Source organism: Merops nubicus, unplaced genomic scaffold (assembly GCF_000691845.1).
Source record: "Merops nubicus isolate BGI_N331 unplaced genomic scaffold, ASM69184v1 scaffold2559, whole genome shotgun sequence".
Lineage (NCBI taxonomy): Eukaryota > Metazoa > Chordata > Aves > Coraciiformes > Meropidae > Merops > Merops nubicus.
In genome coordinates this window covers 53,086-125,174 of record NW_008633038.1, presented here as the reverse complement: position 1 = coordinate 125,174, position 72,089 = coordinate 53,086, and the positions used below count along the sequence as shown (strand labels likewise).

General features: G+C 40.1%; 1 protein-coding gene across 2 annotated transcripts; it reads left to right on the top strand.

The window, feature by feature from the left end:
* Positions 1-14,522: 14,522 nt before the first annotated feature.
* On the top strand, positions 14,523-54,671 carry KCNJ6 (potassium inwardly-rectifying channel, subfamily J, member 6). 2 transcript variants are annotated; one of them, XM_008948096.1, is made up of 3 exons: positions 14,523-14,526; positions 15,081-16,001; positions 54,346-54,671. In XM_008948096.1, the coding sequence occupies exons 1-3, from the start codon at positions 14,523-14,525 to the stop codon at positions 54,669-54,671; spliced, it is 1,251 nt and encodes a 416-aa protein (XP_008946344.1). The 2 variants fall into 2 exon arrangements, with proteins under 2 accessions (XP_008946344.1, XP_008946343.1); XM_008948095.1 differs by lacking the exon at positions 14,523-14,526 and having other exon boundaries at positions 15,074-16,001.
* Positions 54,672-72,089: the final 17,418 nt, after the last annotated feature.

Here is a 72,089-nt window from a genome sequence, read left to right as displayed (position 1 = left end):
GACGTGTCATTGACTTCAAAAGCAAAACATGCATATTATGCAGCTGGGAGACTATAAGAAGAGAAGTGCTCTACCATGTCACCATAGAGGAAGCACGTAAGCCTGGTAGTCCAATTCCCACCTACTCCACTGCAACCTGACCTCCTGTGTTAGCTCTCTTGGAGGAGCATCCCTGCCCCATCCTTTCACTGTCTGTTCAAAGGCCTCTTGTCTATGGACTCACAAAACAACTTTTGAACTTCCTGATACTGTCCTACTCCACAGCCTCCCGGGGTCAGCAAGCTTCTGAAGCCACTACCTGCTTTTAAAGGAATACTTTCTGGTAACTGTTTCAAAACCAATCTCCTACTAGTTGCATGAGATCCACAGTACCATGAGAGTCTCCATTCTCCATGCCACCCTTCTCAGTCTTCATCCTCTTTACACTGAAGAACCCAGGCTTTTCTTACCATCTCCCTGAATGGCAGATGCTGGGATTCCTCCATCCCTTTGGCTGCCCATCTCCTTTACCCTCTTCAGTTCTTCCATGATCTCCTGAGGTCCAGGGATAATGTATCCACACAGTGCAATATGCTGTTACTGGGTTTTATAAGGTGGCTCCTGGCCCTAAGAACTAATCACAGAATCATTAAGGCCGGAAAAGACATCCAAGATCATCAAGTCTAGTCATCAACCCAACACTGCCATGACAACTAAACCATAGGATTTCCCAGGGCAGCTTATTCCAATGCTTCACCCTTCTTTCAGTAAAGTAATTCTTCCTAACTTCCAATTGAAACCTCCCCTGGCGTAACTTAACCTCATTTCCTCTTGTCCTTTTGCTAGTTACTTGGGAGAAGACACCAACACCCACCTCACTACAATCTCCTCTCAGGTAGTTTTAGAGTACAACAGGATCTCCCCTCAGCCCTCTGTTCTCCAGACTAAACAATCCCAGTGCCCTCAGATGCTGCTCATAAGACATGTTCCCCAAACCTTTCACTTGCTTTGTGGCCCCTCTCTGGACCTGCTCCACCACCTCATTTCTTTCTTATACTGTTGTGCCCAGAACTGAACACAGTACTCAAGCTGTGGCCTCCCCAAAGCCAAGTTAATGGGTACAATCACAAATGAAGCTGTGACTACCATCTTATTTTATCCTTTTTGGAAGCCAAGCAGCCCTTGGGTCTTAGTTCTTAGATGGAAAATAAGGAATATTAAGATTCATCTTGGCCATCTATGGCATGCCAGGGGAGCTCTCCAGGTCTTTGTCCTTGTAGCTGGTACATATGGGTCCTGAGGCATCCAGCACTGGCTGAGAACCCAGATGAGAGTCAAGGAGTTGAGTAAGACCTCAGGCAAGTAACTGAAAGGCATTGTCACCTGTTTTTTATTGTCCCATCATAATTCATCTCATCACCATTTGTCCTGGACAAAGAGAAGAAAGCTACAGGTCAAGCATAAAGGGGTTGTTTTGCTACCAGATTCAAAAGGAGTGAGACAAAGGTACTCTCTGTAACCCCACAAATGAATTTTATCCTAAGCACAAACCGAGCCAAGTTAGAATACTGTAAACCTTTTCTTTCCCATCACCCTCCCAAATACAAATCAAGTCCCTTATCTCCCTTACTGTAGTGCCTCCTTCCTCCTTTCTCACCAGCTGCTTGCCTCCCTTTTTATTTCTGCCTGCTTAAACCTACCCATGACAGTGCCCAGATATTTCACTCTGTCTGACTACCATCCCCCCACATCTCTGGCATCCCAGGATTATCATTTCTTTCCCACACACCTGTGTCCTGTGACACTCCCACATCAACACACACACCAGAATAGCACAATCAGACCTCTAGGGAAGGCCCTTTAAAGCTTTCATCATTTCATTAAAGATGAATCCATGCACATTTCTGCCACTTCACATGCTCTCATACAGAAGCCCTCTCTTGCAACTACTGTTCCTATTGAGAAAGTCTGGACATCTACAAAGCTACTAGTCACATTGTTTAGACCAACCAGCTGGGGTCCCATGGTGCTTGAGCTGCTGGGGTACTCGGCCAGCAGGCCGGGCAGCTGAAATCCTGCATGCTTCCTGGCAAAACATGAGCCTTCAGCCACTGGCCTCCACCTCGCAGATGGGCTTTGAGTTAGTTTTACACAGAAGAAAACCAGAAACCTACACAATACACCAGCTAATTTGTTTGCAAATGTTCCACTCACTCCATGCCTGGAAAGCTGCTCTGAAGCAGCCAAGCTCTATTTTTACCATCTCAGCTTTCCATTTAATTTTGCTTTTGGATGCACAAGAAGTGTGTTCTTGTTACCAGTTTATTCATTTATCAAAAGCTCTCCTCTGTGGACTCAATACTTTTGTTTACTGCACAGGAGCTGTTTTCTATTTAAAAGGTCAGCTCCTTTATTAACTCTTTCCTTAAGTGAGACAGACTACATATATCTGACTAAAAAAGACATAGATTTCACATTTTATTCCAGCATATTTATTGTTTCATGCAGTAGCTCTAACAAGAGGAAACTGTAGTTCTCATGTTTATGAGCAAATCATTGAAAGATAGGTCATACATTTCAGAAGTAGATCTTTTCCCTCTGCAAACCAGGAGACGTGAAAAGATGAACTACTCTTTTCTCTCAAGACATCTGAAGACTATGAAAGCTTTGAATTATTTGTGCTCTTGCTGAGCTTTGCTAGCTCCAATAAAGATAGATGGGCTTTGGTAGCTGAATGCTAATGTACCATCTAAAATGTCAATTATTTAAAAAACATAATACCAGTTCAGCCTTTTCCAGTAAGAGCCATACATATTGTGGAAAGAAAATTAAAATCCACACTAGTATTTCATTTTTGTATTAAACTCTGCTTTCATCCACCCAGATTCAAATGCCATCAAGACTCCTTCACAGATTTGCAGAAACTGGATGTTGCAATCTAGCCATATGGGATAACATGAGATCTTGGCACCATCAAGACTTTCTACTCTTTCAGAAAGGTTCCAGTTGCCTCTCAGAGTACTTTAGCTTCAGAGAGGAAACTGGTGATATAGTGACTCATGCAGGGGACAATACTGATGAATGATGGGTTATTTGCAGTCTGACTAGAAAAACCTGTAGGAAAAATTAAGAGCAAATGAAAAGACTTTAACATGCTTTTTAACAAATTAAGAAAAACAAAACAAAAACTTCCTACCTCACATAAAATAGGCATTCCAAAGTCCCACCATATAATCACACCATTTTGGGGTTATTTAATCCTTTTGAACTACTTTATTTCCTAATGCTAAGCAAAATTTTATTGTGACAAAGATTGACAATTTTAATTCTGAGACTGTTGCTAAAAGCTCCTAGAGTTCAGTATTTCATAAGGAAAAGTCTTTTACTTCATAAAATATTTTGAAATATCTTTGGTCAAATTGAATCCAAATTACAAAACATTTCAGTGCTTACAATTTTTTTCTGCTACCTATTTCCCCAAGATAAAAAGGTGCTATTTGTTGACATGGAAACTCTTTTTCATTTTTTGTGGTTTTGACTTAGATTTTCTGTTGTTTGGGGTCTCACATGGTACTTGCCTGAATAAATCTTTTAACAAATTTATATGTAGGTAGGTACAAAATCCCACATAGCTAATGCTCATTGTAGAAAGGGTATATGTTTTATTCATTCAAATTAAACAAAGGTAAGAAACAATCTGGATTGAAACCAAACATATGTTCTGATTCAACTAAACTATTTGGAGGGGGAAAAAAAAGCATGAGTTGAGTAAGTTTTATTTTCTTGCACTGAATTTGCTTTCTAGACAAAGCCACTAACTCTGACTTAAATAAACCTGTTGTTGAACACAGAAGTCCTTTTATCAAATACAAGCATCAGGCAGATCCAGCATGTGGCCGCACATTTACTGCCTAAAAATAAAGGCACACAACTGCTCAGGCTCCACACAAAGCAGGAGCAATTTTGTGAAGATATGTCACAGGGATATTAAGTGGGATAGCTATTTGAAAACATATTTTACCATAGCTTTGGGAGCAGCAGCACTCATGAAAAAAGAAACATTTCCTGTAGCTCTTTCTTATATGGATTCCTTGCCATCTGATAGTGTGGTTAACTCAGTCTGTTTTCATGACACTAGTAGGAATTTAGTATTCCTGAGACCTCCACACACTGTTGAATGCTGCTATGCTTACCTTTCAGAATCTAACTGAAGATCTGAAAGAAATCTAAAAGCCTAAATACCAGCCAAAATCTCAAAAGTGATTGGGAGAAGGCAAAAGAGAGTGATGGATAGGGCTTAGGATAAATTTTTTTCAGAAACTTGTCTGAAGTACTGTTTTGCACTTACCATTTCCAGATTATCAAAATACCACAACCTGAAACAAAACATTGACCCATCTGAAATTATGGGGTTTTAAAAAATTTTCTTTTTCTATATTTTCTTTTTAAATGTCACCTTCAGCCTTATTCCTCAGTTATTTTTTATCTGCAGTTTATAAACTGCACAAAGTAGAAATGAAAAGTCAGTAGCAAGAAACTAGGTCTTTGTCTTTCAGTGCAACTTCTGGCAGGGAAAGGGGATGAAGCTAGTGATGGCCTAATTATTTAGCTTAAAGAAAGCATCCAGAACCACGGTATCAAGCGAAGTAAGAAATGGAAGAGGAGGGGGATGGGAAGAACATGGCACCTATTCAGATAAACTAAGTAGTTGTAAGAAGAGTGACTGCCTGGTCTCTGAGACAATGTTATTTGTGAGGCAATGTCTGGATGCAACAGTTTGGTTTTGTATGTTAGACCAAATGAACAATGTCACTTACTTCAATCAACAGAAAACTTGGTGTACATCCACCAAGTCACCACCACAAGAGACAGCATCAATCACAGATTTTTTTTTTTTTTCCCCAGCATCTATGAGAAAATTTTGAGTAATTTTTCTTCTCAAGTGTGCAAAAGAGTGAAATTATAATCCTGCCTGATCTTTGTTAGGGAGGAGTACCTTGTTCATCTGAAATACATTGTCTAGAAACAAAAGCCACCAAAATCCTCCTTTGACTGCAAAGAAGTTACCAAGAAATAAATATCCGTTACCAGATAAAAAAAGAAAGAGATAAATAAAAATTATTGGCTGTTTCAATTTTCCAGGTTTTCCCAGCCTCTTCTGTAACTTCTTGCAACAGTAATAGCAGAAGGAAAAACCATATGCTTAGGCGACATCTGTGACCTGGGGGCAGGCTGTTTGGAGTACATCTGGCTGTAAAATGAGACAGGAAAAAAAGTATCATTTGAGAAAGGAAGTTCGTGACATGTTTTCATTCTTTTGAGAATTGGTAGATAGAGAAATCAGGTATCTGTACTTCATACTCAATCTATCCTATGTAGTCCATATTTCTCGATAAAGCAGTCTTAGCAAGTGACAGTGGTTTCCCGAGAATGACCATCTTGACCTAGGGAAAGCTTACTCAGTGTAGGTGATGTTTTGCAGAGAAAAAATAGACACTCTCAAAATCACCTCAGATCCCCTAACCCTAAGTTAATCAGGTCCAAGATCTACATCAATATTGAGTCTTCTCTCCAATTCTGTAGGAAAGTACCAGAAGTTCTTGTGCTTGGTCTGCAGGCTTACTTCATTGCGTAAGTTATTGGCTTCAGTCAATTGCTACAGCATATTGATTTAATCAAGTCCTTCCTTCCTGACAAAAATATTCTTCTCCATTCCTCCTATGCCTTATATTTATGATAGATCATTGATCAAAGCAAAGCAAGCTGTCAGAGTATGCCTGTGCAGCAGTCAAGATGATTCCAACACCTGCCCAAGAAGCTGTATGAATATTCAGACACAAAGCTGTTTCAAGGCTATTCAGCAATGCAGGCAAAAAATGGATGTGGCTATCCCAAGGATGAAGATTCAAGTAAAGCCACTCTTACTTCAGGAAGGGGAGGAAAAAGGACAGGAATAGAGTTGAGATATAAAACAGCAAGGAGATGGAACGGCTGGATTCTCCTGCCAACATGGAAGTGAGAAAAGTGGTGGTATCAGCTCCTTCTGTGAGGGCCCACTTATCTGCTCTCTACTGACCTACCTGGACAGATAAACTTTGGCAAGGGCAACAGCTGCCTGCTTTGTTGTCTAAACTTTTCACATACTGGAATAGATGCCAGGCCCATCACCACACTAGACTACATCTACAATGCTAAATAAAACCAGGCTAGGAATTGTTCTGCAACCCTGAGAGTAAGTGGTACAGGCCCTGAGTCTTGTGTGAGCTTTATGTCTCTTGGTTTTAAGGCATAATTAGTATAGCGACCATAGGGTTTTTTTCGACTTCAAATTACCTGAAATAACATGAGGTCTGTGTTGCAGACCAAGGTTCTATGTTGCTTGATGCAGAGGTGGCATGAGGGCCTGTGGATGTGTCTGAGGGAGCAAAGCCTGCTGGGACAGTGTTGGCAGATAAGGGTGAAAGAAGACAAGCCTGGTGCAATCTCATCCATTCTGTCTAATGGGAGCAGACCCTGGCAGGTACTGTCTCCCACATCATTCCCACATATTTTCTCAGAGCAATAGCTGGCAAGCGCCAAAATCAAGACTAACTTGCTAATATTTAGCAGTAATGATAATCAGCACTGGACATGCCAATCAAGGTCCTAGTTACACTTTCACATCCAGAAACTACCAGAAGTACTCCCCAGATATCAGTGACATTACAGGTGCAGACTTAAATCAGCCAGAATTCTCTCTACAAAACATTCAGATGATAAGCTAAATTTTGTTTCTTGAGTTTTCTGTTGAGAAAATTTTAATGAGAAAAAAATCATGAAAAGAAGGAACTGATTCTCCCCACCACTTCTCACAAAACTTGAGAATACTTTTTCCATGTAATCAGTAAGGAAAATATATGAAGAAACCAGGATTTAACCAGACCTCACAGAAGTTCCCTGGAAGGCTGAGCTGTAAATTAATAGCTCAGATGCAACAGAGAAGATGAATTCATACTCTGCTCAGAGGTGCAGAGGGAAAAACAAGGAGCAATGGGCACAAGCTGCAGTGAGGAAAATTACCAGAAGATATAAACAAAAAAAAAAAGTCTGTAATGGAAGAGATGCAGCATGGGGACAGAGCTCAGAGAGGCTGTGGAAACTCCCATCCTTCACCCTGACCAATGTAATATAACTATGAAGTTGGTCCTGTGTTGAGCTGAGTTGGTCAACAGACCTTTAGACGTCACTTCTGACCCAAAATAGTCCATGAACTTAATCAGGTTTTAAATTTCTTACTTATTTATTTCTAGCAGTTAGAACATGTAAACACAAACAGTATAAATTGATAACACTCAGGTCAACATACTTTATTCATGCTTTCTCCTTTTCCTGGTATACCTCACAGACATTAAAAGTTGAGCTCTTAGCAAATTTCTGAAGCAAGAGTGTGACTGGCAAGTAAAAATTTTGGCATTAATACACATGATAGTAACTGGCAGAAATAGCTGGAGTTGAGCAACCGCAAAAGGAAACATCTCAGGGGGCATGTTAGACAATGACACATTACAGCAACTCAGGGAAACATACATCTGATGCAGAGGCATCAGAAAAAAAGCATGTGGCCAGTACTTGTAGCTATTAAGGCCTGTCAGCACTCTGAATCATTAATGATCCCTATTATCCCTACTACAGCAGTTGTCATAGTTTTGCCACTTGGAAATACTAGTCATGAGCCAAGGTCTGATGTTGCCAGGAGGTGTGACTCAGAGTGGGACACCTGGGCTGCCTGCCACTGACCTTGCTCCACTGTTTCCAGTAGCAGTGACAACAGTATGCATTTTACAACTGCAAAAAATGCATCCTTTCACCTTTCTCACCTTCTCAGAAGAAACACTGCTTCTGAGGAGGCAGATTTCTGCACTGGTTGTGGATAAGACAAAATTACTATAGCAAAAGAGACTAAGGTCTGTTTTTTTCAAAAGAGACAGAGTACCTCTCCGATTTCTTTGTGTGTTGCTATGAGCAATTGCATGCCAGAGTCTCTGATTTTAATGTCAGCCTTGCACACTTATCATGGCCAGGAGTCCTCATTCTGCCATTCTGGTAGTCCTCCACTGCCTAGTCTTCCATTGGTGGGCCATGATTTTCAGAGTAACCACTGTTCCCTCTGCCATGTTGAGCTTAGTTTCCATTGATCAATATTCTCTGAAATTGCATGGAATGCCCATTTGTCTCCCTTTTGTAGCTCTATGGTTTTGTCATTCCGAGACTTTCTTATTCATCACCTGCTAAAAGTGAAAACAGCTTTGCTTTTGCCTTTCTGATAAGACCAAGGAAACAAAAGTGGGAAGGCTGAGCACAAAGAAGTAGTGAGCGCTAGACAAGTGTGATTGATCATCTGCCATAAAGGATAAGAAGAATCTGTTAATTTAACATATAGCTTGTGACAGAGGTTACTTATACTGTCCAGGGAATATGAGAAATAAAAACATGGCATAAGCCAGAGCACACGTGCGATGTTAGCAATAGTCCATACACGTGCTGTGTCCTCTCAAAAGAGCAATATCAAGACTGCACTGAACTTGGCCCCCAAAACCACTCTGAACATTGGTCCCAGTCACAACATACATAAAGAGGCTGATGGCCAGCATATATTTTGACATAAAAACCGATAGGTTAATATGTGTAGTTTCACAGGCTTTCAGAATAACCCTTACCTGCTCTGAACCCTTAGCTCAAGCCTTTATGCAAGTAAAAAGTCTGGTAAAAATAATTTATACCTAGACTAATAGGGCAAGAGTAGAAATTAACAGTAAATTCTCCTTATGCCAGAAATCTCTTTTCAATGCCAGGAATATGCACTAGAGATGGCTCTGAGTTAATACTGACTCCAAGCACTGAGACTTCAGGTAGTAAATAAGTTTCATAATCCAGTTTGGGATCCCCAGCCTAATGAAAGGCAGAAGACGCTGATAATCAGCTGTTTCCACACATCTTTGCAGGTTCAGAATGGGTAGCTTTTTTACACTGCCCCATATACATAACAAAGCCAAGGATGTTTTGCTTCCCTGTGCTTCAAATCCAGCTACATTTAGACGATCAGAAGTAAAAACAGCATTCTTGAGCCGTTAGTGGTAAATTCTGTAACAAACTTGGTTAGAATCCAAGATAAAAACTACCAAGGCATATAACTACCAAATACAGAGTCTTTTATTTATTTTTTTTTTTAATTCATGTACCGGCTTCATTTTCCATCCTCCATAAAAAAAGGGCCAAGAATCAGAAATAAAAGGAAATGTATGTACTGCATAGAAACAAAGCGTTACTTGGGCTGATTTTTTTGCAGCTATACAGGCTTAAAAGAAATGGACATAGTAGAATGTTATTTTTATCAAGTAGAATGTTATTTTTATCAAGTTGGATTAGAAGGCAATGATGAAGCAGGTACTGTGAAAAAAAAAGGTATCATCCTTACAGTCTCTTTTCTAATCATAAACATACTTCAGATTATCTTTCTTTTCTAGTGAAAATTGCTGATGAAATAATTTTGAATCACATGCATGCTCTCTCCAAAATTATATTTATGATTCTATGGGTGCAAGTAAGTAATTTGATTCTTGAAGAAATTTGCCAAGTCAGTGTTTATTGAACATTTCAACATTTCAAAACGAGGACTAGACAATGTTCAGGCTGATAGAGTAGACAATCTTGCATTGATTTCAACAGCTCAGGACCAGATCCTAATTCCATTCTTTTTCAGGAGAAAAGCTGCATTTTGTGATAATGACTGCTTACAATTGTTAGATGATAGTAAAAGGCTGCTTTCTTTTTTTTTTTCTGTAAACAACACTCTTCCTCCTCATATCTAGTAGTAATAGTGTCTCACAGTACAGATTACCTGATTTCACTGACAGCAGTACAGGCTGAGTTCACCAAACAGGCAAATCTCCCTCTATTCTGAGAATATCTGTTCCTGTACCCCTCAGTGCTCATCAGACACAAGGTTTTACAAAGCTCTGAAATTAGGACTAAAATCAGACAGAGATCACGCAAAGTAGTTCAAAAGCTCCCTGTGTACTTCCTCCTTTTGGATCACAAGCAAGAGACAAAACACCCAGACTTAGAGCCAAGGACTGAACATTGCAGAAAATGTCTTGTGTTGTGCAGTACTGTGTCTCCTTCTCCTGATGTCAAAGCCTAACAACCTCGTGGAGGCAGCAGGGAACAGAAATAACCACCTGGTACTGCCAAATGTTCCACAGATGAGTTCAGTGTTAGGGATGCTTCTGATCACAGCAAATGAGGGGTGAATACAAAAGACAGTTCACAGAAGGCAAGCTTGGACCTTACAAATGCAAGCACCTGCATAACATAAAAGTTAACCTCATCCTTTTAGGAAAGTGGGGAATGACCTGTATGCAAACAGAAATCATAGTCAAAGCAATGTCTGCCTGACATTTCTATACATGCAGTAAAGCCCATGAGAACAATTTGTAGATTATAAATTATTTTTTGTAATTGGTGAATTTTCAATTAATTTGCATACAAACCACTCACAGCTATGTCAACAACAGGTAAAATTAGCCTACTAAATACTCGTGAAATGTGCACTGAGCTCCTGGTATCAGTTTCTGTTACAAAAAAGTCAGTTATAATTTGTAGTATTCTCCATTAAAACTCCTATTTATTTTTCAGGTCAGCCTACAATCAAAACAAGCTGTAAGAATTTGAATTAAACAAGTATGCCTTTTACATACCTCCTTTTGTTTTGTATTTGTACAGTACCATGACAAGATCTCTGAAGCACTACCAAAACACAAAAAAAAAAAAAAAATAAATCAACAACACATTGTAGATTCATGCTATTCTACAGACTCTAAACAAAAAGGTGTACTTGGAAACATGTGACGTACTTTTCCAGCGCTGTTTTGGAATCTACAAGACCAGGGCAACAACACTGGTTGCATCTTTACTAGAAAATAAAATGTTCCTGAGCACCTGCACCCAGTTCCGTGTATGGTAAAATTCCTAGAAAAGCCCCTGGCATGGTTTTGACCAGTGTGGAACTGGTACACACAATTCCAGGCTACATTTCAGGTGTTAGCATGGGACCAGACTATGCCTAATAAGTAGATTGTGTGAAACTACCCTGCTCTGAAAACAATAAGAGTTAAGTAATACATGCGTGGGCTGTATCATTCCATTTAGCATCCATGCTGAAGAATAGGCCTGGGCACGTGTAATTTGCTAATACAGCCATAGCCAATACATACTGCTGTGATGAACTTATGACAAAAATAGTGAACTATTCAGGGACCTGCTTAGGAGAACTCCTTGCTATTTGCTGGAAAATGAAACAAGTCATGGAAATCCATATATATTGTTTGCATTTGCCCAAGAGACTCACTGAAACAAATACTTTGAACAAAATACTCTAAATTGGCCTGAATTGGCATGGTATTGCTATCTGGGTGTTGTGTTTAAACAAAAATAATGCTTACAAGGAAAGAGGGAAGCATTCAGAAGTTCTTCTTGTTTGATTTTTATGGTTTTGTTTTGTTTTGTTTTTTAGTGCAGATTAATAATATGTATATATTTTTGTCATGAAGAAAAGCAGAGACAGTAAAAATAGCTCTCAAGTGAGATAGCTGCTATTCACTACCCTGTTTCTGGAACCATGACAGCTGTTATACAACCAAAAGGAAAATTAAATTAAATAAACAAACAGCATAAGCTAATTGGGTTGATATCAAGTAAAAATATAATTAGTTGAAGTGGTTTGTGGTAAAGATGCTGACAATATGTGGCTGTTCCTCAGCCTTAGTGGTGAACAGGGATCCTGCCATGTGTTTAGAACTTATTCATCAAGTATTTCCATGGAAACACAGAGATGCACAATTCTTGGATCACTTATTTCAGGAATTGTTGCTCCCCAAGTTCAGTCTGGACTGAGAACTCAGACAAGGAGAGAGTGAAGGGATGTGATTCTGATCTAGAAACCTCCCCAGTCAGGTATTCTTTGGGTCTTACCATAGAATTTGGATGTGGGAAAGTGTAAAAGGACAGCTTGCATAAAGAGAAAGGAAAAAAACAAACAAATAAACAAAAAAATTAAAAACTCAAACTTAATTTTTCCTCTCAGAAACTGTCCAAGAGTTGAGAAATGATGGCACTGGAAAGAGCCTGAAGAGTTTACAAAATGGCCAAATGCCCCCAGGGAGATTAAAATGACCACAGGAGTGTTAGCAAGACGTTATGCTGTGAAAAAGATTTAGGCTAAATGCAGTCACTGGGTTTGGTTGTGCAAAGCTGCCTTTTCACATATCCAGATGGGAGCTGGCTCTGATGTGACCTCTCAAGGTTAAGAAAAATCCTCCCACATTGGATTGGATGGATTGGAGGATTGGATATCTCTGAATCCCACTTACAGTGTCAGGGACAGCCTACTAGCATGCGCTGCGGAGCACAGCAGTGCAACTTATGACTCGTAGGCATCCTTGGATAGGGTTATCCGTTCAGATTTCTCCTGACACCAGTAATAAAATCAGCACCTGTGTCTCCTTCGAGTTCTGCTAGGGTTTTTATCACTCTTTGCTGTTTCTGATAGAGATGCTCAGGCAGGGAGGTCTAGAACATGGTTGCCTTTAATACCAAGGTCAGAAGTAAGGTATATTCTCAAAGGCAACAGGGGACATCTGCATCCTGTCTCTCTGTTCACACCAGGGTCTAAGTGGGAGGGGAAAGCAAAATATTCATAATACCTTAAAGATGATGCAACACATCAAACCAGCTTTATTAGTCTAACATACTGTTCATTAAAGCCTCAAAAGCCTGAGCCTTCATAGGCTGTTCATAAGTACTTGAGGGGTCTGTTCCTGCAGTGATGTGATAGCTCCTGTGAACTGAAATTTCCTTAGGCACAATAGTGAGTTAAGCGTAAAGTGTGAAGCCTTAACTTCAAATTTTCTAGCTTTGGCTTAAGTCTGCCTCACAAGGTTCCAGAAATGCCTTTTTATTGTGTTTATTTCGTCATACATTATATAGCATTAGCGATAATGCAAACAGGCACACTGTCACCAGCTGGGGTGGCCTGATTCGGAACTGACTGCCTTGTGACACGACTTCCAGTGTTGCCGCTGCCATCAGCCCAAGTAATGCTCTCCTTAGACACAGCAGCAAACTGGAAAGGTCACACAGGGTGGAGCAGACAGTCTTAAAGTACAGAATTGTTATCAGGTTTCCGTGCTACTGTTGGCCTTTGAGCCTTTCTTTTCACATAGAAAAGGCTATGGACTGAATAGAGTCTTGGCTGGCAGTGGAGCAGGAGAGACAACCATCTACAATCCCTTTTTTTTTTTCCTGAGTATTTCAGTCACTCCTAAAACTTTACAAGGATCTGTGATCTCTCTCCACAGGGATGAGTCTGCATATCTTGAAAAAGCTACAGGTATTGTGAGACTCCACAGATGATCTGCTATGTAGCACATGTGTCTAAGAGTGATTGACTAAAATAGCCTTTGAGCCCTAGTGATCCATCAAGAGCAACCTCTTGTGCAGCCCTCTCTCTGGACATGAGCTCAGGCTTCCCTGCTAGCTCCTCCACATGAAAGGGTTTGGGTCTACTGCAGTACCAGAGCAGTACCAAGTGGAGACACCCAAGCTTGTGGGGAGCCAGAGACAAGACTAGTATGTCAAGCAGCAGCTTTGACAGGTCTATGCTCCCATTTCCCCACCAGGCAAGAAGAACTCAAGAGGCAACTGGAGTTCAGGGAAATTAAGAGATTCCCAACCCAAGGTGCCTGCTGCCAGCTTTCTGCTTGAAGGTCACCACCCACAGCAAGACTGATCAGGCCACACCCAGACCTGCACAGTAGTTACTGCAGCATGTTAGTGTAAACTGTGGCCGTTGCATGGTCCACCAACAGTACACAGGTCAACATCCTGACTGTTCAGGATCATCTCTGCAAAAAAATGGTACAACGTCACATCAGTGCTACTATATTCAGAGGCAAGTGCCAAGGTAGAGCCAGCCTTTTCCCTTCAGCCTGGCAGCAGAATGGTAGTAGTTAGCCAGAAGGGAGAAAATTAGGAGTTCAAGAGATTAAATTCCTGCAGGAACAAGCCCCAAAGTGCAGAAGGGTTTCCAGTAAAACAACAGTTATCCTACATCTCACTGTGTCCACAGCTTCATACAAAACACATTTGATTAAAACACTCTCCTCTCAGCAAACTCTTTTTCCTTGCACATAAAGATAATGAAGCTATTTATCTCAAAAGGCTGGGAGACTAACATGCTGACATTACTGAGCTTTAAATTCTTCTAAGACATTTATGAAGGAATGCTGTTTAGGCCCATACTGTGAGAGAAAAAGGTACACCTGAATTAAAGGCCCAGGCATACTGAATTAAAATGAAGTCATGTTCTGAAGTATTGTATGTTTTACATTACTGGGTGAAGGACACTCAGTTCCCTGTCTTGGTGTCAGAGAGACACTGATTTTCTGTGGAAATATGCCTGAATTGCTCTTGGTGTATATTACACTGTAGCCTACCTCTCCTTCAACATGAGTAGGATTGCTTCATTCTAAAAATTGATTGGTTTATAAACTGCTTATACTTATTTAATACTTTCCCCATAGCAGTACAAATGATAGAAAAAAATAGCTCAACCATTGCTCATTTTCTCTGCTCATCTCTTTGATTAAAACCCCCAAGTGAATCAGTTTCCTTGTTTATATCTGCTATCTCCCAGAAGATCTTTCTTAGTGCATAAGAAATCTCATTTATTAAACTGTAAAGGGCAACAGGGGCAAGAAAGATCTGCTTAAACACATCTTAAAGAATTTAAATATGGGTATAGATAGGATTATCTGACAGGTAATGAGAGTTTCCTTCAAGTTATTTAGCAATAATTTGAAGGTTTGAAGCAATAAATTGAAGATGCTTGGCATCATTTGACTCTTGTGTTTTGTATCTAACAGGTGGCCAAAGAACAAGGATGGTCACTTTATTGATAAATAGCAATATCATGCCAGTAGTATAGGAAGAAGTTGTATGTTGACCTATAGAAATAACGAAAAATAGTGCCTAATTTTTTCTTTTTTGTTTGCTTTTCATGGCAGCGAATGTACTGGAAGAAGACTCAATGGAGCAGGACATAGAGAGCCCTGTCACCATTCATCAGCCAAAGTTGCCCAAACAAGCTAGAGAGGATCTGCCAAAAAGTATAAACAAAGAATGTGCCAAGAGAAAAATCCAGAGGTATGTTAGGAAAGATGGGAAATGCAACGTCCACCATGGGAATGTCAGAGAGACTTACCGTTACTTGACTGACATCTTCACTACCTTAGTCGATCTCAAGTGGAGGTTCAACCTGTTGATTTTTGTCATGGTTTACACTGTGACCTGGCTCTTCTTTGGAATGATATGGTGGTTAATTGCCTACATACGAGGAGATATGGATCATATAGGGGACAGCACGTGGACCCCATGCGTCAGCAACCTCAATGGGTTTGTCTCAGCCTTTTTATTCTCAATAGAGACAGAAACCACCATTGGGTATGGTTACCGGGTCATCACGGACAAGTGTCCCGAGGGAATTATTCTGCTTTTAGTACAGTCTGTTTTAGGTTCTATCGTCAACGCTTTCATGGTTGGCTGCATGTTTGTGAAAATATCCCAACCCAAGAAGAGGGCAGAAACCTTGGTTTTTTCTACAAATGCAGTTATTTCCATGCGGGATGGAAAGCTGTGTCTGATGTTCCGAGTAGGAGACCTTAGGAATTCACACATTGTAGAGGCATCAATACGAGCCAAGTTGATCAAATCCAAACAGACAAAGGAGGGGGAATTTATACCACTCAACCAGACAGATATCAACGTAGGTTATTACACAGGGGATGATCGTCTCTTTTTGGTTTCACCACTGATCATCAGCCATGAAATTAACCAGCAGAGTCCTTTCTGGGAGATTTCCAAAGCCCAGTTGCCCAAAGAGGAGCTAGAAATTGTTGTAATCCTAGAAGGAATGGTGGAGGCAACAGGTAACATTTCTTATACTTTGTATAAGGTTAATGCTTTAATTTTAGACAGGAAAATCAGTGGGTTTGCTTCACTTCAAAGGAATCACTTCAATAGTCACTATATTTGAAAAAGACATCAGTTATCTGGTTAGCTTCAAAACTAAAAGCATGCCCAGTTTAACTGTCTGTTCCATCTTGCCTAATGGAATTAATGTTTTTTTCTGCTCTGTTTGGAAAATGGGATAGCATTTCTCGTTTTCTAAATTTTTCACAGCATGTCACCCAGTTATTTGTCATTCTATTGCAGGAGCAACTCAACCACTAGGACCTTGTGGGATAAAATGATGTAGAAAAAAAAAATCAGTACAAAACTGTTTGTGATTAACATGGAAGCACTATAGTTCCTACTGCTTCCAATTACCCATGGGTAACTGCAGAATAACTGCCTGCCACATAAAATTCCTAACCTGTTTAAATCCTGTAGGAAGTGATAGTGTGTTCAATTTTCTCTTTTTGCTTGCTTGTTTGCTTTCTTTTGTTTTAACTTGTAACATGGGGCTTGTTCCACTTTAGTATACAAAAGATCTCTGACTTTGAATTTCACTGAGGCCTCCTACACACTGCAGAATTGTACAGAACACTTAAAGCTCGTGTATATAAACAAGACATGCTATGCCATTAGAGTCCTGTTGAGAGGCTATTTGGTCATTACCTACAATTATAACAGCAGAACTTCAGATATCACTTGACATGGAGAAAATAGTGCTTGGAATTCACAGGAAATGGACTAGTGATGCTTCTTCTTTGTGTTAAAGACTAGTAGGAGGATGCTTTCTCTAAAACTGCTGTATTTCCAGCAGTCAGAGTGCTGGACTTGTTTCAGAAGCTGGATGTACTTTTGGGGGGTTAATGACGGCATCGATCTCTGAAGTGAGTAAGTACAACCAATACAAGGGAAGGGTGGTTAGACAACGAAGAAAGGATGTGCTTAGGGAGCAAGAGACACTGACGACAGAAACAGAAGAACCAGATTTGCCATTTTTCCCTCCTGTTGTAACAAAAGCTAGGAAAGTTTGAGGATACGGATTATACATCTCTGACAGAGGTACAACCTTTCTAACCCTGACTCATGTTTTGCAACTGGAGCTAGGAAATAAACAGCAGGCTCTTACTAGAACATGTGTGTGTGTTTCACACATCTATTGTGTGGTGTCAGAAGAAAACAGCACTTGTCACCCTATAATAAACATGTGAGACAAAAATGGAGGAAAAAAAAAATCAGAAGGAACTTGGCAGAGAATTTGAAGTAGTAAATGCAAGGCTTCTGAATTTTCCAGGAAGTAGGTGGTACTGAAGAGAAATCAAAATGAAATGTTTAGTGTTTCTGATATGTGCAATAGGCTCAGAGGTTCTTCATCTGCGTCACCTTCAGGTGAGAAGATGAGGAAATTGCTGTTTGTTAGCTGACACCATTTTTAAATTTCTGAATTGCAGCTAAATGAACTTGACATCCCAAAGAGCGGTGGATATTTTCAGGTTTACTGAACATCATGTTTTCCAGAAAAATGCCTGGCAAGTAGTAGTCATGTAAAAAACATCTCACCCAAAATACCTATGGAATCAAAAGACAGTATACTTCCACAGTGCATTAGATGAAGCTTTGTTGTTTTAAGCCTTGTCATTCTTCACTGTTTAACTCTCTCTCCCTTACCTTATCTTCACCCCTACACACTCACGTGGCTCTCTGGGCTCTCCGGGGTCTCCTTTGCTGCTCTGATACTGACCACATCTTCCACTCAGCCATTTCCAGCCATCACTGGAGGGGGTATCTCTTAGACTGCTCAGCCAAGTTTAAGTTAAAATAATAGTGTCCGTATTAACACAGAAACTGGATGCAGTGATTTGAAAACCTACTGAAGTCATCCAGGATTAAGGTGTTACCCTAGGATTGAATAGGTAGCTACATTTACAGTTTTAAGCTGCTCCATTTTCTTCTGTTTGGGCTCTCTATCTGCTTGAGATATGAGGGAAGGGCATCAAATAATGTTCACTGTCTATGGCATCAGAAAGATTAATGTCTTTATTACCAGCATAATTTCTGAAACATGTTTCTGCAGAAGTAGCCACTTGTTCTGTGCTTTGCCCACATGCATTGGGTTATTTTTGTTGAAGATGCAATCAGGCCGACTTTCTACCAAAACTAGACATTTTCCCTCTTTTAATTTACAAATATTTGTCAGTTACATCCTAGCAAACACTGAAAGCAAATTTACACTTCTTTTAGTGTCAGACTACTGCTGTGGCATGTACAGAATAGCTCCATACCAGCAAAGGTTCTGGTCCCACAATTATGCAGCACTAAACGACAGGATCCTGGAATCCCTCCACACCTTATGGGAGAGCAGTAACATTAAATTCAAATTAACTAACTGTAAAAAAAACATGACTAACTCACTGATCTCAGTTCACCAGTATTTGATATTTGCCATTCAAAAAGTTTGCTTATATTAAAGTGCCCCCACTACTTTCAAATTATTTTCTAGAGATCACTTAAGAGATTTGTTAGAGACCAGTTAAGAGATTTGTTAGAGTATGCACATTTATAGTGATGGAATTTGAGAAAATTATTTTTTTATTTTGGACCAAAAAAAATAGATCTTGAACCCTGACTCCTCTAAACAGCTAGCACAAAAGCTTGCATCTGAAGAACTGTTTTATTGATTTTAAACGTAAAAAAAATAAAAAATAAAATCTACAATTAAGAATTTTTCATTATAATTTTAATAGCTTTTTCCTAGCAATGGGCTTGAATTTTTTTAAGCTTCTTTCACCTAGCCAAAAAAAAAAAAAAAAAAGGAAGTCTTTTTAAATTTGAGAAGGTGAAGTGAGGAAGTGAGTATGTTATGATAGCTACAGAAACTGAGGCATTTACAATAAAAGAAGAGATAAGAAGGAGTATTCTGAACAGCCCATAGACTTGTTGGTAATGCAATTCCTGTATCATAAACAGCCTTGTTCAAATCCCTCCTCTAAGCCTGCATCAATTTACAGAAAAGAGCATTTTCTAACACAGGAAAGGAATGTGAAGTATTCTAACCTACTTAAGCCAGCAAGATCCTCAAACTTTGTGAAGTTTTATCTACCCCATAGGATACACTAGATCATACCCTCTGGCAATTCCCTCTGCCTAAAAAAATAAACACAGAAGTTGAAACAGTACCAAGGAAAGAAAATTACCTACACATCTGGAACTCTAAAAAAATTAACAACAAAGCCAGACAGATAACTTTAGGCTCATATGGATAATTTTACATATAAACTTGCAATAGTGTACATTTATAATTCTGACATACAGGCAGCTTGAGAACAGTACTTGCAGAATGGTTTACAGATAAGTAAACAAATACACTTGCCAGCTGTGGAAAATGTGTGTGGAAAGCAATAAAATGTTCACATAGACACTTATATAGTAAATGATGCTATCAACTAGACAAACATTGTATAAAACTATTCCCACTCTTCACTACAGCTTCTTTGCCTGACAGATTTATTGTCTTTTTTATTTCTCCAAGATGAATTGCTACATTTACCCCTTGTCCTTGCCCAATCCTAACAAATATCTCCCTTTGATATGTATGTTAGCACTTCCGACCTTTCAAAACATCTCTGCAGACTTTGCTCTCTTTCCAAATAAGCATTGCTTGGGTTCCAGTTGTTCACTGTTTTTCACTGCTCTTCAAATAAGAGATGTTTATACTTTCAGATTGCTTCTTAAGGGAATGTAGATGAGAGGGAGAAAAGAACCAGGATTTCTCATACTCAAGTGTTTCTACAAAACAACTGGTGAAAGTAGATTTTATTGTTGTGCTCTGTGATGTGACCAACATACATTGACTCAAATGCAATTTAAAAAAAGTTAAGAATAATTGGCTTCTGCTGTAAGCTGGATCATCATCATTTCAGGTATGGTCAGACTACAATGGCTATTCAAACTTCAGTTTTCCTTTCCTTCTTTTTTAAGAATTTTAACTTCTCTTGATGCTAGGTTCTAGACTTAGATATCTAGGTTAACCTTCTCATATATGTGTATATTCCATATGGGGGTGTTGGTAAATAGCTCGCTGAATATGAGATGGCATGCCCAGGTAGCCAAGAAGGCAAATAGCATCCTAGCTATTTGAAATAGTGTGGCCAGCAGGACTACAAAAGTGATCATCGCCCTGTATGCAGCACTGGTGAGGCTGCACCTTGAGTATTGTGTTCAGTTTTGGGCCCCTTGCTCCAAGAAAGACATTGAGGTGCTGGAGAGTGTCCAAAGAAGGGCAATGGAGTTGGTGGAGAGCTTAGCGCACAAGTCTTATGAGGAGCAACTGAGAGAAGTGGGGTTCTTTAGTCTGGAAAAAATAGAAAGATGCTCAGAAGAGACCTTATTGCACCCTACAACTACCTGAAAGGAGGTTGCAGCAGGGTGGGGGTTGGTCTGTTCTCCCAAGTAACAAGTAATAGAACAGAAGGAAATGGCCCCAAGTTGCACCATTGGGGGTTTTCATTGGATATTAGGAAAAACTTCATCAAAAGTGTGGTCAAGCACTGGAACAGGCAGCCCAAGGAAGTAGTGGAGTCATCATCCCTGGAGGTATTTAAAAGGCGTGTAGATGTGGCTTTTAGGGAGATGGTTTAGTGGTGACCTGGCAGTACTGGGTTAATGGTTGGACTTGATCATCTTAAAGGACTTTTCCAACTTAAATAAATCTGTGCTTCTATGATCCCTATTTCCCTAGAGCTTGCCAGAAATCCTTTTCACTTATATTCCTTGCTCATGTTCCCATTTTGTAAATTCTAACAAAACTTTTGATTGTTATTAATTCTAACACAGAGAATGAGGCATGTTAGCATGAGTAATTGCAGTCATGAGCTGGAGTTCTGAATGCTAGCAAAGAAAGGCACTCCAATATCTTTGTGATGTTTCAGGAAGCTTTCTATACAGGTGCAAAAGATCAGTCTGTTTGGTGAAGGAGCCTATAAGGTTTAAATAAGACAATAATCATTTCATAATAGTCAAAACAGTATGCAAAATGGCAAAAATTAACAGTGCAAAGTTCATGAGAAAAGAAATATGCTGATTATGAGTATTTCAATCAAAATTTTAGTGATAGTATCTACACCACTTTCAGGGAAGGCAGGGAAAAGGTATTACATGTTTTAACAGATTTAGTCTCTGAACAATGCTGTACTACACAAACACATTGCCGAGTGCTTGATAACAGCCTATTGTCCATCTTTCATCCCTTTCCCACCAACTGGCTGCTCAGCTCTTCACAACTATTTCTCCTTCACCCTTAAACATTTAGATATGATACTCAGATTCAAGCATAACTCATGTGCCAAAAAGTAAGATCCCTAAAAAACATGCTTGAGACCCATCGGTATTTTTATTAACAGTATCTTATTAGCTTTTAATAGCTAATTAGATACTATTAAAGAAATCTGTTTTAAACACAATTCAAACTTGTAGAAAAGCTCCATTTTGCATATCGTGCTCCTGCAAACCATATTAGATTTCTCTAGGCAAAGCAAAAGGGCAGTTTCCATTTTTTTTGCACACTCCCACAAACCTCTACTGTCTGTGTTGCTCCTTTCATAGCACAGTGGCAGAGAGACATGTCCAAAATTTTGTCTTTGCTCACATCTCCTTCTCACTCATGAGCTTACATATGTTATCCCTTTCAGAGCTCATAATCTACATAGCCAGAGGAATTACAAAATAAAAAAGTTGTGCTTCATCACTGGCCCTGCTGCTGTTTCCTGAACAGAAGTGCACAGCAGAAAGCTCTGCTGACACCCTCCTCTTTGAACAGCTCAGACCTCACCGGCCACCACCATATGACTCCCACTAGAACCCTTTGGTGCCAGACACTTAACAAGCACTGCTGCCTCCAGCATAGCTTCAAGACACCAAGTTTTCCTACAGTTTCAGCACAGAAGCAAGACATCTGCAAAGGTGATAGAGTGGAGTCCCTGGGTCTTCAGACCCAGCTGGGACACCAAGGAGTGACTGTGTATTACTGGAGTAGTGGAGGGACCAAGAAAGTAGAGGTTGAGCTGCACTGAACAGTGCTTGTGTCCCTTGTGCCCACACAGTCCCCATCACAAAAATCTCCACTTCACAAAAACCAGAGGGATGAGTCTCTACAAAGGGCACAGCAACATTATTCAGGTCAAAGGATTCCCCAGGCAGAATTAGCTCACTGAACATTTTTCACCTGCTTACAAAGTGGAGACATGATTTCTGAGCCTTTCTGAGAAATGTGTCAGGACAGTGAAGTGCCTTGTACATTTCTGAGCACTTTTCAAGACAAGGTGTATTAACCTAAGCATGCTCAGTTTGCTCATTTGCTCTTGGAACAATGTAAATTAAGGGTCAGCACTGAAATGCCTGATTTGGGAAAGGAAAAATACAGCTATCATTTCTAACTTCAGACTTTGGCTTTTGGTCATTTGAGGTCCATTAACCTGGAGAGGAAGGCTGCTGAGCACCTGTGGTGAAATCCCAGGCACACATTGATTTGAGTGAGCACAGTGTCTCACCCCTGGAACTTTTGCTGAAATGAACTGATTCTTTCATGTTGATTACCTTGTTCATTTGTGTTTGATCTCCAGATATGAAGCATACTTAACTAGCCTGCAGTTCAAAACTGTGCAGAGTATTTTTGGCAAACTCTGTTTTTACCCATATTTCTAAAAGATCTCTTCACTTCTCCCCTTGATGCTTATTTAATTCCAGCTGTATAATATTGTTTCCTCCTGTTCTGTCTCACTGAATTGTAACGTAAGATAAATATGCTACATTACACTCCTTGATAACAGTAAAGCATCTCTAAATTTACAAATATTACATTGGTTTCTAATGAATGTTAGCGGGCAGATTATTCACCTTCAGCAGAAAGTTTCCACAAAATTGAGTAGAGTAATAACTGTAAAGTCAAACATGATCTAAAAGATTTAAAAATAAGCAAGCAAAGCTGTTATGTTAACCAGAAATTCAAAATCAACATTTGATAGACTAAAAAGAACAAGAGTATGGACTGAGCTAAACCCACTGGCTACATAAAGTACTTGAAAAAGATAGAGAAGACTTTTGAGTATATGTTTTCCATCCTAGAAAGCTGCTGCCGACACTAAAAACTCCCATTGTGGCATAGCTTCTGGGTTTCCCAAGGCCACTATAAAAACATGGTCTCAGTGTTCTCAACCACAGTATTTCAAGGAAAATCAAACACAAGTTCGGAATCACTCATATGCTTTGCCTGTTTTTCTCCACCCTGATACTACAAAGAGCTGAGCTTTAGTTTATCCATGTAGCCAAAGAGGGTTCCAAGAGCTGCTCACTTGTATCGCTGAAGAGTAGCAAACTGACACCTTCTGATGACTCTGAGTCCAGGCAGCAGTGTAGGCACCTACGACAGTCCCTGCACATGGGCTGCTTTTACTGAGCAGCCACACATTTCTCAACACTCTCACCTGCAACCTGGAGCAGCATTAATTTGTGCTACACATCTGGAGGGAGGCTGGCCTGCTTTTTTCATTGAGGAGAACGATCCAGAACTTCAACAGGAGAATACACTACCAGAGAGCCATATTCCAATGCAGCATGCTCTCATCTTACAACAGTCAGATTAATTCAACAAGTCATTTAACGTTAGGTGCTAATATCCCAGTAAGTCATGCTGAACATCTATGTTTATTATTACAAAGTTGATTTTAATATAAAAAACATTTCCTTGTGTGACAACCTGTATAACTGCCAAGCAACCTACATCTCATTTTTCTGGCCATATTCCAGCCTTCACTTCTCCACAGCTGCTGAATTGCCAGAAGAGATGGAAAGAGAGAGCATCTTCTGGGAACGATGAAGCTGCTGCTGTGACAACAAATGTGAAAGGCACAAAGAGAGTTAACCCTTGTGCTCTTGTTCACTCACTCTTTCTCCTTCATTCCCACCAAAACCAAGAGAATGAAAGAAAAACTGAGTCATGGCGCTTTACAAGATTTCAGTTCTTCCTGGTTCTGATGATTTTCACTTGTTGGGATCTCTGTAGAATGGAAAAAATCTTTTGTTTAAGAAATAGGATTTTAATAAATACAGGATTGTTGAGTTTTAGATATTCCATTCTTACAATTTAGCCAAAAAATAAGCAATTTCAAGAAACATTCAAAACATAAAAGCAAAGAAAAAATGAAAGAGATCCCCAAAGTCAAATTTTCCATGGCTATGACATACTCATTTGAGATTTCTGAAGAATGCTAAAATTTTATTCAGAAAGCCAATTCAGAGTGATTATTAGGATCAGCTCTACTAACTTCTCAGAAATAAATGGTGGGAAGGGTAACATGCACTGCCGTTACTAACTGGAGCTGGAAGAGGACAGCATGTCCTCCGTGTCACCAAAGTGACAGCAAGAATAGAAAAGGAAAAAGACAAGATGAGGAAGGAAGCTAGCAAGCACCACTGCCTATATCTATCGTTTGGTACAGGCTTCTCCAGGAGATGAACGGGCTGAGGTTCACACATAAAATTAATATTGCTGCACACACTAAATTCATCTGAGTAAACTGGGTACAAGTCTCTGCAAACACAGTTCTAATCGATTCATTATATCTACACCTCTTAGCACAAGCTACTCAGCAAGTGAATTATATACACCAAAATATGTCCTTTTAGTGAACAAGGCCTGACGCATGCTGGACCCCGTTAGTAAAAGTGTCCCCATTAGCTGGAGGAAAGCAACTGCTCCTCTCTATTTACCACCTGTGAGGCCATCTCCTGTATGTTGTGTCCAGGTCAAAGCTCCCCAGTACAAGACAGACATGGACTTGCTGAAGGAAGTCCAGCAGGGCCACCAAGATAACCAAGAGCTGGAGCACAGGACACACACACAAGGAGAGGCAGAGGTCTCTGGAACTGTTCAGTCTGAAGAAGAGACAGTGCAGGGGCCCTTATTGCTGTCTGAACCTTCCAATGGGAGATTACATGGAAGATGGAGAAAGGCACATCTCAGAGGGGCAAAGTGACAGGACAAGAGACAACATGTACAAGCTGCAATGCAAATAATTCTGATTAGACACTAGGAAAAACATGGGTGGATTTTTTTTTTTCTTTTTTTTAACCAGAAATCTAGTAAGACCCTAAAACAGGGGCCAAGAGAGGTAGGAAAACCACCGTCCCTAGAGATATCCATAACTTGTCTGCATAAGCTCCAAGCAACGCAAATTTTTGGCTGTGTTTTTTTTTGCAATGGGTAGGGCCAGATGACTTCATATATCCCTCCCAGGCTAAATTAGTCTGTCATTATGAAAAGCTAAGCCAGCTCCTGTGAGAATTGAATGTCTTTGAGAAATGAATAGCCCAGCTAACAGCTTTCGTTGTTCTCCCATGTCACCATTTAAGAAATTGTTTCATATACTTGAAAGCTGTTCTGTGGCCACCATTAAATCAGCAGAGACAGTAGTGCCTCAGAGAGAGGAGGCAGAACTGGGTAAAATAGGAGGAGTTCATTGCTGTGAACAGCAGGCAGCCCGTGCAACCAAACTTTACTCCAGGAGGTCTGATGGCAGAGGAAATCTTAAACTTGTAAGGTTGGAATCTGTCAGATGACTAGTCTTTGAAGAGTGACCCAATCATTGTGTTAACTCACAGCATTCCCTACTTGTCTTGGATTTTGCCCAACTCCCCGAGATGCAGTTTTATTTAGGTGCAGAAAAAAAAAAGTTCTTTTGCATCTTTCTGCCCCTCTAGGCAGCGAGAGAGGTTGAGATAAGCATCCAACATTGCTGTGATTGCCTATTTCTCTATCCATTGGACAGGTTTTGTGTGATTCAAGGTACCAACACAAAATTCAACTACAAACAGTTGCTCAGTTATCATTATTATCATTGTTGTCATTATCATCACAACTAGTAGCCTTATATCTAGCAACAGAGTCAAAGTGTTTAAGATTTGTCTTTGGGTGGAGCCCTATGGTGCATCAGGATTGACAATTTTTATTCCACATTTCTGACTGATGAGGACTAACGTGAACTGAAGAGAGAAGGTCTTACCACTAAAGGAGAAAAAATCAATTTGACTATAGCAGAGCAAGCACAGCAAAAAAGATTTATGACTCAGCCAGTCCAATTAAATTGTGCTGGCACTTTTTTTAACCAGCCATTAGGTACAATTTTTTTCACCCTTGCATAAGAAGTATAAATTTATTACATTTAGGTCTCCAGGATGGGAAAATCCCCCTTCCTTTTCATCATTTTCAGATTCTTTTCCCATTATTCTCTTTTTACAGTGAGAAGACAACAAATGAGCTACTTTTTCAGATAATAAGTGCAGCAGTGAGCTTCTAACTGCCAACAGGGCCATGACAGATGTCATGAAAAAGCATATAAGAGTCCAAAGACAAAAGTTTTGGGTATGTCAAGGATTCTTGTCTGGCCAAAAAAAATCTGCTTTGAAGGCAGTAGCCACATCTACACAGCTGTGAAGTGGAGGAGGTTTAGCTTTGCTGGTCTGAGGAAAATGCTGTTCACCTACCATGAGTCAAGGGCAGGCTCTCTTGAGAAGACAGAAGCCAGCAGCTGCCTTCACAATACAGCTGCCCCACAGTTTTCCAGCACCTGACTAGTGAAGTTTGGTGGTTTATGAGTGATTGATCTGGCCTCATGTTGTGCACCCTTATTACATCAACTCGCGTCTTCCCAGAGCATTAGTAGAGAGTATTCATTTCAGTAATAGAGGCTGTAAGTACCATTATAATTGTGTGTCAAGACCAGAGTAAAGTGGTCACTCGCAGGACTTCCACCATGATCTGCAGGGCAGGAAGGGGAGCCAACACCAGGAAAGGGGTGTTAACATCAACTTGAGGGAGGTACCACAGCAACTAGTGCAGAATAAGCACAAGCCCACCCTTCACAACTGATCTCTGCCCAACTATTCCCCTGAAGACCAACTGGTCTGTTCCCTTTTCCAATTTTACAATTAAATTGTTTTGTTTTCTTTTTTCTTCCTGGGGCTTGAAAACAACTACAACAGGGTTTTAAAATGCTGTTAAATTAAGCAAGATCCAGGGTTTAAGACACAAAACATGAATCTTGACCTTACTATATCTGCCTTCCTTTACCCTCCAAAGGGATATGAAATACTGTTCAAGTACTCAAAAGCCATCAGTGACAGAAATAGTCCGCAAACACCCCCTACCAATGTATATCAAATGTTTAATATACAACTTTATGCATGATCCAAAACTGTCCCAAACCTATTGAGTAGGTCTCAGTCTCTTGTGGCCTTTGAATTAGGACCCTGCAGAAATAAATTGAACTGCTCAATGCCTGTCAGCTCCATAATGACCTCAGAGAAGAAAAAATTAAGACTCTAATTAAAAGGCAAATGAAAGATTAGACGCAGATATTTTTTTTGTAATCTAAAGTACACATACTGGAAGTTTTGTCTATTAAAAATGGGACTTTGTGACATTTGAGGAGACTCCATACCTATGGGAGGAACGGTAATATCAGGCAGGGTATCTTTCCCTTGGGTATGTCATATTGCAGCACTCCTGCAGTCATTCTGTTCTCCACAGCCACTATTCCATCTGTGTACAGATGGAACAAGCCATTCCACAAAGACAGCCCAAACAAATTTTGAATATTTCATCATACAAACTGTTCACAGCAAATACAAACATTGCTATGTATGAAAATGCTTGGTCCATGAAAATATACCTTATTCCATCTCCCTCCCTTATGTACTCAGTTCACCACCTCCTACAATGCTTTCCATCTGTCGTTCATGGTTTAGTGCATAATCTGTTACAAAGAAAGGAACCAAAAGCCAAAATTTCACCAGGTATAGCAGGTCCATTACAAATTTGTGCTAATGGTTTCATTTAGAAGAAAGCAGACTTGGAGCAGAGAGCTAGAAACTTTTGTAAACACGCACAGATCTTGAGGCTAGTCCTCTTCACGGCAGCCAAGACAGCCATCAGATCTGTCCCAAATCTCTTTTTCAAGTTCTCTTCTCAAAACACTACAGTTCATTAAAGTAATGGATACAGGTCGAAGGACCCAGGCACAAAGGCCTTTTCACTTGCTGGAGTTCTTCAGGGAGGTGTCACTTCTCCTAAAAATGTCCATTTTTCAGCTTTCTCAGTCCACAGAGGGTGCTACACAAAAATGAAATAAAACTGGAATTTAACCAGTTATGGAGCTGTCTCATAGTTTGCTACTGTAAAAGGAAGCCTTAGTTCAAACTACAAAAGCAAAGAGACCAGTCTTTATTTTTGAGTCATTATGATTTTTGGACAAAGTTCTGATAGCTGCTAGCAAGACAAACATCAAGGAAAAACAGAAGAAACTGTTTCTGTTTTCAGAAGAAGCCGCCCAGGTAACTGGTAAATTCACCATCCCTGGAGGGGTTCAAAAAATGTGTGAACATGGTACTTCAGGACACAGTTTAGTGGACATGATCATGTTAAGTGGATGGCTGGACCTGATGTCCCTGGATGTCTTTTCCAATCTTAATGATTCTGTGATTCTATGATTCTTTTCATTACATTATGTAAATACCACATCAAGCAACCTAGAAGAACACAGAGAAATAAAAATCAAAATATATCCAGGATTTTCGCTGGAAATTTTTTTCCAGATTAAGCCCTTCTCCCTTCAGAAACAAGGAGAGGTTTTTTGAGCATGGAGTCCTGTTTATAGTATGAGGCCTGGGCATCACTGTTCCAGAATTGCCATGCTCACTTCCTCCTCAGTTTTTCTATATTCTCATTCGGTTTCAGGTGGGCCCAACAGGCAGACAGTATTTCAAATTAGTCTGCGATGCTGAAAAGACAGCTGCCAGGTTTTACTGTTGTCTGCAAAACAACCAAAATAAAATGTACAGAAAGCAATAAATAATCATAGTAATTTTTATCCAGGAATTCATACAGCATCTTCCACTTGAGGACAGCAAAACAGCCAGGGCATGATAGGTTAGTGCTGTGAGTCTCCTATTTCCATGTTCTTTAACTGGTTTTGACTTCTAGCTTCATGTCATGCTCCGCTGTGACATAGAAACCCCTAAGGAGGGGACATAAAATGACCAGGTCCATCTTTTGGGGACCAAACCCATCATGTAAATCTCCAGTGACTCAAGATCAGCAGTCCAGCTAGAGGTGACAAATTATAGGCTGATTTGCACCAAGCTGAGAGGGGATTTATGTGACTGAGGAAGATTGGTATGAAGAACTTCAACAAAGTGGAGGGATAGGTCATGGCATTTAACAGGTATTTAGGCTTAGGTTTGGAGTTACATCTTTAACTTACTATGGCAATACCAAATTTATACATTAGTATGGGTTATGTATATATATCTCTCTGTGTGTGCATATATAAAACAGCTGGATGAAAAGATAAAATATTTAAGTTATGGTGTTTGTCCCTGAGGATGTAAGAGACTTGCTCAACTAAACTGACTTCTGATATGAGTTGTTTCTTCTGTCGTCTTAGAAATTATTTACTCAAAGATTACCTCAGAGCCCCTGAACTTCAGAAAAGTTAAGATAGAACAAAAAGTCACTTTTAAAACCAAATGTATCAATATCCAATGCCTTTTGCCGGGAATATGAACCACTGCTTTGATTGTGTGATGGGAATGTGGGAGAGATCGCTTGGCTCATTGTTACCAAAAGAGGCAGCTCACAGGATGGCCATGTCCTTGCTGCACTGTGGTCACACAAAGGCTGATGGCTTGGGATCTGAGGAGACAGAGCCTGGGGAGCTGAGCAAGGCAGAATGCAGCAGCTCTAACAGAAGAATAGAGGCTCAAATTGTCATCTCTCCAAGACAAGCTTTTTAGGTCTGGTTTGCCTCTCAGCAGTCTATTCAACACCTACCAAGAGTGACACTACCTCATTTTTATGGACATCTTCTATGTCAGGCAGCCAAGCATTTCTCTCCCTCCTTACAGCCCAGAGCCTCAGCAGCACATTGCTTTTCCCCCAAGGCACCTGAGAAGATGTAAAGACACAAAAAAAAAAAAAAAACAAACAAAAAAAAAAAAAAAAAAAAGTGCACTCTCCTACAAGAATGCAGGAGGCATCACATCTATGGGACCCTATGGAGATCCAGGCAATCCTAGGGCAACTAGAGTGTGTCCTTGAGTAACACTTTTCAGCATCATTCCCCAAAAAACACCAGCACCAGCACCAGCACAGGGCTGTCACTGGCCACTGGAAGAACAGTACACTTCAGCCAGATATCTTACAGGTAAAAAGAGCACAGTACAGAATGCCTTATCTCCACTATTTCAACTCTGCAGGACTTAAGAAGATAAGAGAAAATCAATTTTAAAGCAATTTAATATTTAAATTGAGGGTGGACATAACATACTAAAATGAACAAAATACATAAGATACCTGTAGGTTGTTTAAACAAAAGGAGGAGAAAACAGTACTGAGCAGCAGCAGGTGTACTGGCAGATTAGCCCTCGGTGTACAATTGGTGCTGTGAAAGCAAAAAAGTTGTAAGCTGTCTCATAAATCCATGCTGGCATTTGTAATATGCATTATAATGCCTTTATCATGAGACCCTGTAGCACCACACTGCAAGTGCATGATGAAGCCATGCTGATATAAAGAGCATATTCCAAGCAGGTGCTGCTACTATACAGCAACTGTATTTTCCACACATATTGCATAACTACAGCTCAATTACAGCTGTAAGATCAGTCTAGAAAATCTTGTAGAAGCAATATTTGTACTGAGGGAGTACGCTTCTGCTCTCCAGACTGTTAAATCCTGAACTTTCATTATTGTGAGGTTGAAGGCCTGTTGCTAAAGGGACCCTGAAAACAGTTATAATCTGCCAAGGAGAAAATGTAATTTTATCAATGAATTTTTAACCACAGATTGTTAAAAAACACTGGGTTTATGAAGCTTCTATAAATATCATGAGAAGTGTTTGAGCAGAAACCACTCAAATATACATGGCCACTCAAATCCCAGGCAAAGTAACAAAAGAGTAACGAGGTCCTTTAACTCCTTTTGTGGATATGGTGTTTACACATGTGGGAAGAAGGGCTAGAGAAAAGTAGAGGAACTGATATAAATCAAAATGTCCTTGCTAACACAGAACATAGTATAACACAGAGTTATAACACAGAGTTTTACAGCAGTCAGTTGTCATTCTGGTTATAGTTCAGGGCCAATTAGCTCCTCCACTGCAAACTCAGTGAACAGTAATTGTGCTAAGAAAGCAAGCAGTTGCTTTCTACAACCTGGCATAAAGTATTTAGGGAACATATTATGGTTTATATTCTTTTTCTACCAGTATGAAAGTTGCACACATTTGTCAAGGAGGAAAAAAGGAAATCTGCTTGTGGAGAAGTTTTGCTTAGAGCACAAAACCATTTTGACAGTAAAACACAGCATTTTGAAAGGTGTTGCTATGGGCTGCTTACCCGGAGGGCACTTGTTGGCATTAAAATGCTGAGACCCTAAGAAGCAGCAGTTGCAAACATGTGTGGGAACATCCTGAGTTCACGGAAATCAACAGAAAAACTCTTGTTCCTTTGAGTCAAGTCTAACCACATCATCACTGGGGCTAATTACATTTGCATAATCACTACGCTGATAAGTAATAGATTTAGTGTAATATCCGATATCTCCCATGCTGTATTTATTAGTTTTCCAGTGCAGGTTTTCTACTTTCTCCCTTCTTTCTTATAGTAGAGTAATTGAATGCAAAACTATTCGATTAGAAACAAAAAGGTACCATGTGAGAAATACTTAAAGCCTAAATATGAATACTTCAAGCTTTAAACTAGAACTCTCAAACTGTGCACAATGCTGTTTATTTCCACAATGGAATAAGACATGGGTGGAGGGAATTGCTCTTATCCCAGTCTTTTGGCCTCCTTTGGCTTTAGTTTGGTCACAGAGGGAGAAATGGTCCCACAGAAGAAGCCATGCTCCAAGAGCAAGATGTCTTTGGTAGGCAGCAAGGAGAGCAGCAGAGGGCCTGAAGCTTCAGGGGTGAAACCTGTTTCAGAACAAGATCAGACCTATCAGCAGCAGGTGATACTCAGCTGCTGCAGCTCATGTGCAGCACCACACCTGCCCAATGATGCTGCCTCTGCCTTCCAGCTGCTCTTGCTGCTCTCAGCTGCCTATACTGGCAACAGCTTTGGGCACATGCTGAGCACATGCCTTAAGCCAATGCATAAACTAAGGGGCTGTTTGCACACACTAACACCACAGTCCCTCTAAGGCTGCTGGGCTGCAACTTCATAGGCCAGTTTGAGACCTTCACATAACCCAAGAGCAAATTATCCATGCTGGAGCAGCACTATGCCCCCCCCCCCGAAAAAAGGAACACCATTGCACAGCCTTGAGCTAGGACTCAGGTCAAGCCAACAAGAATGAAACAGACCTGATGAAAAACAGACCATAAAAGAGATCCCTGGGCTGCTGCGTTACAGAGAGGCAGGCACTGGTGTGGTCTGGGGCAGAGAGCTCTTCCCTCTCACCTCATCTTCTGCCTCTTTGTTTCTTCATCTGAAAATAAATGAACACACAGTTCCTCTAGCCTTCAACTGTACAACTCAGTAACAACTTAAACTCATTTTGTAGGCAATTTGCTTGTGAACAATTATAGAGACTGCATCTCAACAGAGAATCTCTGCATCTAATGTTGGTAATGCACTTAATAATAACAACCCCACTTTCCTGAAAGAGAACATTAAACCTGTTCAAAATACAGTATTTTTTTCCAAATGGTAGTATTTCTTCCCTCCTACATCATATCTACCTTAAACAGCTGACTCCCACGTAACTGGCTCGGCAGTCTCCTCTATTTGTTTAAAAGCCATGTTATTTCCACTGCCATCAAAAAGGTATGATTTTCAAGTGAAGTTATTAAGTTTCCAATACAAAGAACAGTGTGTGGGTGCTACTGAAGGAAGCTGTCAGTAATGAAAGAGAGTTTCTCTCCCCTCTTTTAGAGGATTGAGTCTTCCTGTCCTCTGGGGTCAGAAGATACCTTTATTTATTAGGATGTTTTAGCTGCCTTCAAAGAAGTGAAGCTAGTGTCCCAGAGTGAACTCGGTGATCTAACCCTTACTCCATCAGAAAAAAAAATTGAGACCTTCCCTCTGTGCATCCTTCATGGTGCTGCATGAACAGAAAAATACTCTGTTCTTTTAACTAGCTTGCTTACATCCTAAGACTTGTAGCCAAAACATTAAAGACCGTGAGCAATGTCTCAACCCAGCTTTCCCCTGGAGACTCCATATGACCATCCCATCTACTTATCTGAATACCAAAGTCCAAGTGAACCTAATCTGCTAGAGCTAAGAGCAATTAAATTTGATCCACATGCCTGATTCCCATCCAGATTCTGAGCCTTTCATACGGGACACAAAAGAAAAAAATTTGTACTGCTTTCTGAAGGAAAAAAAGTGGAAAAAAGTATCTTCAGTTCTAACCTATACATTTTCACCTCAAGCTTTGTATCCGTGCTGACAGCATCGTGGACCTTCATTAATTTTACTGAGTTCAAACTAGCTTTATACCAACCCTCATATGTAAGTACAGATTCTGTCAAATGACGGCTGCTTGTTAATTTTGTGACACTGAACTGAGAGCTGAGAAAATCTCAGATCACTTCTGTGTTTTGTGAGAGTTTCAGCTTCTTTTCCACACAGATCTCTCAGCAGATGTCAAATCACTGCAGGTCTTCATTTACTGAATCTGACCTCCTTGAAGTTTCTCTTATCTGCCCTTTCACAAGGTCTTTCAGCTCTGTCCAGTCCCTCTGAGTTCCAGCACCTACACTAGTAATGAATTAAATCCTCCAGATTCATTCTTAAAACACTGCCATTGTTTCAAAACCTGTCAAGGCCCCTTAATCAAACCACAGCCTTCATTCAGCTAAAAATTATACCTCATGGTGTGTCAGTTTGACATACAGGCATCTGTCATTCTCCAATGAAGAGAGAAAGAAAAAAGAATAGACAAAAGGAAAAAGCAATGAAAGTTTTCTTATCTTCCCCACTATCCTCCCTTAAGACAGATATGCCACACAGAGGCCAATTTTATATTCAACTCAGATTTCCATGAGTTGATCTCCTCAAAATGTTGAGTTGTACACCCAGTAGCATTACCAGGTCCAGAATGGCTCAAGACACAGAAAATGCACACACAACCTTCCTGAACACGTGAAACTTGCTCTGCTCTTGTAACACACATTGATGTGCACAGTTCAAAACTTCTCCAGCTGTTGTTATTCTCATTCTAGGTTGTGTTCTCTTGCTAACAACCTATAGGTACATCCTGCAAGTTATGCCTCTCCATGTTGCCATAAAACACCAAGATTTAGGACTAACATTTTCTGAAATCAATGTTTTTCTCAAGTACTCCATGACACAAGTTGTACTAACTCTTCTGCTGACCACTTGGCAACTAGCAAGGATATTATCATTAATGGGCAACACATGAGCCAGATCCCTCCCTCTGTTCTTATATCCTAGATCCAAGAGATCCAAGGTGGCCCACTACTGGAAGAATGAATAGACCAATGTATTTATGACACATAACATAACAAAGAAGGGAACAAGTCAATTCAAAAAACAGGTCATGGGGGAAGGAAGGACCCAGGCAATCAGTTCAATCCCAGTCACACAGTAATTGCCAGGAGAAAGACCCATAATATCTCTCCTGTCTTGATCTTGCCCCACCATTACTGAGAACCCTACTCACTGTGAAGTCAGAGAGCCCTTTCAATAGCCAGTATCCCCGCACAGCACATCCACTGTATAAGCAAACCTTCCAACTGCACTGCAAACAGTCACCTCTTACACAAGTGGCTTCTTGCCCTGCCTCCAAGTTAATGTGGAAGGTGGGGGCACCTGGTGGTGATCTCCTAATCAGTTCCCACCCAAGGCTGGCCAGACGCTGAGTGAAAATGCATCAGGAGAATCTTTCTTGCCTGGTTGTGGACATCATCCCTATGTCAACCCTCATTCAGGGCTGGGGGTTTAACGCCAGCACCTCGACTAACCTACAAGGCAGAAAGGGCATGTCTGTTCCTATGCCAGCCACTTCTCTACAGCTTCTGTTTTCTACCACCCAGCATTTTTGTTCAACCTGGAAGCTATCTATGCTGCTGCGTGACAGTCCTTCAAGGAAGTGCAGCATGGGAGTGAGTCAGTAGCAGCCTTTAGGTTAGCCTAGAGATTTTGTCCCCTCTAGGGTATCAAATCATAATACAAAACAAAGAATCAGGCCTCAGCCTGAGGTCTTGTCCCGCTGAGCCATGCACTCTGCTCGTGAGTGGCCTAGCTGATTTACCCTTCCTCACACTTGGCACAGCAGGAGCAGAAAAAGAAAATTCAGACTTGCCCTTTCCTCTTGTCCCCAGCAGTTCCTGTACCCTGGGGAAAAAGAAAAGATGCACTTCACCACTCAGGTTGTTATTCTGTCCTTCAGATTTCTCAGCACTGTAACATTTTCTGTCAGCCTTTCCTGACTGTCCCAGGAAAGAAAACTCCTTCTGTAAGTGATGCTTTTCCCAGGAAGAAGTGTTCCCCATTGATCTCATTACTCTCTACCCAGGAAGCTCCTTTTTGTCCCATTCTCAGGCAAATCCCTGCTGCTGCAGTGTCTAAAGACTTTATACAGCAAAACTGAAATGTATCAGAAGTGATCCATAGCCTCCCTACATCAGAAGTGTGTGTCAGATGTGATGGCTGGTTCTTTTTTATCTTTGATCCATGCTATTCTGTTATTATATTAAAAAGACAAAGTCAGAAATGTCCGTCTGGCACTTCAGATGAAAAATTCTGAGTTATAGTTGTCATTGGAGTTTATTACTCAGTCTCTTGACTCTATAAAACCAGAAAAGTTCCATTTTGAGATCCTTGCCCAAGTTGAAGCAAGTCCATAGTTATTCTGGTCTCAGGTAATGAACAGCTGGGAAATAAGAACAGGTTTTTATTCTTTCTGTAGAAATTAAATGACAGGTAAGATGTTGTCTCTGGAAGTGCTTTGGCATTCAGCACAGATTAGACCCATGGTTTTATTCCCTGCTAAATTGTGTTGCATTGCCCAGTTAGGAGATAAAGAAGGACTATATGGGTCTGAAGTCAATCCATTTACCAGAAATGGAGGAGAATCATGTGCTATGCTTAAGACCTGTCCATATCTTTACTTATGGATGAATTCAAATGAAATCATTCCTTCAGCTGAAAAACAGCAATAATAACCTTAAGCTCTTGTGTGGAAAACATTTAGTCTGAGCAAAAGCACAGGGTGCCTGTCTAGATACTTGAATGATGACAGAATTAAGCTGCAGGAAGTTTAAATTATTGCTATATGATGGCACCAAGTTGTAACAGTGACCAGTCTGATTGCCTATTCACTGCTGTTTCCTTTTTTAGATGCCCTGTTCATGTTGGTTTACCATGGGCTTGCATTTTCATCAGAAGGATGAGGCAAACAGAGCAGGCAGGGCTTGAGGCTCTCTCCATTCAGTCAGTCCTTCTTTCAGTGTCTCTCCTTGGCTTGGACTCAGACTGACTTAAATCAGCAGATTAAAACTGGCCAGCTGAAGTTGTTACTGCTTCCTGTAAGCCTCCTCTTCTTTCTGACAAATGTTGTCACAGCTAGTGCTGTTTTAATGGACACCGTTGCTGCTGCACCCTGTGGTTTTCCAGGGTATCTACAAAAACCTTTCAAAACCCCTGGTTCAGATTTTGTAAGCATGGAGTTAGTAAGGGGTGCATTGCAGGATTTGGGTAGATGGTGCAAGCTACAGCACTAGCCTATAGTTTAGACTCCCCTTTGACTGCACATTTAATATATCGGTGCCCAACAGGGTCAGCATGGCCCTCAGATGCTAAAGCAGCTGGTGCCTAACTTAGCACAGTGTGCACCGACCACAGTCACATGCCAATAGGTGTAACTCATGCAAAAAAGGAGAACTAGCTGTTTAGTCAGCACAGCTGAGGAAACGAGTTGCAAGGAATCATTTAACCCTCACTGTTTTTCACACCTTCTTCCAAGTACCCAGTCAAAAGTAGCAGGGACCCACATCTCCTGATTGGGTGGAGCAGCAATGCAAAACCACTTGGAGTCTTTCAATGCTCTTCCAGTCTTGGGGATATTTGCTCTACCAGTAGCTTGTGAAAATTTTTTTTGCTGTCACTCTACAGCTCTAAAGCAGTAGTCACTCAGAATTGGGGTGTATGGTTACACCTCTCAGGCCACTTTTTCCCCAGAAGTCTTTGCTCCAGGTGTCGGAGCTCATAGAAGCTCCCTTCGGACTGACCTGTATTTCCTGGCAGTTTCCTGGAACAGGGGAAAAACTCCAGTGATAGAAGGAGACCGCTTTAGTGCTTTTTTGTACCACTGAAGCAGTACAATGCAGCATTAACACATTGAAGGATCTAGTCCATTAACTCTTAAAATTAGCTGATCAAGGGAGATGGCAGCGCTTGTGGGAAAACAAGACATTCAAAGCTTCTTGCAAATCCAAACTGTCCTCCTCTAAAGCATCACACCTCGTCAATTATACTTGTAGCTTTATCTCTTTAATATGACAGTGTAAAAATGCTGTAAAGTGAATTTTCTTTTGCAGCTGCTATCTTAATCTCCATCTTTCTCCCGTTAAAAACAGAGCTGCAAGATACAGCATTATTCAGGAGTTTTGCAGTGTCAGGGCTCTGATTGTGCTCCTTCTTTTGAGCTACTTGTTCACAGCAAATTAGTTCAAGGTACAACAATAAGCCAAACAGCAGCAGGCCAGCATGATCTGGCTTGAACAAGGCACTGTATGTAGTGGAAAGCTGTTGTCATGTGGTCCTATTGTCATTAGGTATTGCAGAGTTCATGAAGCTGAACTATACTTTTTAGATATGAATAATCCAAGCCATGGCATACTCATTCCCTTGGCTTGGTTTCCTTTGAATGAGTCCTTTAGTTGTCATTCCGTATGTGTTACCACACTCAGATTCAGAAACATTCATGTGATTCAGCAACCACACAGAAAAAAATGGATAAATTTTCAAAAGGTAAGAGATGCTCAAGAGCAATCCCATCCCTACAGAGAATTTTGCAACCCACTCTAATCCAGTCTTAAACCACTCTCTTCCAAAAGCCAAGAAATGCAGCAAGAAGATAACTTTTGACTTTTGGGAAGCCTGTATTGGGCCATCACCTTATCATTGGCTTTGGACCCATCAGCTGGCTAGTTGAAAACTTGTACAGATAGGATCACTTGTTAGCCCAAAAGGTACACATCACAGCTAGAGCAGTCAGTTCATGAGGAGACCATTCAATATTTCTCTTTCTCATTATCAGTATGGAAAATGAATGAGGTATTAAGCAGCTTCTTCACTCTCTCTCACACACACATATTGACAGAAAAACAACCTGGACAAGTTCACAAAGGGATTTGTTAAATGAAAACCTTCAAACTTGACCAAACTTTGAGGAATATCCCATGAAACACCAGGCTTGAAGCCTGTATTCAGTCATGGCAGCAACATACGATTAGCTGTGATTTTATCACTCTGCTGGCATCTGAGAGGATCATAGGCTTTTTTTACATTACTGTGCCTGGTAAAATCAGACAGAGCAAACCTTTTGCTCTGTGATTAATAACGTGTTAAGTCACTATTCCAAATTATTTCAACTTCTCAATGGTTATGAGAACATTTACAAGACTGATGGCTGGACTGTATACTTCCAACAGGCTGAAAGAGCTATCATTTATTACAGGGCTTTCTTGCAGTGAAATTGTGTAATTCTACCCTGGTAAACTGTGCAGAAAAAGAATTATGTGTTTTGGTACAGCATTTTCCCAAATTAGAAATCAAATGAAGCTTTCTGCACAACAAATTTTTTTTTTTTTTTTTGGGGGGGGGGGGGGGCGGGGGGGGGGGGGGGGCGCGAGGGGGAGAGGGAGGAAATACCATTAAACTTTCCTAAAAATGTAAAACCCAAACATTTCTGCACTGTGATGGTGCAACAGATCTTTGCTCCTTGTGTTGGCTGATTTATTCTGGTCATACCACAGTATTTTGTGGTGATTTGTTGTTCATTTTCACCATATGTTTATAATAGCCTGATCTATCCATCATTTCTCAGTTACTTTCTTGTAATAACTTCTTAACTGTCTCAGTGCCTGTCTCAAGTCTGTTGTCTTCTCACTGCTGCCAGTTAAATTCTATTCTCCTCCCCTCATATGACAGATCATAATCAAGCTATTTTAATACGCATTTGAAGGGACTGAGGACTCACACATCAAGGATTTGCTATTTGGGGTATAGGAGAAATGCAAAATCATTGCCCTTGGTATCTCTGCGCATCTCTTTGTATCTGTGTGTGTGTGTGTGTGTGTGCATATGCGTGTGCCACAGCCTCACGTCATCATGGCACCCACAGGCAAAATCTCCATTATTCTGATAGTATGCATTTTTCAGTCATGATTAAAAGAGAGGGAAAGCTCCACTGCAGAGAACAGAAAAAGGCTGAGGAAGCACAATTGCAACTCCAAGGAAGCACATTCTTGTTCCATGACGTGATTCATCTCATCTGCCTTCTGTTCCCAAAACAGGCTCTCCGGTTTTGTCATCTACACCCTGCTCTGCTTAAAGCAAAGGAGAGAAATGGTCTTAGGAAAAGACTCTGAGCTCTGCTGAGACCCTGATAATGAGCAGAAGCTTGCCTTTTGTTGAAATAACAGGATCTGAAAAAATTGCTGTTTCAAAACATTAGCTCTCCATTAAAACTGAATCAGTGCTTTAAGCCAAAAATTCCTCCTGGCAGGACAACAAATAGCTAGCATGCCCCAAATTGATTATCAAAATATATGTATCCTCACCAGAGTAGCCTTTCTTTGCTACACACTTTCTCTGAGGCTTTAGAGCAAGTCATCATTCTCTGTCTCAATTTCCCCATTGGTAAAAAAAGAAAGAAAAAAAAAATTCTCTTCCTTTGAGACTTTCAGATAAAAGGTCATGGGAAATAACAGCTGAACATTACTAGTACTACCCTTTCTGAGCCTCAGTAATTCATTCCCTGCTGAGCTTTTGGATTCTAATGCAAACTTATTGTCATAATACATTCTGTCCTTGTATTGTTGTATTTGCATTGACCTCCATTTCCAGCAAAAGCAGAATAAAATGTAATTTAAAAATTGATAGGAAACATAAGAAGCAAATAATTCAGGTTGTACTGAATGAGTAGCAGTTAATGGTCTATGCACACAGGACCCGGCATGTGCCAGCTCTGTATCTGCTTTTGGAGAAAGGTGTAACGTCAAGGTTTGGGCTTTTTGGGGTGCAGATACATTTTTTCAATTCATTTCCAGTACTCATATCCATGCTGTGAAGAAGAAATTTCATTTTTTTTCCCCTCCCTTTTCTCTTTAGAAACATGTGATTAAAAAGAAAATAGAGTCTTCATTCTTCAAGGCAGCTCTGCCCTCACTGATCTCAGATTAAGCAGGCAGGACAATAGCCTTGGGGGGGTGATGAACACTTAACTCAGGTCAGAACACAGATCCTCAGTTGTACTTTGAGGAGAAGCAAGGGGAAGAAGCCGAGGTGGCCCTATCAATCTGTCACCTGTCCCAGGAGCACCTCCCAGTTTCGGTTAGACAATAAAGTGCCTTGTGCTGAGTTTTTGCTTCTTTTATCTGTCTGGTTTAAAAAAGCTCTGCTTAGATTATGTAGAAAGTGAACATGGTGGCAGTGTATTTCATTTGGCAGCCAGGGAAAGTTTTTATCATGGTAGGATGAGAGGGAAGGGCTCACTGTGTGGCACAGAGCTCGTTGGATTCAGCATTATTCCAATGCCTTCTTGAACTCCTCCCAAACCCACATTCCCTTCATCAGCCTACTTTTTCTCCAAACCCTTGGTTATTCCTTACAGTCACTGTGATTTACACTGTTTGAAAGAAACACAACTAGCTTTAAAGCCAGCCTTGAGATCCCCTACTAGCCAAGCCTGTTTCACAGCAAGCATGAAGGGGTCAGCAAGCTTTCAAAGAAAGCATGCCAAGTTTTATTTCACTTTCCCATCCTGGAGGTTAAGCATGCCTCAGGACCACAGGAGAAGCTAGAGGCTGCTGCCTCACAAACAGATGTCTGTTAGATTGCTTGGGACTTAGCAAGGATCTCATGGAGGTGTAAAACTGGAGATGTGAGTCAGGTCCACAGTCTGGAATGTCTATATCCTGGTGGAAGATGCTATTGGGTTGGATTGCTGCTGACTGAGACTAAAACCTGGAGGTGCATTTTCCATTTACTATGATTTTTTTTTTTTTTCTGAACCTCACACCAAACACTCATATGCAATGTTGGAAACAGATCTCTTTATCCAGAAATGTCTAGGCTTATTTTTATCCCCTGTGTACCTCTGAAACTGGGATCCTGGTCTAGTTTATTTTCTGAGAGGCAGGATATCACCAGAGTGAAGAATGTCCAGTTTCAGCCAAGCGTTCAATGTACAAAGCATGTATCAATGAAGTGCTCCAAATTAGCAGTGGTCTGGCAGCAGTAATAAAAGCTGCAAGAAAGAGACTGTGTAATTGTGCTTGTCATGAAGAAAAATATAATCTGCAGCTGGTGTACAGAAATGCCTCAAATCTCTATGGGAGTCAGAAGTAAATCAAGTAAACTACTAATCTCTAGCTCGAAGAGAGTTCAGCAAGGTATCTCCTTCAAATACTACATTCCTGCCACAAACACACAGCATCCTGGTGGCGTCTCATCTGTCTGCCTGCCCAAACATTTCAAAAGTAACTTCTGCAATGAGCTGTCAACATTTTCCAGGCATTGCTTCTTTTTTCTTAATTTCGATATATGCACACTTGAAAATCTCCGTAAGCTATAAACTGTCTCTTCTGGTAGAACAGTGCCACCTCATGACTGAAACACAGGAATGAAGCAAGCCACAGTGGTGAAGCTGAAGTGCAGCACTCAAGTGCTCACTGCCAGGAAGAACAGGAATAGCTCATGCCCTGCGTACCCAACCAGCTTTCATCCAGCACCTCAGCACCATGAGACAAACACTCCTTTGCCAAACAAATGCTTTGTGTTCCATCTCAGCATCTTTGGGAAGCACCCAAACCATCCTCACTGTTGAACAGAAATTAATTACTCAAGAAAAACAGCCATTTTTCAGGCTCCCACAGAAAGTGCTTTGTGCTTTGAAACCCTGTTGTTTTGTTTCATACTCCTCTGCACTGTCTTAGGCAGCTCTCCTCTGGGAGCTGTGCAATTCTGAGTGTGAGGACCCTCTTCCCCTTGCTTCCTCAGATTGCTTTCCCCATACATAGCCATCTCTTCTCAAGTTCATTATTTTTTCCCTACTAAAAAGCCTATTTTTTTCTCACCAGCTGAGATAAGTATTGTAAAAATAAGGAGAATTTTGGGGTGCTAAGAAGTCCTGATGACTCTTTGTTGCTTCCATAAATGAGGTGCACCTGTCAAAGAAACTCAAAATCTCTTTGCCCCATCACCAGCTGAAAATGTTCATAGCAAAAGCAGACACATAGTCTCATGGACTGATTTGTCTATGCTCCTCCCAGGAACAGATACTTTAAATATTTACAACATATGAACAAGGAAAATAGATAGGGATAGACTGAAAAGGCTAGAGCCAGAAGTGTGTTGTTCTTATTTTTTCCCAGAATAGAAATATCAGGAGAGTCGTAGTGAAGCTTTCCTAAGATCTCAACTCTACTGCTGCTATTCTCCTTTACTGGACTCATTGCTAAATGCTATGCGGTAATTAAAGATCAGAATCAGCTTCTTCCTCACAATTCACATAAAATCAAAGTCAATTAAAACCAAGCAAAGTATTAATTTTTCTAAAATGGTCATTGATCTACTAGTAGGTATATTAATAGCACCTATTATCAGATAGGATGCCAAGAAGCTAAAATATGGATGCAAATTTTGACATAACCTGAATATTAAATAGTGTTTCAGAACTGAAAGATTTTGCATCTCATTCCCTGAGGCAGCCACTTTTTGCTCAAACCTGCATTTCAAAAATATGCTGCTAACGTTGACAGATAGCAAATAGTATTAACCTGAAAGCATCAGCTTAATAAGTCTCATCCTATGAACTTAAAAAAAAAAATAAATCAAAATCCACTTGCTCTTCAGTGAGAGGAATTTAACTGTAGATTATTTTCTTTACATAACTGCTAGAAGGCCTGCAAAAACCAGAGCTGCATGACGTCTGTGACTGGCTGATTCGTTATGATAAAGATAACAATAGCTGGATCAATAAACATAATTTAAATTTTAATTAAAGATTATTGTTATGACATGAATTTTTAAGCTTACTGTTTCAAAAATATTTTTATAAAGGAGTGGACCCATCATACAAAATAACAGCATGAACAAATTTTTGTTTGCTTGAACACTCTCTTATTAAGAAAAGGGTATAAGGTCTACTATCCAAACCCATCATCTGAAATACTAACTAGCCCAGATATTCCTCCTTCTCCTCCCAGAGCAGGTACACTAGCTCTAGACCATGTACAGTGTGGAGGTCTTTCATACAAGACCACAGCACCGAGTCGCTTGAAGACTTGTAAAACCAGGGATATGCTTCAGTGTGTCTGAGCAGTATTCCTCCATCAGCCAAGGGCTAGACTGCCAAAAGGTCATAGGAACAGGAATGGGGCTAAAGGCAGGTCCATGCTTAAGCCACCAGAGAGAAGAGAGGAGAAGGTGTCAGCTGAATTATGCACAGGTCCAACAACCTTCAACAAAGTGCAAAATCATCATGGAGCTGAGCTTCATCCAAATGCCCAGAGAAAGTATGGTTTGCTTGTCTGCTTGGTTAAAGAATCAGAAAGCAGCTGTGCTGTTATTAGCTAGTGCTACAGAGCTGGACTGATCCAGTTCTCACATATTACCATGCCCAGCTGCTTTTTGTAGGCTGATATGTGATAATAGCTGGGCTTCTCAAAACTATGACAGTTTCAGTGATGTCATCAGGATTTAGAGCTTTCTTCTGAAAATCATGGAGCACCTCTGTACCAGTCCTCTTGGTACTCTTTCAAGTGAGGTATAAATCAAAAATATAGTCTCTAAAACTAAGATATCTTTAGAAAAACCAATTTAATCAAGCAAGCAGAAATGCCTTTCTTCTAAGAGCAAGTGCCACCTACCCACATCTAGCTTGTTTTCCAGCCCACCTAAAAGGATGCACCATTATGAAACTACCCAGGCAACCCCACTGAAATGTTTTGTTGCTTAGCAAATAACTGAGTGATTTTGGATAGAACATAATCTCTCTTTATTTGTGTTGCATTTCCAAACATCAATTCTCACCAACATCTTCCTGGCAGAAGCAAGTGCTTTATCCTGAACTCTCTTTCATCTCCTCCTCTGACTTCATAACAGCTAAACCAGGCTTCAGCAACGCTATTAGCCACAAACCTAGAAACAACCATCAGAATACTTGGTGGGTGATTCACAGATTTTGTTGTCAAAAAGCTAGTGATCCTCCTTGTTTCCTGAATTTTACAGCATACTAAGCTGCATGTTCATACAGTTTTGTCTTTAATCCTGGGTTCACAAACATTTCCACAGTAAAATGTGACATTTTATAAAAAGCTCTAAGTACAGGATAGAGCAAAATTTGCATGTTCTGTTCTCTTTATAAGCATCATTTTAAGACGTGAAAGAAAAACTATCTAAAATTACATGTTTAAGAAGTCTGCACAGCAAGAGGTGAAATAGATCACACATCTATTTTAATTAAACTTTTATCTCACAGTTGTGACAGCGCACGTGTGCCACAGTTACAAGCTATTATGAAAAATGCTTCTTTCACAGCAAGCATCTTTCCAACTGAAGGGATTTTTCTGCCAGTCATCCCCTGGCATTAATGCTGACATGGGATCTCAGCAATGCCCAAACCTGCCTTGTTCTGGTTCCAGTCCCAAATACCACTGAGGTACGGGGGCTGCATATGCTATGTATTGTTCTAGTGTCAGCCCCAGCTACCACTGTGTGCTAATTGCACACGAGGGTTACTTATGGTATGCATTATGTAGCATAGACCCTTCTCCAGCAACGCAGCAGCTGGCTCAGCTGGAACCTGGTGCCTTCGCTGCCTGCTCCTGGCTGTTTGTCAGGGAATTGGGGAGCAGGCTGCAAGCACACCATATCTGAGGAGAGTGTCCCATCTGCAGGCCAGAACTTGAGAGGAAGTCTCTGGATTCACAGCAATGCATTTTTAAAAGGCTGGGACAGGTCTTCTGTTTACTCAGCACTTCACATTTTGAAAGCAGAGCCAGCCAGAAGATGTGACCATGTACGGCACCTTCTTTAAAACAAAATTCCCCTCTATACTCCTGTGCGGGTATCTTCTAGGAGAACTAAAGTACTTGCATGGTGCTGATTCAATGTCTGAGAAACCACCAAATCTATAAATTTATCCCAACATTCAAACACAGAGTAGGGTACAAAATCCTGGTACTTCATGTTCCAGCTCCACCAAATTAAGTCTCCCGTTTCCAAGGACTCCGAGTGCCGGTTCTGGAACAAGCTCCTCTCTTTGGTCAGACGCTGCATTATTTGATATATTAAATTTCCACAGATTTAGTCAACAGAAAAATGTAATCATTACCCATTTTAAAAAGCACAGCTGAAAAAATTGTTAAAATTCATATACATCAGGCAGCTTGCTTTGCTGGGCATGGCCTGAATATAAGGCTAAATGAAGGTTAAATATTGGCTGAATAGTGATTGTACCACCCCTTTGAGAAGCTGTTTATTGACAATGTGTATGGTACTGTGAGCTAAAAGTGGCAGCACATTTGAGACTGAATCAGACAAGCTTTTCTGCCTTATGCAATTACCGTTTTTCAGTCTGAAATGCAGCACGTTTGAGACTGAATCAGACAAGCTACATGCAGTTATAAAGCAAGAAATTAGACACAAAATACTCAGTGCGGTATATTTAATTCTTGATAGGAGAAATATTAACCAAGTAAATCAAACACTTACAGCTCAGCATTTTTGCATTGGAAAATATCATTTCTCTGGCATTAAAATCTCCCACTGGGGAAAAATGTGCAATTTTTTAAACACGGCCATCTTCCTCTAATTGAGATGCTACATTACAAAATACATCACATTTGAAGAAGTCAGAAAGAAAACACAATGCTTTGACTGATCCCAGTTAGACATTGTTTAGAATTTAACTTAATATCAATTCAATTTTTTGAACTTGTCATTTGTTTTCATCTTGTTTAGAAAGAAATAGGGTTTGGAGTGTCAGGAAGTCTCACTGACTTGAAATTATGGCTTCTCTCCAGCTCAGTTTCCCATGTATATTCACCTCTTGTGCAAATGTGAGCACAAAATATTGTGCTAATAATATACGCCTTCTCCTATGGGGGATGGGATTTTATTACCATTGGTGGTCAGGCCAGCTGCTCCAGCCCACTCCATGGCAACTTGGATTTTCTGATATGGAGCTTGTCCCAGGTCCTATCATCAGCTGTGAGACCAAGACAGCAGGGACCACAAAGACCTCTGATCAGAATTCACAGATGGCATGAGTTCATAGCTGTAAAATTTCAAATACAGTGATCAACTTCTTGGTCTGGTTAAGTAAGAAATATGAATAAAAAATACAAAATTATTCAGATCATTTACAGGAAAAAAAGCACCAGTTTAAACATTTTAAAATGGAAAGGAAAGGAAAGGAAAGGAAAGGAAAGGAAAGGAAAGGAAAGGAAAGGAAAGGAAAGGAAAAGAAAAGAAAAGAAAAGAAAAGAAAAGAAAAGAAAAGAAAAGAAAAGAAAAGAAAAGAAAAGAAAAGAAAAGAAAAGAAAAGAAAAGAAAAGAAAAGAAAAGAAAAGAAAAGAAAAGAAAAGAAAAGAAAAGAAAAGAAAAGAAAAGAAAAGAAAAGAAAAGAAAAGAAAAGAAAAGAAAAGAAAAGAAAAGAAAAGAAAAGAAAAGAAAAGAAAAGAAAAGAAAAGAAAAGAAAAGAAAAGAAAAGAAAAGAAAAGAAAAGAAAAGAAAAGAAAAGAAAAGAAAAGAAAAGAAAAGAAAAGAAAAGAAAAGAAAAGAAAAGAAAAGAAAAGAAAAGAAAAGAAAAGAAAAGAAAAGAAAAGAAAAGAATACAATGAAAGTGGATTTCTTACAGTCTTATAGGAAAAAGAATTCAAACACACAGTCCTCTCTCCAGTCTCTGCACCAGAGCCAGAAGTAGCCATGCTGCAATGGAGGTGTGATATGGGACATGGAGAAGACACACACACCATTCATTCCCCAAAACATGAGAATGTTGTGCAGATTCCCAGGCATGCTCAACCACAGATACACTGGAAAGCTCACAAGAACCCTTCCTGGTTTTCCTCCTTTCAAGAGCTTTGGACATTGCTCAGGATGAGATAAGCATTCAGTTTCCGGGTGTGTTCTGAATCAAGTTACCAGAACCCCTGGGGAGTTTCCCATTCCTAGCTCTGAATGTGAGGTTATATATATATAATTTTTTCTTTTTTTTTACTCAAAACTGAATAAAACACCTATTTTTTTTCAGATATACAGAAATACAAAAAGGAGGGGAAAATGTCTTACCACAGCATGGTATTTATGGTATTTGCAACATTTTCCAGCAGGCACAACTGATGCTTCAGCTTTACATAAAGTAGCGAATTCAGGATACAACATGATATTTCCCTTTTTTCCATTCCTTCCTTCCTTCCTTCCTTCCTTCCTTCCTTCCTTCCTTCTTTTTCTTTCTTCCTTTCTTTCTTTTCTTTTTTTTCAGCTTGATTAAAGAGAACAAATAACAAACATGGAATGTTTCTGACAAGAACTTGGAGGCACTATGGAAATTTTATTCTAAAACTCTGTTCTTTTTTGAGGCAATCATTTTCACACCAGGGAGAATTTAGTACAAATTTGACAGGGAAAGTCTAGAAGAGGAAGGCAATGTACTGCAAGCAGATCTAATGCCTTTAAATCTCAGCATTCCCCTTGTGGCACACCAGTAAAACAGACGCAGTAGGTAATTTGCCAAGGCCCACACAATGTCTGCAGGAGAACCAAGGTATCAGTCAGGAGTTCTTGAATCCTAGCCTTTCGCTTGTTTTTTATAGCACACATTGCTTTCTCATTCTCCTTAACATCTAAAAATAGCAGACTGACAAGTCCTGCACCAAGTTTATTTAAGACCAAAAGGTCATCTGGGCAGAGACCACATCTCTGCCTTGTAGCATGCCGCTTGGTGATACTTAGCAAACACAGGAGCAATGCTCCGATACAAACCTGAAAGTCACTGTAGCTTTTTTGAGCACCATACTGGAGTTTAAGACACTAGTTGCATACATTTATCCAACTATCTCAATATTAGTGCCATTATCAATGTTTAAGTAAAATTCTACCATCTTCTCACCCGTGCCTCAGGCAAGACGCAAAAGTCAGCTCTAACACTGTGGGTCGACACTTCTCCTTTCTTCATAGTTCCTACAGCAAAACTGTTTCACTGTGAGCACTGACACAGAGGCTGTAGGAATCGACCTCCAGAGGCAAAGAACTTCCTACATGCTTGTTTTGGTTTTAAAAGTTTCTTATGATACAAATTAACCACTTGATGAAGTAGATCAAAATCTCTGTGGTGATACCTCATCAAAGGATGTTATGAATAAAGACAGGGTGAAAGCAATATAACAAGAGCACTGTACATGCACATGGAAGTCTCAGCTACTAGCTGGAGACCCCAGACCTAATTCTGCTCTCCTGTACATGAATGAAACTCCATTCACCCCAGAATTGGGAACATCATTGTTTTCTGCACATGCTTGATTCCTCTGCTGCTGAGGTCTTACTCCAGACTGAACTGGGAAACAAATTTCCCATAAAATGTTTGAAAACAGGTCATTCTTAGGGGAATATATCTTTCTGATAAATGTCAGCAAGAGATCACTGAACTTTGAAATCAGCTTGACATTATGGCTGTCACCCAAAAAGATGCAGTCAGTAATGGGCCATAATTCTTGCCCCTTACATTATATTTAGCGTTCTTTTTTATCACGGGAGTGAAACTTGAAAATAAAAAGTCTTGTTGTAATAAGGACCACCCAAATAAAACAAAAGCTGAATGAGGCTGTTGCTATGTGTAATCTGCAGTAGGCTGACCTAGAGCTGCAAATCACTATATTTTGGTCCAAACATGTATTCAGTTCTCTGATTCTAAAGTACTCTTTTTCTCCTGGCCTTTTTATAGCATTTTATTTTTGATGGGTCCCATCAGAAAGTGAAATAATATATGGTAAGAGTGCATGACACAACGTATTATTGTGTAAGCTACCATGAAATCTTAAATTAAGTGTGCTGTGAGGAAATGCATCAAGTCACTCCAGGTCACCACACCAAACCCTTGTAGCACTGTAAGACAGTGCACAGCAAAAGCCTAAATAGCAGTAGACAGCACGAACAAACTGTAACCTCAAAACTGCACAGGGCGACTTTTCAAGAGTAATGAATCTGGAGGTGCCATCAACTTTGTTATTAATTCTAATCAGTCAAAGGTGGGGTTCTAACCTTACCCGTTTATCAGCAACAGCTTAGGGGAATTATTCTGTCATTTTCTTAGACTGCATTGTGCAAGCATTAAGCTTGATAAAACCTTTCATTCCAGCAGCAAAGAAAATTGCTGATGGGGCACACAGAAATAGTGTCCATGCTCCCCGCCAGGCAAAGCTCCCAGCCACTGCAGCCTGTGCTCTGGAGAAGAGCAGCCCTCATGTTATCAGGAACCAGGGCCTGGTCCCATATTGAAGCAAACAGGACATAATATCACAAATGTGACCCAGCCCTCTGCAGCATCCCCACTCCAGCACAGGTACCGTGCAGCAGGAGCCCAGATGTTCATTAGACTCAGTGCAGACAGAAAGAGGCTTAGTAGGCTGGCTCCTGCTCATAAGTCACTCTTCACTCTGCAGTGTTGGTCAAGTCCCTGTGTAGTTCAGGTCTTCACCTGTTGAATGCGAAAAATAAGTATTTAGAGGATAAACTGAAGTTTTAATTACACTAGCCAGAGTAGAAACTAATTGTTGATTTCAGCTAGATGGAGCTAATGTCAGCACTGTCAGCAATACCTTGTCCGTTCCCATTTGAAAGCAAAGCAATAAAAATGTTGCCACATTAGCCTGGCTGCCTCAAATAAAAAAAAATTCTCTTTCACCCAATTCCTATAATTTAGAATGTGTCCTCTGATACAACAGGGACCAAAAGCTAGCTTGCAACTCCCCTTGCATAGTTCTGATCCAGGAACAGGAATGAAGGAGTCATTGGAAAGGTATCCACTGTGATGTGTGTCTTTCACAGAGAAATGGCAACTCTTATGATACTAGTTACAGCCCACAAATCTCTAATTGAACATTAAACATAATAAAAAAAAAAAAAAACAGAATGAAGTAAGATGACAATTAATTTTACTACTGAAGTAGCTTGCCCAGCAATTGCCCAGCAATTGGGTATTTGTAAAACACTCCGTGGTGACCCCCCAGCCTGTGCAGACATAAAACAAATAGACCCAAACGCTGTCATTAAGACCTAACAGAAAGGTGCAACACATACAAAGGCTCATTAGCGCCCATTAAAAATGGGGGTTTAAGGGAGCGAAACAGCAGTTAAGGGCAACCATCAGAGGTCTCATCAGCTTGTGGAGTATTTAAAATACAGTATGCAGGGAGGTGAACAGGTGCAAGCACAAGCCCACTGCACTGAAACCCAATCCTGTGGGTGGCACCCCCCGTGCCCTGCAGCAGGGACAGATGGTGCAGGGAGCCCTGGGGCTGCTGTGCCAGGGTGCGCGGGGCCAGCAGGAGCGCTCCTCCATCGCCACCCACTGCCCTGCCTCCGCTCCATGCGTGTCACACTAGGGCCTGAGAGTTCAGCCTCCGGGTTTTTGTCGGGCTCCGATGCTCCTTCTCAAAGAGACTGTTCCTTTCAGTTAGAGTTTTAATTAATTTAGAAGGAATTATTAGGGTCTCTTTAATTTCCCAGCTTGTTTTGAAAAAGTCCAATTAATACTGAGCATAGCAGCTCCAAAGGCTCCCCAGCTTTCATCCACCCTGAAGGGATCCAATTAAAATGAGACACTAGTCAAAATGTCAAACCACAATAATTTTTAAAGCCGTTGTGCAACAGATCTATGACTACATATAAACCACACAATTATGGAACAAATCACACAATACTTAAAAAACCTGAAGCTTAAAATGCCCTCACTCGAGATGAAACCTCCCCATCAACAAAGAACATGCTCAGAACTTAAAACAAAAAATAAAAATCACACTTCCTTTTACAGAACAGTTAAAACCATGAAGCATGGTTTTATGATGAAACATGTAAAGTAGACCATAATTATATGATAAGGACTTAAATGCAGAAAAGACAGTCCAGAAGCTCTGCTGATTGTGGAGTTGAAGGACCTCTGAGCCAGCACAGGCAGAGTCTGGTAAAGCCACACCATGGAGAACTGCAGAAATCTCTCTGTTCTGCTTCCACAGTCATGCAGGTGGACTGACAATCACTTCAAGAGTCTCCACAACTGCAGCATATTGTAGTCTGGAAAAATTGTGATCTGTTTACAAAGTCTTTCCGTGTTACCTTTCTCAAACCTTTATAGATCATAATAAGGTCTCGCTCATACACACATCCCTCACTAGATAAAATATTTTTCTTGATTTCAGCTTACTTTCTTGAAAAATCTTAAGTCTTTCATTCTAGCTCTGAAAGTACTTTGTCTAGCTTTGGAAAAGAAACAGGTATTACATCATTTCTGAATGGGAGACGAAATTACAAACTGAGACAAGTCAAAATTTCAGATGAGAATTTGTTTTTAATGAGCTGTAACTTTAATATAATTTGGTTAATCTTCCTGGTTTCTGCAGAAAATTGTTCCTCTCTTTCCTACCAGTCAAACAGATTTTTCCAAACCAAAGCAGCTGCATCACTTGGTTCTTGGCCTGAGCACAGAAAGGCAATACTGTTTGAAAAGGACTTCAAGTTTTTTTAGTTTCTTTAACCTCATTGCTCTTGTAATTAAAACTTCAACTTTCCCACTCATGATAAAGCTGGATTTCAGCAGCAGAAAAGGCATTTGAAACACATGAGTCTTAGGAATGGCACTGTCCTTCAGAGAAACCCATACAAGAAGTCACTGGTCTCCGCACACCAGCAAGGAGCAGCAAAGGAGCTGGTAGAAGAGCGGCCCAGAGGGTGCCTGAGACAGCATGGGAGATGTTGCCACCAGCACTGGTTGCTGTCGGCCCTCTCTGCCCCCAGCCTACTGATGCCTCCCTCTTGGGGCAGAGAGATCCTATCAAACACTGCACCAACACTTCTGGGTCTTCCCAAAGGAGTGCTGCAAAAACCAAATGCCCCTTTGGGCAACCTGCTGCACAACTAGTGCACTTCTTATATGTATAGTGCTGCGAAGCTCTTCTGTCTCTATCATTTTGCGGGAAAGAAGATCTCTTTTAGACTAAAAATTGTGCAGGAAATCTGACAAGAGACGATTCTGTTCTATGGTTTTGTATCCTTCAGCTTTACCCACCTGTGAAATGAACAGAAAAATGGTAAGATCTTTATATTTCCATTTGTGCATTACTTGAGAACTGAAACGCAAACCTGTCTTGTCCTGCAAAACCAAGGAAAATGAAGGTGTGAGTATTTCTGTCAGGCGTAAGAGAAACTAAGATCAGCAGGCACAGTAGGAGCATGGTCCTGTGTCTGCTTGGCTGTAGCAGGTAAGTACAGTGCAGCAGGTTTCACACTAAAGCTTTCCTGGACAGCCACTGCTCCGCAGGGTGGAGGGAAACGCTGAAGAAGGGCTGAAGTACCACAGCATGGTAACAGCTGGTAAATCTCTTTCTAAATAGAATGTTCTAAGTGAAAAAGAGTATGAAGAAACAGCAGTTTTCACCTGTTTTCAGCAAGCTACCTGAGCTTGGACAGGAGGCTGGAGAGAATGAGGGCAGAATTACCAGGAGCAGTTTGCACAGCCCTGAAAAAGATCTGAGATACTAAACTACCAACGTTTGCTCCTCCTGAGACTCTTTATGATGCCAGCAGTGCAAAGAAACAGTGTGCATTTCTACGGACTGCTTTTGTGACCCCCAAATTAAACATCCTTTAAAATTCCTTTATATTACCTTCTAAATAACTGATGTGTGGCAGGCTTCTCCAGGGATTGTGTACCTTAATTTACTAAGCATTCAACATATACTGTTCAGCTGAAGTTTGCTTAGTAATACATAGCTAATAATGTGCAAATAATTAAAGGAAAACTATCACATTCTCTCCGTGTACTCCTATTTTGTTGGCAGAGTGGTTTTGACTCTTAAATCCACTTCTTCTGACCTTTTCCTTGGTCAGCTGGGTTTCCCCTTCCACTCCTAAGAATTAAGATTTTGTTGTAGTGTTTCCCTGAGTTGTCTGTCTGAGCTGGGGGAAGTTCTCTAAGTCACAGGTCCCTGTTGTGACCAGGTGTTTCTTCACCCAGATGGCACTCTGGACTACACTTTGAATTTGGAACAGCTGACTCTCTCCATGCTTCTTAACAAAACACAGTATCTTACAGATTTTCTTACCCTATAGCAGCTCCCAGAGTGAGGTTCAGCAGAGCTCTAAAGGGAAGGTAAGAAAGAAGTTAGCCCCAGTTATCTGAATTTAACATCACACACTATCACTATATGTCCTTCAGGAATTTTGCTGATGATTGTGCATTGGCTACCAGCCCAAACCTCAAAGCAGCATAACTAAAAGGTGGCTCCAGCCTTCAGGGGAGCCAAGTCAACCCATGGATCATAGGCTCAGGAGTCAGCTCCAGCAGAGAAAAGCTTTTGTGTAAATTCCTCAGTTAGTTCCTCAGTTGGCTTAGGGGAGTGCCAAACGTGGCAGTGTGAGTTCCTTACTCGCCAGGGAACCAGAGGATGGCATGGTGAATGTCACGTACACTCTCAGTAAGCCATCTGAGACTTGTCAGTGGGTGAGTTGCACTATGACAAAATACAGGAAGAACCACATTTAATAAAGAAATGTTAATCTTTGTTCACAGACTCACCACTTGTTCTTATATGCATGCACAGAAGGAAAGGGCTTCAAAGAGGCTGCACTTTTTAAAATTGCTTTCTAAGCTCAACCTCATTAGATGTCAAACCTATTTCTTTGCTGGCATATCTCTTTTTACAAATACTTCTCTGCCTACATGAATAAACGATTAAGGATCTGGGAAAGCAACGGGTCTGTATTACAGCACTTCTTCCTTCTCTGTTACAGGAATGACCTGCCAAGCTCGAAGTTCCTACATTACGAGTGAGATCCTGTGGGGTTACCGTTTCACCCCTGTCCTCACTCTGGAGGATGGATTTTATGAAGTTGACTACAACAGTTTTCATGAAACGTATGAGACCAACACACCAGTTCACAGTGCCAAAGAGCTGGCAGAAATGGCCAGTCGAGCAGAACTGCCCCTGACGTGGTCTGTTTCCAGCAAGCTGGACCAGCATGCTGAGCTGGAAACGGAAGAGGAAGAAAAAAATCAAGAAGACCAAAATGAAAGAAATGGTGATGTGGCCAACTTGGAGAATGAGTCCAAAGTGTAGAACCACTGGGGGCAGAGGGCCACACCACTTCCTTTATCTTCTCCCTCTTTGCTCCCATTTTCTTTCTCTGACATACCTTTTTCTTTTCTTCCTTGTTATTCTTAATTTTGGGAAAATAAATACTTAAGATGTGAAATATCTACCTGCCCAATTTAAACTCAAGAAATTCACAGGCTAAGAAAAAACAAGGGTTAAAGCTGCAATACCCATTATCGATGGTGGAACCTTGAGCCCCACTTTGGTAATGACTGCTGGCTTCCTCAGCACCTCTCTGAGTTCAGACCTCCAGATTTAGCCACAACAACAACTTAAAAAAAAAAAAATTTAAAAAAAAAAAAGCTAAATGGAAATATAGGAAATATATACAAGGGATTTAAAAGTAAAGACTAATTAATACTCTTCAAAGTGATGGGCCTTGGCTCCAGTTTTTATGTATTTCAGAACAGCTTCACATACTGAGTGACAAGCTTCTATGAAATGGGCCTTGCAGCTTTAAGATGAAGGTGAGCAGAAGGATCTGCAATCCAACACAATACTGTACATATGCCTTATGTAATTATTTTCTCTTTATATTTAGTAATAAAAACTGCATGTACAAAAGTACTGTAGTAAAGAACTTCTAAATAATGTATATAGATGTGTAATTAATGTAGGTTTAGAAACAGATTTGTAGAAATATTGGGATGCAAAAACTGACTACCCATCAAGTAGGCATTTCTCTTCTAATATTTGGATTGCAATATTGATTTTTTTTCCCCTATACGTATGGCTCTTCTAGTGCATGATATTTTCTTCAGTGTACCAGACTGGCAGCTATTTAGAGTACCTCACTGTTTGCCAAACAGATCGTTTTACTGACTCTAAAAAGCCATAAGTCTGGGAGAGGGCAGGGTAGAGAAATTGTAATAATTACTCATATACTGTGAAAATGTTTACAAGTGAGGGAAACCATTCCTGGTTACTTTTTTTGGCAGTTCAACCTAAAATTTAGGCTGTGGCAAACTCATGGCAATTCAGAATATCCTGTATATTCTTAATATAGAGAGCATGTTTCATGTGAAGGCATTATCCTTTATGTGCAATATGTAGGGAAACTTCTCCTTTCTCCCCACCCAAACCATGGGATTTCAGAGGAGTAGTTTGCTAAGGATACAGCACAAGCCATTGAAAACCAGATGTTGTACCTTAACAAGTAGATTTTAGCTACTCAGCTGCCAAAGAAACAGCTGAATTTCATCCGAAGCCATGATCAATGAAATTCACTTGTTTCCAGCACGGGTGCTTGGCCAGCCTGGCAGGGTCACGGGTGGTGAGACATCCCTGGGTAGACGCTTCAGCAAGGTTTCTCAGCGAAACACATGGTTCCTGCCACCCATGCTCAGGACAGTGGTTCCCTAACAACATTCTTCACCTTAGGTTAGCTCCTTAGCTGTTGTAAATCAGTGTAAATCCTGTACATTCCAACTTGACAACTTTAAAGTTAAGAGGGCAGTGGCAACTTGCATAGCTTAAACAGCGACACGCCCACGAGCCGGGGAGCTGATGTGTATGGTCACAGTTTCATGAACATGCTCTGTATGGGGCTGCTCATGTGGTGTGGCATTGCCCAATGCTAAGGAGCACTCAGTCAGGCCCAGAGTGCACAAGGCACTACCTGGTGGAAAGAGCATTGCTTTTGGTAGGCTTTTGCTCAGGCCCATCAAGAACAGCATTTCTGTCAGCAAAGGAGAAGGAGATGCAGCCTTAATTTTGTTTTTTATACCTGCCTACTCTGGAAAGGAAGGATACACTGAAGAGAATCTGAAGCATTTTTGTACAGAAACATTTATGTTAAAACAGAAGAGAAAAAAAAAATAACCTCAGGAGAAACTTAGTGGGCAGGTGGAAATTTTGCACTGTGATAATAGCTTTCACATTAAATTCACACCTATTTCCTTTTTTTTTTTTTTTTCTAAAAAAACAGCCCCCTGCTAATTTTCACACAGTGTGGCTAATCCATGGGGGTTTCTGCAGGTCCTCTAGCTGTGCTTCAAGCTGAGGCAGGCTAGGGAAAGGGTTGCACACTAGTGACTGGCAGATCAGGCTGGATGGGAAGATTTTTTTGTGTAAGCTCTGAACACTTTCCCTAAAAAGCTTTCACAAAGCAGCATGATGTAAGGAATGATGCAGAATATGGATTTTTGTTCATTTCACCTGGGATGGCTGATGTTTCCAACTTGGTAAAGGTTACTTATACTTAACTTCTGTGAAATAACACTCATTTTGCTTCCTTCAGACCTTTCAAAGCTCATTCTTCTGCCCCAGCATCAGCGGCTGCCAAGTGCTCCAGTTCATCCATCGCAACCCACTTGTAAGGTTACCCGTGAGAGGTACAGAGCATTTTTAAGGAGCTCCCCAGCTCCACTGGAAGACAGCTGTCCCACAGCAGGAGAGCCAAGGGTAGCACAGCATTGGGAGCAACGAGCCGCCTGCGCCTGTCAGCCCTAGCAAAAGGTGCATGAGCTGAAAGCAAAGCGTTCCTCTGAGGATGAACCTGCTTTTTGCTCTTGTAATTTACTGGGCCACTCTATAATTCATTGCTGCAGTTTAACAAAAGTTTGTGTTAATTAGAACAGCAGCTCAGGGCCCTAATTAAACCTTTTTTGTGTCCTTTAGCACAAAAAAAAAAAAATAGACTTTCCACCACTGGGGCATGCGCATGTGTAAGCTATATTTTTGTGAATAGGGCACTTAAAGCTTAAGGTGTGTGTTTGCCCTTCCTCTCTCGCCCCCTGTATTTTATTGTCTTTGGTATTAATGTAGTATGGACTGTAAAGTTTATGAATTCTCTTTTTTGTAACATAAGCTTAAAAAAAAAATAGAAGCTCTCCAAAGCTTTCAACAGGGAAGCTTCACGTAAACTTTGTACTAGAATGTCCCTATCAAACACCTCTATTTTTCTACAATGATTGATTAAGCAGTTTAACAATGTATTTTGTGTCAATGATTTTGACTGAACCAGTAAAAAGACAATTAAGAATTGAATGCTGTTAATTAACAATGGATTTTCAAGCCGTATATACTGAGTGGTGTTTTCATTAACAGTAAATAATTTAACCCGGGAACCTCATCTCCTAATCCTAAACAATATAGTATGAACCATCTGTGCCCTGTGGGAATATTTTTGGCAAATCACACTTAAGGAACATGAATAATGCAATATTTTAATATAGTTGACTACATAATTAATCAACACCCATTATGTCTCTATAATAATTCATCAATTTTGATGTCTTTTTCTCAGAATCTGGATTTCAGGAGCAAAAGAGTTTACAGAGATAAATGTGAACTCTCAGTAATCTACTGCACCTCTCAATACCTTCTTCCAATGAACAGGAATTTTTGAGGTGCTTTGGACAGACTTCAGTCACCGTGTTGCAGAGCTTTCTCTGGCTCCTTCTCACCTTTTTTCTTTTTTCTTTTCTTTTTTTTAACACACTAATTATTTCTCTGCTACCTAAATTTCCAAACCAGATCTTTCAGGTGTTAATAATAGACACAGATATACTGCTTTTAATGGAGCAACATTAATTTCTACTGGGCAAGAATTTGACCTTCAGCAAATACTTGAAGCTCTGGCTTATTATTTAACAATAAATAGCATCTTACCAGCATTAAAATAATTTCCTAAATTATTTCAAAATAGGCATCAAAAAAAGCAAACATTTTCTTAGCAGTACACAGCTGTTGTGATCTAGATCTGTGCCCTACAAAACCGTAGTGATTGGCACTGATGTGAGCCATCCCAACAAATTTAACTTCTGTGCTCAGAGTTGAACACCCTGCTTCTACAAAGGGCCTCACTGCAAGCGTGCAGGTCAAGGGGATTGCACAGCCCTGAGTCAGAACTCTGCAGGTCCCTTGCAAGGTGAAGGAAGGAGGTGGTGTGTCAGAGACAGGTGCCCAGCAGGCAGATGCCAAAGCAGGTGGGACAGGGAGCTGGCAAATGCAATAGGAAAACATTTGTCAGATGGTTTTAAGTTCATTTCAAGACAAGTTCGGGATTTAACCTGGTGCCCAGATCTGGGGATGCCCATGTTCCTCTGCTAGAGTTAAAGAGGAAACTCAGGCCTTTCAAAACCAGGGAAGAAATTCATCTTGTCTTTTCAGCCACAGGGCAGAGGTTCCCATTTGACTTAACTGCATGGTATTGGGCTGCTCAGGAGAGAGAAGACCTGAATTCAGTGTTCTCTTCAGCCCAGGAGGTTCAAATTCACATCTCACTCCTCTCAGAAAAATTAACCCTGCATAACAGCAACAGCAGAGCTCCAGCCCCTATGCTAAGGGCTTACTGGCTCTTGAATTCTCCTGCTATCCCAGAGAAAATTTAATCCTTCCATTTTTAATGGAAGAATGGAAAATTCCTCATTCCCTGGGTCCATAACAGCTTCCATCCTCTCAGTCAGGATGCTCCCTGGTTAACTGGCAGACCTCAGGCTGGGGAAGACATGGTGCTCAGGATTCTCACCTCCTGAGCCAGCAGCCAGCTGCTGCTTGCAGAGATTCAGCACCACGGCCTTTGCCTATGTTTCTAAATGCAACCAGCTACACCACCCACCTCCTAGGAGGGCAAATCCTGCAAGGCCTGGATTTTACATGCTCTGAACTTCATGAACCAGGGTGATGGTGGGTCTTACCGGGAGGTGGAAGGAAGACAAGTTGTTTTATCCAAGACAAGCTCCGCTGTCAGATGGGGATAGCAGCGTCCAGCCCTGAAAGGATGCACAAAGTCACACCCAGAAACTGTGGCCAGCAGGATGAAGAGGTATCTGGGATTCCTGTGTGTCGCAGATTTGAAAGAAAGCAAGTGCTGAATTTATACCACCTCTTTCAGTTATTTAATGTGGATGTGAATTAGAGGGTCAACACTGAAAGTGTAATTTGTCTATATGGCAATGGGAGGGTCAGGCACCTTGGCTAGGACATTTCTTAGCAGCTACCGCTGGAGCTTCTGACTGTGAAACATAAGCTTTTTACTCTTATGATAATCTCTCTCCATCAAAGTATCTTCCTTTTCATAGCAGCTTCCTTAACAGCCACGTTACCTCACCTACACACTTTTTAGACCATAAATCAGACCTAATAAAACAAGAACAACAGTTGGCTTCTTTTCCATTCTTGTTCCTTCAGCTTATAAACATGCTGTTTTGAAACATGTGCTTGTATAGCAGGCATAAATACGGGCTTTGTGTTGTAAATCATTCTTGAAGACAAGACCTGAAAGCCGTTATTTATTATTTATATTAAATTATGTTATTTAATGCTTCCTTAGGGAATTTTAAACTTCTAGGATTTGGCTTTTTGAAGGAGAGGGGTGGTATTAGACATTCCAGGGCATGCTTGATTGTGTGCATTTAGTTCAAGATTACTTTTGCTCATTTCCCTTTTTTCGGATCCTCTGGATTTCCAGAAATTACAATCATCTGGTGGTAACTTCAATGTAATGGTATACTGATTTTACCACTTGCTCTTTTCCCATTTTTTGTCTATATATTAATGCTCTAATACATTTTCACACAGATAGCAGACAGACATTAAATCCAAATATAGTACTCTAAAGAGACCTGAATATCTTGCTATTTCATCTCAAGTGTGAAATCTGTTTTCTATTCTAAGCAAATTCACAAGTATAAACCACAGTTCTTCCCTCACCATCCCTAACTTGTGTGCTTTCCACACAGAATAAAAACTGGAGTTACTTTCAAGTAGTACCAGCTGCTCTGAGTTTTCTTTTTTTTATCTCAGAGGCCAGGATGGGAGAGCCCTCCCCAAGTTTCTTCTTTTAAATCAAAAGTAGCAGCTCCAAACTCACAGCTGCAGCTCATGGACAGTTCTCTGGAAGCTACTGCCCTGATACCGTCTTGCTTTGAAGTCTGTAACAGTTATTTTTCCAAACCATGGAGCTGTTTTTCCTAAAATGATGTTAGGCTGTCACACACATTAACTTTTCTGGAAGGCTTAAACTAGAGGAACTGTTGGAGGACTGTTACCCCACCATACTTTCCTCCACATGCCTTCCACAGTCTGTTGGACAGGAGTCTTCTGGACTTCTTCCAACCTGGGAAAGAAGGATGTCTGGCACACAAGCACGAATCCTTACAGCCATCCTCCCTGGCTGCTTCCCAGTCACCATGACCTGGACGGCCCAACTTCCTCACTGAGATATCCATACTAAAGGACAGGTATGATGTTGTGCTTGAGATGGCACCGTTCTAGTTCAAAAAGAATGGTAATGCAATGTACAGTGTCCAATGAGCTTCATGTGTGCAGCACGTGGTGCGCAGCCTTCTGCTGAGCTCAGCGATGGAGCTGGAGCATCACACCACTAACAGAGCTTCTTAAACACCTAAGAAATCTTTGCAAGATTGTAACTCTAATAAAATTAAAGTAAAAAGGACCTTTTCTAAAAAAGCTTATGGTATTTTAATGAGAAATGTCTAATCTGAAAATATCAGTAAGACTGGGAGTGGGGAGCCCAAACTGTTAAACTTTCAAGTCATTATAATGAATCTTGTTAGATGATGGTAGAAATTATTTCCTTTTCATGGCAACAGTTTTCATTTAGATGGGTGGGAAGCTAGAGCTAACCTCCTAAATCTCTGCTTGTGATTTTCAGAATTGCTGAACTTTTACCAGCTCTTACCCAGATCAGTAGAAATTAGGAGGCATTTCTGTGAAGAGACCATCTGCTCAGATGACAACGTAAGAACTTGGTGTTGCATTTTGCTCCTGCTTTTAGACTCCCTGGGAGATGACAGAATCAGGAGAGGTCTCTACCTCAGTGAAATGCCATCCACATCAAATACATGCCAAAGTCCTAAAGAACCCACACATGTCGCAGTAGGTTTCAGGCACACATTTTTAGGCACCCTTGGGATTACTGAAGGTCCTGTCAAATGTGTTAAAGATGCTACAAAACAGAAAAATTACTTGACTCTCTTAAGGGCATTTTATTGCAATCAAGTTAAGATACAGCAGTGGGACAAGAAGATGAGGCTGCACAGCTTGCACTTTAACTTAGCAGAGAAAACACCAATCCTCATTTCTAATAAACTCAATGCTTAAATACATGAAAACAAGGTAGTATACTTTCTAATTGAAAGGTAATATGGTTCACAGCACATACAAAAGATCCAAAAAAAAAAGGAAAGGAAAGAATACAAACAAGTGCAAAGTCTACAGAGGAAACACAACAAAAGTCTTTGTCAAAGGGCAGGGCCACTGGAGTACAGAGTTCAAAGCTCAGCCATGTTACTGGATTTTTTTTTTTAATACACAAGTATCAGTTTTCTGACATGCAGAAAATTACTATTCATAAATACAGTCAAGTAATGCATGACTATGCTTTAACTATTTTTTAACTATTGCTTAAAAAAGTTGACTAGCGAAATCATCAAACTGAAATCTGTATAATGAGAAGAGACAAGGGAGAAGATTCCTCACTTAAATACCATTCAGCAGTTTCTTTGCCCTTGTGAAATGCATTAGAGTAGTACCAACAAGATAGGACATTGGTTTTAAACAAATTCAAAAGCAAGGGGGAAGACTTTCAATGCACAAAAACCATTGTGCCTCTTCAAGATTCCATCTTTAGGATCTTTTTCCACTGTTTACATGACAAGGAAGAAGTTAGCTGTATGCTAGCTAGTACTCACTGTCCAGACTGGAAAAAAACTTTTATCTCTTGAGAGGCACAAGATCAAAGTTTACTTGAAGAAAAATCCCAGCCAGATCACTTAATATGATAACTAATACATGTAAAAGGAATTAAGCTTCTGCTTAGCCTTGTTTCCCAGAGAAGAAATAGCAGAACAGAAACAGAAGAAAACTATATAGCCATTTTCCTGGAAAATGGTGGAGAAAAATGTGGCTTAATTTCTTTTTTGTATTTTTTTTAAATTAAGATGTTTTCTTTTTTTAAAAAAAAAAAAGAAAATCTTTTTTCCTTTTTAATGACGTTATTTGTTCTCTCTTTGTGTCAACACTCTTATTGATTTGCTAAAAATCATATAGCCATAAAAATGCAATCTTTCAAATGTAATTCCGGTTTTGTAAAAAATCTGTTTTGGGACTTTCATTGTCAATTATTCAATGAATAATTTCATTCATGACAATGAATAATTTCATTGTCAGTTATGGAGTAATCTGGAGATTAGTACTGATAACTAGAATAAAATCAATATAGCAAACTGCTTCAGAGAAAAAAATCACAGAAATTAAAAAATATTACTTTACAAATCAGAAGGGAATATTCTATTCACATTTTTTTTTTCCCTTGTATTTCCAAAATAAACTAATGAAATATTTTGATATTAGAACAAAATGTTTTGTTCAGTTGGATACTTTCTTGAAATGTGTTGAAAAGCTAACGAACAAATGTACACCACCAAATTAATTTAAGTTTACCTACTTTATAAAGGAATAGGTATTAATATTTTTTAAATAAAATACACTGCTGGAGATATCTAACAGTGAAGAAATCTGCCACCAAGCTTTCCCTTACAATATGAGTCAGTCATTGCCATGACTCCCATTACAGCTAAAATTAAACTGCTCCCAGTATGACATTCTGTACATTATGGACTTGTGAAGGATTTGGACCAAATTGTCCAGGACCCACTTGGGATTTGGGAAGTGTAGGCTCAACTTCCTGCTGTAACTGACTCAAAACAGAAATTTTTAATCTTAGGTCATCTTAAAAATACAGAGTTGCAGAAACTCAAGCCAGATCTCTTTCCTCCCCTGGCGTTATCCACCCATCAGGTTACAAATTACTAGTCAATCTGTTGCAATCTCTGAAGAGCTATCCAAAAAAAAAAAAAAAAAAAAAAAGGAGTAAAGTTGAAAAATTCTGAGCAGAACTAGAAGATTCACAGCGAGATATAAAGGCTTTCTCCAGTCATTGGCTGAAACTAGAGCTGTGCCTTCAAAGGCTGAAAGGCAATACTCTATCCTGAAACAAGTGGGTAGCCATCTAAGAAATGAACGATTGGAAAAAGATCGTAGCTGACAGCGTGTGAGCGGCAGGAGAAAGAAGGGTTACACGAGCACAGGGATGGAAATGCCAGCATGTTGCAGCCACAGCCACGCCAGCTTGCATCCGACACACCGAGGAAGCACTGACTACTCTTCTTCTGCGTTGTGGCTGTCTCACATTTGAAAAAATCCATTGTGGGACAAAAACAAATTAAAAAAAAAAAAATAAAGGGCCGGAGGATGGGGGCCAGAAAGGGGGGGAAAAAAAAGGAAAAATTGAGAAAAAGGAAAAAAAGTAGAAAAGGTGGGGGGTAGAGGAAAAAGGAGGGGGAAGGAGTGGGAGAAAGGAAAAGGTTTGCTCTGGCTTCTCCAAAAGACGCTGCTCTGAATACCTCATGAACTTGTATACTTTCAGTTTAGTTTGTTAGTTTGGTTTGGTTTGGTTTTTTACCACCTCAGCCTGATAATCGTGTTTGTGATCTTGGTCTTGATAAACGTGCGAAGAGAAGCCCCCTTTTCCTAAGGAACAAGCACCTGAAATGCCGAACTCTGTGCACTTAGAGTACTTCCAGCTATAATAAATTAAATCTTGTTAACAATGTTTTTCCTTGACAATTCATATAATCATAACATTTGGAAAAGGCCTCTAAGATCATCAAGTTCAACTGTTAACCCACCACTACCATGAACACAAAACCATGTCCTGGAGTACTATGTCTACACATTTTTTGAACCCCTCCAGGGATGGTGACTCCACCACCTCACTAAGCAGCCTGTTCCAGTGCCTCACCACTCTTCCAGTGAATAAATTCCTCCTGACATCCAACCTAAACCTCCCCTGGTGCAACTTGAGCTCATTTTTTCTTGTCCTGTCGCTAATTACCTGGGAGAAGAATTCAAGTAAGTAACAGCAAATAATCTGCACTTTTATTGGAAGCCCTGGATAGAGCCCCCAAAACTGGGAACATGCTGCTCTTGGCTTGCTGACCCTTTGGTAATCTGGAGCTGGCTGTAGGCAGCCAGCTGGTAACAATCTCTCAACATTGCCTTCCTCTCAACATTTTCCATGCACCACAGAATGAACCTCACATACTACGGTAAGAACAAAGGCAAACATCTTCAAAATGATGTGCCCAAAAATCTTCATTTTATGGATCAATAATGACCACTTGACACAAAAAAATCCCACCTCAAATCACTTTTCTGTTGTTTAGTACAGTTATTTTACAAAAATTAACTGTGAAAGTTAGTTTCAAATATCAAAATGGTAAGTAATTTAACTGCCAAGTGAACCACCAAATGACAGTATTTTAAAGGCAATTACAAACATCTTTTCTTCCATTTAGTCTAGCAAAAGGACAAAGAGAAATTAAAGTATCTAATTTAGATAAACATGAATGAAGACTTTGACTTCAGAAACTACTTTATCAGTAGTTTATCACAAATTCCATATTTTTCAAACCCTGAAGTCTGCTATGTCATTCCCTGTAGAGTAAGACATAATAATGTCATCAGATATTAAATAAATTTTTTCTGCATTTCTGCATACATCTCAGAAGTTGAATGTTGGGATGATTAGGTTAGAAAATCAGGAAATTGTACCTACCCTAAAATACTTACATAGAAGTTTATTAATAAATTAGCAAAACTGCATATGCATAAATCATCTTAGTAAATAAAGAGAATCAGAAAAAAAATGCGTGGCAGAGGCAATTACCTACTTTCTGTCATAGCAGTGCTTACATCATTATTCTGTCAGGTTAGAGAAGATATGAGGAAGGTATGTAAAAGTAGTCATTTTGCTATTAACCCACCTTTGCATGCTTTCTTTCCCTAGAAACAATTTAAATACAGCTGCGGATGGGTAATGATGAAAACATGTTTACTAAGAAAGCAAAAGAAAATCATGTATTTAGACAACTAATTAAATTTTAAAATAAAGCATATAGGAAACTGCTGTTCTAGGAAAATTGTTTAACCACTTTAAAAAAGGGATATGAATAAATAAATTATTTCCTCTGGAACAATAAACAACTTTGGATGCTGTCTTGATTTAATTTGTTTATGTTTCATGCACTGAAATACCAGTGTGCTATTAACAGAAGGGACAGTTATAGGAGAGAGCTGAGAATGAAGTTTTGTTTTCCTTAGTCCATAACCTAGAGTTCAGGCTCCCTTTTTCATCTTTGGTTTTCTGGAGTATTCCTTACACAATTCCAGGAATAAGGGGAAAAATGCACACACATACTTTGAATTTTTTCACTGCACTTTGATTCATTGCAGCATTAATAATACTTGGCATGAATATGACTGGAGTTGAGTCTTACTCACATATCACAGACCAGCCAGTGTCTCTGCAAGCCTGTGTCCACCTGTGGGTGGTGTACCTACAAGGCTCCTCATGTTGAGAAATTACAGATGTTGCAGCAGGTGTGGACAAACAAGGACCTCGTTGCAACCTCAGGTCTGGAACTGAGCAACTTCTTTCATTGACTCACATTTTACCCACCTCAACCGAAGGCAATCTACATTCCTCATCAGTACATTGTGTTTAACTTTTGGTTGATTTGGCAATTGTTTTATTGGAAAGCTAGCAAAATGCTCTCTGAGTTAATGTGTCCAGTTTGCCTGCAAACTCACTTTCACGTGACCTGCAAATGCTAGTAGCACACATGGCTTAAACACAGGCTGCATGGCTCCAGAGATCTTCAAGGGTCTGTTCTTGTGGGTACCTTGCTGGGACATGACCTAGCGAGTTCAAATCTGGTACAAAACATGTGGGCTTACATTGCATGAGTCACTGCTTTATTCCACTACAGGAATACGCACCAACATTAGCCTGAAAACAGAGGATACTCTGTTGTGGTGAGCAGAGCCCGCCCTAGGCAGGGATCGGCGTGCGGAAGATCTCGCGATGTAACGGAAAGCTCAGACTGCCCACGAGGGGCCTTGTGGGTGTGGCTTGTGCTATATAAGCAATTGCAGCGACGCAATAAACGCCATTTGCAACATCCTTCATATTGAAGCCTGTGTCTGCTGATGGTACCCAACGGCAGAGGTTGGGTGGCAGAAATCCCGGGGATCGGGTGTCGGTAACGACAGATACTCCATCACAGAAATCATCTGTCAGGAACCCACATGTGATCAAAACTGATGAGGTTTATGTACTGTGCTTACAGGTTGCATTTCTTCTATAAGCATAGTTCTTCATCATTAGCCACTGGGGGGTTGTACCATTTCACGTAAACACTGATAATTTACTGGAAGAAAAGGAGAAAAAAACCTGTCACTTCAAAACCTAAATAACCTTCTAGTAGATGAAATACAATCACTTTTTGTAATTTATTTTTAATTATCCAATATTACAAATTCCAGTGCTTTAAAAGGTAAAAAAATTACGAGATAATCATAACAGGCATAAATATTTTAAATCGTAAGATACTTTTCAATAGGCCTTGTACTCCTAAATCGGTGAAACGGCTATGAAAGATCAGCCTCCAAGTGCAGTCCTGGTAAGAGCTTCGTTATTGCTACTAAAATCCTTGAAATTTAATGTGTCATTAGCTTATAGGACAATGAGATGAAGATATTTTCTACTGCCCATATGTTTGTGGACTTCTGCTTTGATTTATATAGGGAAAGCAGCTAATAAACTGTAAATACAAACTTTTAAATAATTATTTTTGGTGGGTAGTGACCTTAGTCTCCAAGACATTTTGAAACAGATTTTCAACAGTTTCAAGTAGCACTTTCTCATATTACATCAAAGTATATTTTCCTTTACACTTTCTCTAAATGTTAGAACACTCTACAGAGGCTCTACAGAGGGATCTGGACAGGTGGGATTGATGGGCAAAGTCCAATGGTATGAGGTTCATCAAGGCCAAGTGCTGGGTCCTGCACCTGGGTCACAGCAACACCATGCAATGCTACAGGCTTGGAGAGGAGTGGCTGGAAAGCTGCCTGGAGGAAAGGGACCTGGGGGTGTTGTTCAGCAGCTGGCTGAATATGACCTGACAGTGTGCCCAGGAGGCCAAGAAAGTAAATAGCATCCTGCCTTGTGTCAGAAATAGTGTGGCCAGAAGGACTCCAAAAGCGATCATCTCCCTGTACTCAGCAGTGGGGGGGCTGCACCTCGAGCACTGTGTTCAGTTTTGGGCCACTCACGCCAAGAACAACGTTAATGGACTAGAGCTTATCCAAAGACGGGCAATGAATCTGGTGAAGGGTCTAGAGAACAAGTCTTATGAGAAGCAGCTGAGGGAACTGGGGTTGTCTAGCCAAAAAAAAAAAAAAAAATGGTGTTCAGGAGAGACATTATCACTCTCTATAACTACCTGAAAGGAAGTTATAGTAAGATGGGTGTTGGTTTGTTCTCCCAATTAACAAGCAATAGGACAAGGGGACATGGTCTCAAGTTGCACCAGCAGAGGTTTAGGTTGGATTTTAGGAAAAACTTCTTCACCAAAATTGTTGTCAAGCTTTGGAACAGGTTGCACAGGGATGTGGTGGAGTCACCATCCCTGGAGGTATTTAAAAAATATGTAGATGTGTTTTTTAGGGAGATGGTTTAGTGGTGAACTGGTAGTGCTTGTTAATGGTTGGACTTGATTACAACTTAAATAATTTTATGTTTCCAGGAACACTAGTTTATCATGTAAGATACTATGATGAGATTTCAAAGGAACAGATATTTCTTTAAATGTGCTTTATATTTAAGCAAATTTTAATTTATCAGAACTCCACTTTCTATTCTGTACAGTGTCCCTTGCCTTATTAGTCCTTTTACTATACTAAATCTTGGACACCCGTTACACCACATCCCATGGCAAATCTCTGCTTCTTGTTGCTCAAGTTCTTTAGCATATGCTTCTTCTGAAAAGCCCATGAAAACGAACTCCAGCTCAGCCTTGTCTGATTGTTATTTGGAGAATGGAGTAAGCTGAATCAAATTAAAGCTATTTAAATTTTGAGTAAGTGCCATAAACTGATTCTGTGCAATCAGACTAATCCACTTCAAATTATACCATTAGCTAATTTAGATTAATTTCCTAAATAGACAATTCTCAGCTATAAAGCTAGAGTTAACAGATAAATATGAAGAGAAAAAGAAGCAATGCAGCATTGTAACTGTCACCAAAAAAATAAATAAATAAATAAATAAATAAATAAATAAAAAATAGAAGCTACAAGTCGCAAAATTAAAGCTACACATAAAACTATTGTGTTATTACTTACAGAGAGTTTTTCTCAAAAGCTAAAGTGAAACACAAGGAACATGAGAAGACTTTTGAAAACTGACACTTAAATTTATAACATAGAAATCTGCATTTAAATAAAAATTTGATTTAAATTTTTGGGCCACAATTCTGAGTTTTAGCAAAGTGACATGCTGGAAGAAAGACAAGACAGTTACACTTTTGTCAATATTTCCATTTGATTTCTGCAATTTTTTTCTGTAAGTATTGAAGGTATTGTGACACCAATTTAGGAAATTTTGTCTTTAAGCACAGGAACAGAGCTGTGCTTAAGGTCATGGGTGTGCAGAAATACCTTTCCCAAATTAGAGTCTATGAACATTGTAAGAGCTACTCAGCACATTGCAGGATCATCTTAAAACCATTTGGTTTTGTAAAGGACACATCGCTGAATTCCACCTAACACGGCGGGCTGCAAAGCTGTTATATTTACTCCCCATTGAACAACAATAACCAGGCCGGGTAAGTTACTGGTCTAATGCCAGGCACACTCAACCTGCTGCCTGCATGTAGCTTTTTGCTACCCAAGAGATCAGTGAGGGGAGCCACATCTCCCTCCAAGGGAGGGATGCTCTTATGCAACAACCAGTAGCCATCAGCAGAGCTGACTGAAATCTCTCCAGGCACATTTGCTTCATTTGGAACTGAAAAAAAGAAAAAATAAAATCTTGCTGATTTGGTAGGGCTTTCCTGGTTCTCGCTCAACAGAAGCAAATACAAGGACTATTTATGTGGAAAAAAGCCATTTCATAGGGGGATTTTTTATTTTGCCTTGGTCTTGTCATGTTCCATAAAAATTTATGCTTTCTTTTAAATTTCTTGAGATTCAGGTTACATGGAAGCTGAAAGTCCAAGCAACACGCAGGAACACCCCTATGCCAGTTAGTACTCTGTGCCAAATGGTCATGCTACACGTTGCTTAACATTTTACCATGATGACATACTGTATTTTTCTATTAATACTGAAAAGGAGAGGAATGATTTTGTGGGGGGTTTTTTTGTTAAATGTTTCTCCTCTAAACTGCAAATTGGGTCAGAGCTGCTCAGATGCATGCAAACATATTTATTTAGCTTTCACTGTGAGGAAAAGAGGGAGCTATCAACCAGACAGCTCTTGCTTCAGTTGTACTTCATGGAAAAAAAAAACCCTGTTATCACTCAAGCCAGCCGGCACAGTACATTTTCTGCTGAGCCTGCACTATTATTTTTTTTCTTCCATATTCTTGTACAGCTTCATCAACTGAAAAAAAAAAAACAAACCGTTCCTGCCCATTGAAGACTATAATTGCATCAGAAGAGTAGATGGATTTCATAGAGGTTTTATTCCTTCCTTCCTTCTTTCTCTTTTCTTTTCTTTTCTTTTCTTTTCTTTTCTTTTCTTTTCTTTTCTTTTCTTTTCTTTTCTTTTCTTTTCTTTTCTTTTCTTTTCTTTTCTTTTCTTTTCTTTTCTTTTCTTTTCTTTTCTTTTCTTTTCTTTTCTTTTCTTTTCTTTTCTTTTCTTTTCTTTTCTTTTCTCTCTTCTCTTCTCTTCTCTTCTCTTTTTTCTTTTCTTTTTCTTTTCTTTTTTCTTTTCTTTTTTCTTTTCTTTTTCTTTTCTTTTTTCTTTTCTTTTCTTTTTTTTCCCCTAGCTCTAAATTCTTTATTTTCTTTGAGCTTTATGCACTCTGCTTTCTTCCTGTCACGTTCCACTCTTGAATGATAGGTACAGGTGTTGCTGCCTTCCATGGTATATCAGATGTAGTTTCCCTGCAGTCATCTGATACAGCAGTTCAGCTGTTTCTGTGAGGTTTTTCCTCTGGCATGGGTTTTGGTTAGCTCCAGAAATCTAACTTGCTTGTGGACCTCTGATGTGCCAGCTCTAGAAACTTGTATTTTATATTCCATTACTCCACTGACACGACTGAGAAGCATCCCCTGCAAACATATCTTACTATTTTTACAAATCCTTCTAATAGCTTTATGTTCTCAGATTTCTTCCATCGACGGCTGTGGGATTTTTTCAGTGTCTCATTATTATTAATAGCTGTTCATCCTTCATATCTCTTACCTCAAATTCACTTTCAGTTATTTCTGTGTTGACAGTTGCAGCCTCTGCACTTTATCTAATCTACCGCTTATGTCTCCCCTTTCTTGAATTATGTTCTTCTGAAGCATCACAGACTGAGTTAGCACTTTCATCTTTCTGCCCCGAGAAATACAGCACAAATTCCACCTTCACTACCTTGTAGCAAATGGCTTTTTAAATTCCTTAATGGACATCAAAATATCCTTTTACTTTTCCCAGGTTGAGGAATCCAGCCCTGTGAAGGTTTTTAGTTCCTCATATACCTAATCAAAGTCCAGAACTCATAGAATCATAGAGTAGTTTGGGTTGGAAGGGACCTTAAAGACCATCTAGTTCCAGCCCCCCTGCAATGGGCAGGGACACCTGAAGTGTACTTTCACTGGTTTTCTCATTTCTGCAGCAGGCAGAGTATTGTACGCTTCTCTTTTTCTCTTTACTAGTTGCAAACTGCACAGCGCTTTTCCTCCATTTCCAGAGTAAATGAACAGAGATACCTATTCAGGAGAAGTATAGTTTTTTGCCTTATTTGCTATGTCAGTTTATGCCCATGAGAGAAACTATTCAAACTTCATGAAGAACTCATAACTAAAAAGATGCAAGACTGAAATAATCCTTTATAAAAAGCTCCATTATTACAGATTTTTGCAGGGTGCATAAGTCAGAGAGAGAAGTGATGTAGCCTGTCTAAAGCTATGCTGAAAATCTGGCAATAGAGACAGATATAGAGCTTAATTTTCAAGAATCAGCTTAGTGCTTTAACCCTCATCACACACACACACACAAAAAAAAAAAAACCCAGGGGTCAATATTGTTTCAGTGCAGATGGAAAGAGGGCTGCTCACGTTCTCCTGCTTCAGCCACTGTTATTGGGAGAACGAAGAAAGAGGGTATGTGTGTGGAAGCACTTTCTTCCCTCTTCTTCAAACCCGTCTTGAAGAAATATTCTCTCTTTCTTCTAAATTAATACTTGAGGGGAAATCGCATCAAATGTATGAGAAGTGTACTGGATTGAAAAAAAAAAAAAAAGGCCTGCTTAATAAATGTATCTTCAGTGTACCATACCAAAATAGACTTCATTAA

Excerpts from the sequence above, each read along its gene's own strand:
- KCNJ6 (XM_008948095.1), top strand. The coding sequence starts at position 15,074 with ATGGCAGCGAATGTACTGGAAGAAGACTCAATGGAGCAGGACATAGAG. Across the intron at positions 16,002-54,345 it reads AGGAATGGTGGAGGCAACAG|GAATGACCTGCCAAGCTCGA; the intron begins GTAACATTTCTT and ends TCTCTGTTACAG.